We start from the raw sequence: 70,764 nt of genomic DNA on the forward strand, positions 1-70,764 counted from the left end.
TTCAAGAGAAGTATATCCTTATACAGCTTCTGAATCAGGCTTCGGCAAATATCTTTTGCTTTTTAAATGGTTTGACTTCATGACTCAAGAGGTTTGTTCTTCTGACGCACCAGATTCAACAGACCCCTAGATGACCCATACGACCCCGTTCAGCCCAAACCTGTTAACAACTCGTTCATTTCGGTGAAGTTCAGAGTGAAATCGAGTCTGTGGATGATGACTGACAATATGTGGGAGTTTTACCAGGGCAAAGTGGCTGACAATGGGAGGAGCTGCTACACTGAGTCATTGATGAACTTTTTATACTCTTAATGTTTTGACATCAAAAACAAGCTGAAATTACTTTAGTTCTGCAAATGCATTGTTCTTAATTGTAAAATTCAAACATTTTGATATATGCACTAAAATGACACTGTAACGTTTACAGTGTGAAACAACTGGATATTCATGTAACATAAAGTAATCAATAACAGCTACATAAAAGACCGAAACAGTCTTGTGAATAATTATACAAGGAGAAGACATTCAAAGCAACGAACTGCTCAGGTCTAACTACTATACTGAAGTCTCCATCAACCTCAGATTGAATCACAGCATGCTGTTGCTACTGTTGATGTAATTGTCTGTACAATCAGAAAGAGACTGCACAGATCTAACGTTAATGGAAGATGTTCAACCTTTACTCTCAAAGAAAACATAAAGTCCAGACTGATGCTTGCTAGACAGAACGAAGAATGTTTGGACATATAAGTTCATCCGGCACAGCAGCCATTTGTTGCTTTGAGTGGCAGGACGTGCCCACCTCACCATCATAAAAGCCACCATGAAATCTGTCGTATATCAGAGGGCAATCACGTAACAGTGACTCCGCCAAAGACTGGCTGAGAATTAAGAAATGGACAGTCCTTTAAGCAGAGTCAAAGCCAAGATTGTGATCTTATCGAGATGGTGTGAGGCGATTTGTGCGATGTAGATTCAAGAAACCCCTCAAACATCTGAGGAGTGAGGAAAAACCTTCCAGCTTCTGTTCCAGCTGGTACTCTACTTCATCTAGTCCTCATTGGTCGGTGTGTTGCAGCGTCTAGATCCATCTGCGCTTCAGCACAACTGAATCACATACCTGATTTATTATTATTATGGACTCTGTAGGACTTGTATGCTGTAGAACGACTTAAACCATTTGATTTACGAAGATCAGACCCGGGAAGATCTGCCTAAACTAAACAGCTCTCCATCATATTAATGAGTTTAATACAGACTATGTGATCTCCAGATGTCAGGCTGGAGCAAATGTTTTTTTATTTTTTTTATTTTATTGGTTTGAAAAACTCCTGTCTAAACGATTCTCAACGTAGAGATGCAATATAACCCGCACATATCCAACTCCCCACATTGACGCAAGTGTTGCTCACACTTTGCCGCAGTGACTCATTAGTAAGATTACTTCATCTCAAAATGTGCTATGCAGACACCGTGTCTGTACTGATGATTACAGACTCACTTCGGCATGCCGAATGCTTGAAGTAGCTCCAGCTGATGCTAGCCTGACCGACTTTTTGATTTTATTTTTTTTCAGATATGTCCATTTGGTGCGCTGATAGACTGTGAACTTTCCTGCCCAGATGGTCAGCCAATAAGTAAGTGTGGCGAAAAATGACATGAAACTTTGATATTATTACAAAACTAACCTGAATGGTGTGATTAATTTAAGCTTTTCTTTACAACCTTTGCCACAGTTTACAGACATTACAAGAAAACTGAGGCACATCAGAAGTGAAACATTTAATTTCCGTGACAGGACTCACAGGGCAGGAATCATGAAACAGTTCCTCTACTAAAGAACAATAAATTAAGGGATTTGTTGTGTCATCTAAGTTGAAATGTCAATAAATGTAACTCCATGTAATTCTAAAGAATAATTCATGGAGGCATTTTTTAAAAATTTGATATGAAACTAGTGGCAACAATATTGAGGATCCTGTAATTTATTTTGAATAAACAAACAAAAAAAACTTTTCCTTAATTTATGCACTTTTCAGAAGTTTTAAGTCGACCCCAATTTTAAACAACTTTTAATATTTATTTATTTATTACTTTTTTGCCTTGAAGGAAGCATAATTTATCCAATCTTTGCAAGTGAACTCAGTCATCAAGTCTCAAAGGCTATTTTGGCTCCAAGTTCTTCGAGCTATTTAGGCATAGAGAGATTTTATTTTTGTCTTCTCAGGTGAAATTAAATCTCAAAGGTGATTTGCATATTTAGTAGGAATAGATTATGAACGAAAGGATGAACTTTTAGATCTGTGCTGGATTTCTATTTTCCCACTCGGTAAAACCCTTTTTGACCTTTTAAACCGCGCTCCTCTTCTCTGGATAATTTTTTTTAAGCAGATAGATTCTTTTCACAGCATGCTCTCATGATCATTCATATACAAGAACTGTGACAAAATAAATTTGAGCTGACTCTTTGTAAAGCCAGTCATTCTGATCAATGCATGTAGTTTTTAAAATGACAAAATCCAAGTGAGTGTTTAAATCAGTTTCTAAGGACTCTGCAAGTTTGCATGAAGCCACAAAATGTGACAGCGAGTGAGAGAATCCTGCAACCCAGAGCATCAAGAGTTATGCAGTAAGTCTTTACTGTGAGTGTGACGTTTTGTTTAAACATCGATGAAGCAGTTTGAGTTGTTGTGCACACACAGAAGAGAGGTTTAGTGGCAACACTACACCTGGTTTTCTGCATAGTCTGTCTTTTGACCTGCAGAGCAGCGTTGTGGGCTGCTCTTTAGAGTGTCAGCTGCCATCACTTGTTTCACAGCTGTAGTGATGTGTGAAACTATTCGCCTTACTGCACAGAATGACGGGGGAAAAGAGGAAGCAGTTGGTTGTCTTTTTACTCTCAGTCTGAGAACCAGAGGAACACACTCACACTCAAACTCGAAGGATTTTAGTCCTCTTTGTCGGAGCTTTTTTTTTTCCACCTTTAAGGACAAGAACTGATGAGAAGTCGCCTCTGTTTCACCCAATGTGAGTAGAGACTGGTTCATTTTAGCAGAAACTTCTGCCGGTTCTCAAGTAAAATCCTCCTCAGTAACGGCTTGTTTTTTTGTGCTGATGCTCTGTGTGAAACACAGTCTTGTTCTAATCCACCTCCAAACAAGGCAGTGGTGTCTATGTCGTCCGTCTTTGTGCCTGTGTTCTATTTTTCTCAAATGCAAAACACTCGGGGAAGTCGTGAACTATATGCACTGTGATCTACTTTATTGTGGCTCCAGTTGTGCTAAGATTAAACCGAAACTGCTGCAAAAATTGACAAACTGTGTCCTTTTTTTGTGTACAGTAAGTCCCTTAAAACATTCACAATTATTTCAGAGCAGACGCGTTGGCGTGTTCTTCTGTGAGTCAAAAAGAAACAGTTTCATTGCTCTGTTGCTGTCATTGCATCCACTTCCTTCTCTTTTTTTTGTATCTGCCCTATTTCCCAAAACCAGGCACATATGTGAGCCGCTCTGTGGAGTCAGAAGCGCCATTTTAATAATTTAACTTGCGTCTAACCATCTGGTGAACTTTTATGCATTTCCCCTTTTTCTTTTTTTGTTACTCTCTCTGCTGTCGGCTGTAATTATAATAATCAGCATTTATTTTGTCTAAATAGTTTCACATACTTGTATGCTGATTAAAAAAAAAAAAAAAAAAAAAACTAAAGGAATGAAAAACTTCTAAGAAAAAGAGCAGCAGATGACAGTTTTTAGGAATTCTCACTTGCGTTTTTCAACGCCAGTACTCCCACTGTCGTTTCTCTTTGAACATTTTTTTGCTGTGCAGTTCTTCTGTGTTGCTGCTGGAGGTAATCCCCAGCCTTCTGACTCCCCTCCCTCCACTCAGCTTCCCTCCTCCTCGCACTGGGTGCCACAGCACCAGTGTGATCAAACTCCAGTTCAAACTGGCCTCTGCTCTGCTCCGATGGCTGACTCTCCTCTTAACCACTCCTGGCCGTCTTTCTCCAAGCTCTGGATGAAGAGATGGTCCTTCAAGAGAGGTAATCTTGCTTCCAGGTTCAGCTTTAGTGTCAAGCCGTCTGCGACCCACTCGAGCTGGTGGAAACCGTCTCGCTTTTCTCCTCTGAGCCCCATTCAGTTCTTTTAACGTGACATGCTGAATGTCATTGTGACCTGATTGTGGTTTGCGGTGAATGACGGTTGGAGTCTTTCAGATCAAAGTTGGTGAAAGAGTGAAGAGTGCATTTTGTTGAACAGCGAGAGTGCCGAAATGCATTGTTCAATCAAAACAGAAACTGATTATTCGTCTGTGAAGTGCCACCTTGTGTCTGCAGAGCTGCGTTTGACCTTTTGTGGTCAACGTCCAAGGTGCTCTGCAACACACGCAGCAGCCCCTGTTCTTGCTCGTGCTTCCCTTTCGCTTCTGTGCAGCTTGGCACTTTCAAACGGCAATGAATTTTCTGATCAAAAAGATGAGGACGGCTGTTTTTGATGTGCGCTTCATGCTCTGATCTGACACCTCTGTTTTTTGGGGGTTTTTTTTGTTTTTTATCTGCAAGTAGCATCCGTCGTGCACCATGAGAAATGAACCTCTCTTCATTTCTCATGAAGCGAGAAATGAAGTAGTGACCAGTTTTAGGTTGGTCACCACAACCTAAAACTCGTTCATGCTGTCCCAGAAAGGGCAGTCTAAAAACATGCTTGACGTCTGGGGCTTTGTTTTTGTCTCGTCAGAATGACCTGACCTGAAAGCCGTCACCATTTGTGAGCCATACATCTGTGGGAAACGGCTCGACATGTGCAGCCTGACTAAATTAAATCACCTGACCGTGGCCTGGGTTCCTCTTGTGATTATCATGTAGCGCTCAGTAGCACCGAACTGTGTGGGTAAACATGTGCTTTTATTTCCTTCCACATCTTTTGCTGAACATCCCCTTTAAGGAAAAAAAGGACATCAAAATATGGGGTTTTTTGATGAAGTGTAGGAGGCGATTTAGGTATTTTATTCTGCTAAAACATCTCATGTGTTTATTTCTGTAGATTTTGATGATTACGGCTTACAGATGAATAAAGCTCAAAACTAAGTTTCCCAAAAAAATTTAATATTACATAAAACTGATAAAAAAAGGGTGTTTAACACATATATGTTCTGTTAAAGTCATGATGTGGCCCTCATAATCATGGGTAAGGCTCTACAGAGAGCTTTATCCATGTACTTTATTGCAAAGTTGAGCGGAAGGAAAAAGTGTGGCACAGATTCAAGAGGATTATATAAAAAAAAGTCATCTTAGAGTTAGGAAGAGATTCGCAACGCATGGACTGAGGCCAGAGTCGGTGAAGAGTCACAACAAGAAGACATATTGGGTCACAGCTGTTGCAGCTGTTTGTTTTTAGCCACTTCTAAACCAGAGAGAATATCAGAAGCTAAAAGAAAGAGGCGATGGACTATTGCTCGGTGCTCTTTTCAGATGAAGGTGAATTTTGCCTTTTAGTTGCAAACCAGGATCTCAGAGTCTGGAGGAAGAGTGGAGCAGCTGCAGCACAGAGCTCAGTTTCATTTAGCCACTGATTTTCTGTTAAAATAACATGACTCGAATTTAAAATGAATAATGTCATCTGTTAGTGTTGGCATACTGTGTGTTAGGAAGTCAGAAGTCATCAGGTCACTTCATACTTCCCTCTATTGACAAGTTTTATATGAAGATGATGAATCTATTTTTTTTTTTTTACTTGCCCACACCACTAAAGCACCGTAACGTGCTTTACTTTACTATAAAGAGGAAGATGACACAGGCGGATCACCCCCCTGCCACGCTGCAACGATGCAGTAATTCGTGTAAAACAAACCCCAACTAAATATTAACCACAGACACCGGACATTTGCTTTTAGTAGTGGAGCATTTCTGAAATGTATAATTTTCTATTAGCTTAAAGTAATATTTACTTTAATGTTGGGATTTAATTGACTGAAGTCATAGTCATGAAACTCTTGATTAAATCAATTCACTGAGTTTTCACATTTTCAATTGAATTACTGATGTAAATGAACTTTTAAATTATATTCAAATTTGCTGAGGTGCATATGTCTACATTCAAAAGTAAATGATTTTGCAGCGTTCAAATTTATAATGACTTAACATATGTTGGCAGAAATTGTTCAACCAGTGATTGGAGTTGTTTATTGCTTACAGATTCCTGTTTAAACAACTTTTAGTTCAACACGATACATGACGAATGCCTTGTTTACCGAACACACTACTCAGTGACTATGAATAAAAGCCGTTGTGTTAAGTTTTATGCCGAGTCTACTTCAGTAGTGTTAAATAGTTCTTCATGCACACTTTCGAGCATATAAAGCATCAAGCTGCTTGCAGCACATTTCACATGTTGACATTTTTACACGAGTTACCCATTTTTAATCTTTTTTTTTTTTTTTTTTTTGCTGCAGAGTGAGACCTCCCTTTTTCACAGGGAGCCAAACTCTGAAAAACAACCTGAGTCTGATTTAATAAAAAAGAAAAAAAAGAAAAAGCATTTTAAACCTGAGTGTATGTGCACACACAGCAGTGCACTGATGTTTCATTGTTTTGTCATGTCTGAGAAGAAATGAAAGGCCAACCATAAAAGGCCACAGCGACTCTGCAGCCCAGCATTGAGCGGCTGCTGCAGAGTCTCCTCTGAGTTTACACTTAACACAAGAAGGATTTGGACACAGGCTAATTCTCCCTCCGGGGAGGATGCTGCCACCTCTGCTGCCTCGGCCGATGATTTAGTAATATGGAGAACTGTATCTACAGTGTGTGTGTTTACACAGGAGCATCTCTGGCTGTCAGGAGGAAGACCACAGTGGATTCTGCAGGCCGATAACAAAACAGGGTGCGAGACTCGGCCTGTCGTTTTGCTACGTGAGCTTAGGAATCAAAATAAATAATTTGGTGCGCAGAACAAACGATTCCTTGTAGCTTTTGTTTCTTTTTGGTTTGAATGAGGGCACAGGGGCGCCCAGAAAACCTGGAACCTCTTTGTAAGACTTTGGTTTGATTTGTTACTCTGGAAATCAGTCTTGTCACCCCGTGTCGGTTTTGTATGTTTAGTAAATTCGTGTTTTGGTTTGGTGTTCCTATGTCTTGGTTTTTATGTTCTGTTTGGTTTCTCCCGGGCCTCTGTTTTTCTTGGACTGTTTATTTGGTTCAGCCACTCTTTCACTGGGAGCTTCAGCCTCTCACTCACAGCTGCAGCAAATCCGTTTTGTACTCTCCGCCCTGCTTACGGCATTACAACCCCAAACTTCGCCATGTTTTAGTGGGATTTTGATTGATAGACCAACACAATGCAGTGTATCGAGGGCAGTGTATTTGCGTTTTTTCCAAATTGTCTACCATGTATAAATTATAATGACAAAAAAATAGAAACATTACAAGAATTCTGTTGTAAGGCTAACAAATTTAGACTCAAGCAACAGATGAAGCTGTGAAAATTATTTGTCTAACTTTAGATTATTTTTGTTTTAGAAGGAATTTAAGTGCCAAGTTATAAATAAATTAAAATAACTGAAGTCCCACATCTCAATTCACTTAGAAAACATCTTGAAATGTGTCCCCTGGGTAGCCAAAAATGTCAACATGATTATATTTAAACATTCCTGATTAGACTTCATGGTCTTTTCTTTAACTTGTTAGAATTATTTAGAGATATATAATGTTGTTCTTGTTGTTTTCATTGTGTATTGAAGGCGTGGTGTTGTCCATTTTATAGCGCAATCAAGTAACCATGTCCGAATCAGGGGTTTCTCAAACATGCGTGGAAGAATCAAAACAGCCGTCCAAGTTTTGATGAGGGAATAACATTATAACATGATATAAAGTTTAAAACAGTAACTTTACCCTTTAAGGTTGTACACACAAGGTTTGAGAGACGTACATATAATGGTACGATGTGTTCTCAAGTGTAGGTCTCTGCTGATTTTAGCAGGTTTGTTAAGATTATTAATAGATGTCATGACTGAGGAAAGATGTGGGGGTCTTAAAGTTTCTTGTAGTTTGCCACCAGGTGCGGTGGTGTTTGCCAATTTCACAGTGGTTGATTGCTGTTACAAGACAAGCTGAATTTTTATATCAGTAAAACCAGTTGGTGCACCCTGACGCTCGTTGTATCAAGACGAGTAATTCTGCTGCTGCAGTAAAGACAGAGCCAGATAATATGTTTCAGCACAGATGGACTTGTGGCGACTCATAAATATTAATAGTTTTTCACATGTAGTCAAAAAGATTCTGTGAGTTTAACTGTGATTTTATGGAACAGGCAAAACGCAAAGTGGTTTGGTAGGTGGAAGGTTTTAAAATAAATAAATAAATAAAATAAAAATCGAAATAAAAATATAAAATTGTTTTATGCATTGGTGTTCAACTATTTAACTTTAATCACAGTCCAGCAGGTCAAAAGGGGAAATCGTTGGCGACCAATACTTCAGAGGACTGTGAAGAATACTTGACAGATTAAAAGTATTCTGACTGAATGACTCATTCACTCTTCTTTAAAACTGAATGATGGTCTTAAAGAAGAGTGAGGAATGTCTTTTGAAATCTGGATAATGCAATCAGCTGCAATATAGATCTCCCTCCTCAGATTGGCTGAAACCCGTGATACAATGCAACAGGATTACACACCCACATGTCTGCTTTGATCAGTGTCAAAAACGGACCTTTTTTGTCCTCTGCCACTGATTTGTAGAGGCGACTTTAATATAAATGTATGCTCTGCACACCGTGATCCGTTATTTACCACAGACGGACCGCTTCTTAAACTGCAGAGCAAAGGAATAAAATCGAGCTCTCCACCACCACTGACATGTAAAATAACACTGACCCTCTGAGAAGTTGCTATTGGTGACGGTGGCTTGCGGCATCATGTGAATCGAGGAATCTGTTTATGTAATGGAAATGTAAAGGAGCTTTCAACAAGAGCCTGGAGTGGGGTCTGCAGCGGGGCGTTTCATCCATCATGCACAGCACAGTCCAGACTGATTACACAGGTGCTGCGTGATTGATGCATTCAGCAAGCCGTCTGCCTTCCCTCCGGCTCCTTATCTCTCTAGAGAGCCGTTGACTGTGCTGTACTTTTAGAGAAACGTTTTTCAACAACAAAAAAAAACAAAACAAACAAAAACAAATCAATGCCTTTGTTGTCCAGCATCCGAGTGCAAGCCATGTAGCCGGTCCTGTGGGAATCCCAGTACCCAGCTGAGCGTCCAGGCACCCAGTGGGAAAGGATCTTCCTCCTCACTACCACCGGCCTCCATCACAGAGGATGGTGACAACACCAGTGATGATCAGGTAAAGAGTCTCTAACCTCGAAGTTTCTCCGGCTCATACAAGTTTCTTAAGTTCCAGAAACTGAAGCGGTGATCTGCTAACTTTGCAAACTTGTGCTTGCTGCAGTTTGCTCAGTGTCCTGTTCACAAAGCAGATGCCACTAATGACATACTGGTGCAAGCATGTGCTTTGAGTGCAGGAGGGGTGAGCAATTTGCCTTCATGCTGGATGGCAGCTATGTTTCATGTGCTCTCTAGATATGACTCAATGCTGCAGACACCAACACAACAGCGACAGCATGGCATCCTTAAAAGAGCTCGATATCACAATCAGAATCACTTTATTGCTGTAAACAAATTCACAGGCTATGTAATTGTGTTGATAAAAAACAAAATAAATAATATCTCTGTATCAGAGGGCAAATTGAATGAGCTTTAATCAGGGAAGAGGTTCATAGCAACTCTACAGGAGCAACCTAGATGTATGAATCATTAGTTTATCATTTATTTCCTCTTTAAAGAATATGAAAAATAAAGCTGATATTTAAAAAAAAACAGCTTTCAGTAGTCCTATTTAAAGTTTTCAAAAGGCTCAGTAATGCTGTGGAAGGTGACTTCGTAACCGAAATCAAGCTTTTTTTTTTGCTCTCTACATAGAAAATCTAATGATTAACGTCACCCTGAACACACCATTGACAGTGAAACATTGCATTAATTTGTTCTCCCCTTTCACATCGTTTTGTCTCCTTCCTCTCTTTGCGATCGTCCAGGATGCATCCTCAGTAGTCAGTGACTACGACTGTCCCTGTGTGGACGCAGGCAGCAGCCTAGAGGACCTGCAGGGTCTCAGTTCCTCCCTCAGGGACTCAGAGTACTTCAAAGACCTGCAGGGAGAGTCGCCGGCCTCACAGGCTGCAGCGTCAAAAGACACCTCTGCACTCCCAGAAAGCAACGCACGGCAAACCGATAACTTACAGGAGCCTGTAAACACAAACAGTCAGACCAAAAACCAGCCCACAGCTCTGACCACAGACTTCCTACAGGTCAATGCAACATCATTTCCTTCCTTTGAGCAATTTGCAGATGAACCTCCCTCTGACTCTGCTGCCCAGCTCAGCCCAAAGCCGCTGCCAGGTTGTGTCGCCGACAGCGATGACTTCACTGCCTCTGCACTCACCCTGAACTGGACAGTTAATCTAAATGGACTGCTGGAATCCTTGGAAACAGTGAAAGCGGTTGATGAACTAGACGACGTAAAGCGCCAGGGCAAAATGGAGCTGGATGGAGAGCCAGACATGGACAGCTTTCCAATTTTTGTCAGATCCATGTCAACGTCTCGGAGGCACAGCTGGGGGGTTCCTCTGTCGCCCCTCAACTCTGGCAGGAGGTAAGATGAGCAATAGGTGGTAGAAAAAGTTCACCTTAATAAGTCATTGCAAACTAATCTGTGTTCTGAGTACGAATTGAACTTAGATGTGAGCATTAATGCTACATGAGGATTTCTCTCTCTGACAGTTTAGGCCAGAGATCAGCAAACTTTAAAACCCACAGAACTATTTTCACTCTCATGTCTGTGTATTATTTATCCAGCACTGCAAAAGCTACAAACGGACGGTTACGGTTCTGATTAACTTCAGAAATACCAAATGTAAAAATGTGCTTAAATGGTAAAAACTATTTTATTTATGTTATTGGTTGTGAGGGAAAAACAAATAATGTATTGGCGTCATCCTGTTGTGAAAACTGTGTTGAAACGGTTTAAAAATAGAAATATTGAGAAATTCTGCAAAAGGAACTGCTATTTGTAATTGCTGTTGGTTTTACCAGCCACTGCTGACATCCTAAAGAGCCACATGCAGGCCTTCGCTTTAATCCATTGCAGCATTTTTTTATGGCGTCATTTCAGTAAAAGTGAAATAGTATATTTTATTTAAAAAAAAAAAATATGCAGAGAGCCTCATTAAAATATCTAACCGCTCTATTTGACATTTTGTGTTTGCTTCGCTGTGCTCTCAGACTGAGTCTGGACACCGCAGCCATAGACAGCGATGAAGATGGAGACGATGATGACGAGCAACAGAGCAGTCTTTTCCAGTCCTCCTCCCAGCAGCAGTCTGACAGCTTCTCAGCAGGAGCCGGAGATGAGCCAGATGGTTTCAGTTTGAGGGTAAACAGCCACTCTGCTACCAACCAAAAGACTTTTATTAACACTTCTCAGGCTTTCTTCGCGTCAGTGTCGAGTGAGAATTTCAGTAAAATGTCCACATCCTAAAGAATCACTACAAATTGCTTGATTTACTTCAAGTTTAGCCTCTTTCATGTTTTAGTAACATTCCATTTTCACCTTCAGACTTTTAAAATAGCATCATCCCATCATTTGCCGTTGCAACAGCTTCAAATCTTCACGGGAGGGTTTACACGAGGTTTAGGAACGTGTTACTTTTGCGAGGTCAGACACTGATGTTGGGCGAGAAGGCCTGGCTTACAGTCTCTGTTACAGGGCGCTGTGCAGAACTGTGATGCAGCTGCTGCACACTGAATCTGCCTACACACCAGCTAAGTTTCTAATAATCATAAAAATGCGCAAATTGGAATTACAAAAATAAGTTTGCTTAATGGAGACACATTTCTCGATAAAAAGTTTTTGTGCTATGATAAGGTGGTTTTTCAACCGTATCGAAATACTCTTTTTTTTTTTTTTTTTTACATCACATGATGTAAAAAAAAACATCATATGGTCAACAGCCGGATGTTACTACTGGCAAAAACGATGAAGAAGACGACAGGACGAAGGACGGTGACGGTTCGCTTTTGTTTGTTTCGGACAATGTGCAGCTGGCTCCACCAGAGCTCTCACAGTATTGAACAGTTCATAGCAAGTTGTCTGTCTGTTATTCAAACACATTGAATTCATAGTTCCTCGATAAAATCACCAACTGCAGTTTCCCCAAAACACAGCGCATGTAGCCGCTTCCCACTCCAATGCCTGACACCAACATCTACTCTGATGGCTGACTGATGATGATCTACTTTTGGGAATATACAAAACAAAATCTTTCACTCACAAAAAAAACCCAACATACTTGGTAAGATCTAAGAAGTATATAAAACAAATGAAAGAATGAAAAACCAATCTGGTTCGAGCAGCTTTCTGTTTACTGTCGGTTTGTCTTGCGTTTACATTGGCGGATCATGTTGGATCCTGTGTGTCCTGTAAAAATCTGGCTGGAGTGTGAAAAGTTGGACATGTTTTGGGTTTTAGTTGAGTCTGATGCCCACAGTGGAAGTCTGCTGCTATTGACTCTGCAAACTTTTGGATGGTCTGGAAGACAGAAACAGATGAGTGGCATGATTGGATGGGAACCAGGAAGTAAACAGAAATAATGGAGTTTACCAGGAGTGTGGGAGACACAGAGTCTTAGAATCCAGCTGAGACAGGAGATCCAGATCATGAAAAGCTTGGCCTGGAGAGACAGAAATGTTTGCAGAGAGCTGAGAGATTATATACAACATGCACAATCCAATAACCCATCATCTGAAAGTCATGGCAGAAAGCTCAGAAATGATGACAGAAGTACTCAAAAATAGTGGTGCCAAGCATGTGAGAGACAAGAGGCTGTGAATATTGTCAGAGGCGTTTCAGCAATACAAAATTAAGCACCTTTCTAAACAAGCTGCTGTTTCCTAATTACAAAACATGACCATCTATTTTAGAGAAATCTATAAAATGACAGAATGTGGAAAAAGAAAAAGAGTGTGAATACTTTGTACTTTGTGATGGCACTGTAACGGCACTTTGAGAAATAAAATCTTCAAATTTCTTTTAGTTTGAAAAATAATTATTAGATTTTTATTTCAAAATAAAATCTTAGCACTTCTTTTCGACATAAAGAAACAAAACTGAAACAGCCTATCATCATCATCATCATCATCATCATCATCCCTGAAAATAGTTTTTTTTATATATATATTATCAGTTTCATTAAATCCTAAAGGGTCAATCATTCAAAGATCCATGTGCTATTACAGGATTTTATGCAGCAGTTCACTGAATGAGATCATCCAGCATCTTGCACATCTTACACATTACAATTGCAACTTAATAAAAGCTAATAGACCCTGTGCTTTCGGAGCCTCCAGCTTTCTGGCTCGTAATCTGGCATCCTGTCTTAAATTACCTTTCAAAACTCACTTGGCCTTTGTTAATTGCCAGGCATCGTTATAAATGAATTCTTGTTTTAGTGGCTTGTTCCTCAATTTAAAGCTTTTCCATAAAACCCTCCCTTGTGATAAAACATTATATGCACTTTTTAAGAGAAAAGAGGAAAAAGGGATGACTGGAACACTGGATTTGATACCAAATAAGTCCACAGTTAGAGGGAAATGATTCATTTGGAGCATTGTGGCAAACTACAGAGAGCTTCCTCGCTACAGAGCCCAAAAACGACTAAATACTCTGCAGATTAGCAGCTAATAAAGGCCACTGTAAGCACAATTAATCTCAATACAGCACCTGCTGTAAACTGGGAAGTGGATGTAAAACAGATCAGATGTGCGTTCAACGCCCATGCCCGCTTATTCCTCTTTCAGGTCACCGGTGGACCAGGCAGGCAGCTGTACTCTCGATCGGACATCCTTGCCACCGATGAATATTCCCGAGCGGCGCACATTTCCCGCGTCGTGCAGACCTCCAAACAGGCCGCCAGGGCAGCAGGAGGTGGGGGGCAAAAACACATACTTTCTTCATGTGTAGTTGATTCATGCTTCACCTCTTTTCACAGTAGATCTATTCGACTTTTTCTCTGCAGTGGCAGAGGAGTTTGACCCAGAAGAAAACCTGCACTCATCAGAGGGACAAAGCCATATGTAAGTGCAACAACGCAGCTGAATACCTTTCCAAGAATATGATTCTGTCGAAGTAACAGTAGTATGAGTTTAATGAAGCTTGAAGGAGTGGAAGACGCTGCAACTCTTGAGCGGTTCATGCAGATTCTGCTCTGTAGTTGTAAATAGCCTGTTACGGTTACCTAACTCCCACATAACAAAGGGGCTTTCCCCATTCTCCCCTGACATTTCTGCTCCATTTCAGACGTCTGCAGTTTCCCCCTCCCACAGCTCACGCTCCTTCAGCTGCCAAGATGGCCCCTTTGCTGACTGACTGTGTCTTTATGTAATAAATGGTTGTACTCTGGTGATTTCATGGATGCGCCAGATGAAGGAGGATTGTCCTTCACTTTACGGTTTCAGAGTCAGTTCCCAGCAGACTGGTTCTTCCCTCTCCCCCCTCCACTCAGTGTCAGTGTTTTATTTGTCTTAGGCTGATGGTACAGAAAGTTCTGCAGGAGCTAAAGCTGTACTATGGGTAAGTAAACAGGAGAGGGAGGCCTGCACGCTTTAGCTGCTGTTCTAATGAAGACTGTGGCGGCAGAGTTTGGGTCTTCACCAGGGAGTGTTTACAAATTACACTATTTGTGTATGCATGATTTTTGCACATGGGGTTGCATGTGTCTGTCCTGGTCACTGTCACAAACGGTACGTCACCGTGGCTGGGAAGGATCTGCAGAGCACAGAAAGTGAGATGATTGGCTCCTAAAAGTTCACGGCAATATAAATCAGCTCATGCTGTCGGACTGTGCTTGTTTTTCTTGTTTCTATAAACTCTGGCTTTGACATGCTCATCCTTTACGGTCATTTGAGGTTTATATTTGGACCTGCGTTCTGCTTAAATGGATTCTCTCGCTGCATGAAGTTTTCTAACTGTCCTTCACAGAGCGAAGCACAGAAACAACAGCAGTCCAGACATCAAGGATTCAGGAAGTGTCACTTGGTACGAGTTCCTCTCCAATGCGTAAGTGCAACAGTTTACCATTGCACATTCGGTAATGACAATGTATCTTTCTTTCCAAGCGATGTCTGTTACTGAATATATTTTCAAATATCGCATGTTGCAAATTCTGTGGATGCAAAGTTTGTAATAAATAGATACTTAAACTTTTTGTCCAACATTATATTGATCATTTAAACTTCTCCCCTTTTATGAACACTTTCAAGCAAACAAATACAAATTATTCGCAACCCTGGCAGATTTAGGTTTGAAATTATTTTCATTGAACTAAGAAATTTGGGTAACACTTTATTTGAAGGGGGGTGAATAAGACTGTCATGACACTGTCATAAACATCTGTCATGAACATGAATAAGCCTTCATGAATATTTATGACTGTTGTCATAAAGCGTCATTCGGTAAATTATGACACTTTTAATACAAAGTTGACATTATTCAAAATGTCTTTGTTATGACAACTTGACATTAACCAGGAAATCATTACTGATATAAATTTGTTATAAAAGAATTAATGATTGCACTTTAAAAATGAGGTAACTTTATGTTATTAAAGGTAAAGTTTGAACAGTAATGATTTCTTGGTTAATGTCAAGTTGTCATAACAAAGACATTTTGAATAATGTCAACTTTGTATTAAAAGTGTCATAATTTACCGAATGACGCTTTATGACAACAGTCATAAATATTCATGAAGGCTTATTCATGTTCATGACAGGTGTTATGTCATGTTTATGACAGTGTCATGACAGTCTTATTCACCCCCCTTCAAAGTGTTACCGAAACTTGTTCTATCTTTATTGGCTGGGCCACTCCATTTATAATTTTTGTTTCATTTTGTTTGCAGTTACTGTCATTTCCCTAGTTACACCACTTCCTGTGTTCTTGTTTTCTCTGTCCTTGACACATTAGTCTTTTTTATAATGGTTGTAAACGTTCTAATTTTCTGCCTGAGCCAGCTATGGCCTGCTGCAAAATTAATTGAAGAAAGTAAACTGAGTAAACTGCAACTCTTTGAACAACCTGCATGGTCTAGTAAGGCAATTCTGCCACTGACACAGCAAGCCAACCAGTCCCATCATACTTCTTATCTAGATTATGAGAACAGAATACGCACAGAAAAATGTAATATAAATAATCAACAGCAATTTTAACTTTAGCTTGCAAGAACTCTTAAAATGAAAAACAACAGGGTCAGTAAGGCTGACAAAAAGCCACAAAAGTTCGATCGAAACCAAGACAAATTTTCAAAAGCACAACAAAGTGCTTTTGTTGTGAAGCACTTTGGTCAGATGAGGTTGTTCTGAATGTGCTACGTAAATAAACTTTGACTTGACTTCACTTGCATGCCAACGGCATTTTGCAGAAAGCACAGAAAAAAAAAATATCTACAGCATGTGAATTCAGTTAACCACAAAAGGTTTCAGTCATTACTGTACAATATGTCAAAAGCCTGTGGTTTAACTTATTTTGTGATCTGTAACAATAAAAGATGAAAAACATTTGAGATTTGTCTCAGAATAATTAAAACTCTCTGCAGCATGTGAATTCAGTTAATTCAGATGATCTTTTGGAAAAGGGTATTTATAAATTCCACCCTCATAAATAATTTACTTAGAAAAATATAGAATTAAAGGTATGAAACATATCAATTTATTGTTTAGCTTATCAAATGAAACACCTGGAAAACTAAATTTCATGCAGGTTAAGAGATTTTTGACTTATTTTGATTTGTACACAGGATGCTTTCTTCTTTCTCCAGGAACGAGGAAGAGGAAGACAGAGCAGAGAAGGTTGAGAAAGGAACAAAGGTGAAAAGGACCCTCAGCTCCCTGAGGAGCAGGGTGACAGGCTCCTTCAATAAAGATAAGGTAAACAACGCCTCAGATGAGTGGTGCATGACCTGCATTGGTCTCAATGCATCAACATATTCCAGCAAGTCACTTTTATTTGTTGTCCAGCAGCTCAGTTTATGAAACCAAATCTTGACATGTAAACACTTTACTTGTATGCATGTGGCACTCACATGTATGCATGTGAGTGCCACATGCATACAAGTAATCTTCTTACACAAACCCTATTGTATATCCTGACACACGGCCGCGCAAAACGCGCAGCATGCGCAGTGATGAAGGAGAACACACAACATTTGCATTTAAAAACCGCCCTGTGGGTTTGCTTCTCTCTCTCTTTTTTTTTTTTCTCTCTCCAGGGTAAGAACCGAGAAAAAGAGCTGCAGAGGGAGAGGGCGAAGGAGAGGGACAAAGAGAAAGAGAAAGTGTGCAGGACCCGCAGCAGCAACGGGCATCATTTAGTGCCAGGCTCCTTCTCCAGCTCCGCCACCTGCTCACTGTGCAGCAAGAGTCTGCTGAAAAAGCATGGAATGCAGTGCATGAGTGAGTAACACCGCAGTCACAGATGTACATGCGCCCACGCTTGCTCACCGCCTCACACAAGTGCGCAGGTGCTACGCTCACAGACAACCTTGCATCCAATTATAGCTCTGCTGCATGCATGCTCATTTACCAATGTAGTGGTGTGCTGGGGCACACGGAAAAAAAAACAAAAAAAAACTGCCAAGCACTTGGGCCCACCCACCACAAACTACCTGAAATGTCTTACACTAAGCCACTCAGCCATAACTTAATGAGCAATGGACGTTAAAGTGCTCGGCCTGATGTTTTTTCATTAAAGAAATGCACACATGCACATGATACCATACCATACCATACTGTACCAACTTTATTTATAAAGCACTTTAAAACAACCGGTATCACTTTATTTGAAGGGGGGTAAGATTTGTCACATAATTTGCAATATTTTAAACCTGGACTGCAGATGTTAATAATTTTTTTTGGTAACACTCATTACTGATATAAAATTGTTATAAAAGTATTACTGATTGCACTTTAAAAATTAGGTAACTTTATGTTATTAAAGGTAAAGTTTAAACAGTAATTATTTCTTGGTTAATATCAAGTTGTCATAACAAAGACATTTTGAATAATGTCAACTTTGTATTAAAAGTGTCATAATTTACCGAATGACGCTTTATGACAACAGTCATAAATATTCATGAAGGTTTATTCATGTTCATGACAGGTGTTATGTCATGTTTATGACAGTGTCATGTCAGTCTTATTCAACCCCCTTCAAATAAAGTGTTATCAAACAACCACAGCTGATACAAAGTGCTGTACATCAAAACACAACATAACGATAAAAAAAATAAAAACTTACAGTTTAAAAACAAAAACATACAATTTAAAACTAGATCCCGCTGGAGTTGAAAGCCAAGTAAAATAGATGGGTTTTAAGACGAGCTTTAAAAGTGGACAGTGAAGGGGGCCTCTCTGACCTGCAAAGGCATTATGACATTTGTACCTTAAAACCCTTTTGAGACCGTAGAGCCACTCACTTCAGCTGGACCGCAGAGGGGCTGACTGCAAACAATCAGCCTAAAACAGAAGAGATAGTAGGTGAGGGCTTCACCTAAACTACACCCTTTTCATAGTTAAATATTAATCTTTGTTATAATAGGTAAATCTCAAATCTAACAGCCCATTGAGTGGTCAATATGACTCAAATAGGGTTAAATAAAAGTTAATTCACTTCATTTACTACTTGCATACAAGATTAATTATCTAAAAAATAAGACATGAAAGTTTAAATAGCCTGGGATAAAACAACTGAAAACAAAAACAAACATTCAGTCACGTTTTCTGTGGTTCTTTAAAATATTTTTAACATTCAGGCAACCAGGACTGCTTGAGAAACATTTATATCATCAACATAGAGATGAAGAAATATGTTCATAATATTCTGACCCAAATTATTAAAGTGCAAAAAGTACTGGTCCTAATACAGACCTGAGAGGCGCCATTTGGGACATAATGGCTTTTATGGAAATAAACCCAGTACCACCCAGTCCATATCCCACAGAACCAGGAAGGTACATTAATGGCATGCTGTATAAAACACTCTCAGATAAACTGTTTTTTGTCCTGAGTGGGCAAAGTTAAATTAGTGGCAAATCGGTGACCTGCTCATAGTCATGCCTTTTAATTTTGTGTTATGGTTGATTGGTGTGTACTTTATCACACTAACCCTTTCTTCTAACTTTCTGCTAAACAGATCTCTGGAATACAATTTTTTCTTCTTAATTTGGAAATTATTTCTTACCTAAAGTTTCTGAGCGTTGCTCACCCTTTTCCCTGGCTTTTAGACTTCACAGGTGATTTCTGGGTCCGGTCTGTCTCACCTTTAGACATTGGAACATATAATAACAGCTTCAAGGCAGTGTCGCAAAGATGTACCACATTTCAATCAACTGAGTCCTGGTTCTTAAAGAAGAAATGTATTCTACAGGGAAACAGAAAGCCCTAGATTATTGCTTAAAAATCATTGGAAATTTAAGATAAACTTAGAAAGTAGATTTTTATTTAAAAAAATACTTGAGTTGCTGTTATTTTAATATAAGATTTATGAGATATTTACAAATCTGTGACTTGAAATCATAGTTCCTTAATTAAGGATTTCTCCCGCAGGCCAAACGCTGCATGTTAAAGGTTTTTCAGGTTTTTTTATTTTATTTTATTTTATTTTTTATTTAACATGGTAATACTCCACTGTTACTATTTTAAGATTTTTCTCACAACTTTAAAAAGGATGCCAATAAACAATTATCTGAATCTAAATATTTTATATATTCTCTTAAAAAGTAATATTTCTTAAATTCAAAAAAGACACTGATCACTTCTGCCTCTTGTCTAAAGAATTTACTGGAAGCGCAACTGGCTTCTCATAAAACACGAGGTTTACTGACTTCATTTCACATCACTTAATGTGAACTGAGAAACTGGATTTTTTTTTTTTTTTTTTACTTTAGTAAGCAGGTGCTTGTGGAGAAGTAGCTGTTCTGCGCTCTTGTTTCTTTTATGCCTGGAATTAAATGTTTACCTTGTAACTTCTGCTGGTTGCAATATTTCCAAGATATGGATATAAGTCCCACAGCGTGGTGTAATGAATGATTGATTGTTTTTAGCCGAGTGTTTATTAAACAAATGTGTTCTGGCATATTTCACAAGGCACAGGAAAACCACACAGGCGATGGAAGCTATTAGTTATTTTGACATTAAAAAAGAAAGCATATCCCGTTGATGCATTTGTCCATTAATCAGACATTACTGCTGAGTGTGATGGTGTTAAAAAATTAATGCTGGAACACACACGCAGGCGTGAGAAAACAAGTGAGTGTCCCTTTAATTTGAAGCGAGCCCTGTGGGGATTCAGCCTGTGGAATGTGTGGTTTGTGTGCCAGAGATTGTTCCCAGTGGATGCACTAAAACTGGACAAAACCAACAATAACTTAGCACACTTGCTGCTGTCGGGTCCGTGTGGAGGATGTGATTCACTGAGTTTAAACTTTTTTGTCGGATGCGGCTGATTTGGACCAACGCGAGTGTATCTGGAGCGGAGCAGCTGCCACAGCGGGATCAGGTGGATGAAGTCCCGTTGTTTCCTCTTAGCGGACCTTCTAACACATTCTACCGCTTTGGTGCTAACAGGCTAACAGCTAATCACAGCCAACTTAACACTATATGTTGCATCTGTTTGTCGCACTGTGCAATGTTTGGGTTGTATAAGTGTCTGGGCAAGAATTGTACATCTTTAATCTTTTTCTGCAACTTGATGTGTGAAGAACGCCACTAAATTAGTTAAGTCTTTCCTGGTTAGCGATTAGCAAAGTAACGCTAGCGTCTTAGCTGCGCCTTTATTTGAAAAACAAGGTTAGTTGGGTGATTCGTTGGTTTTAATTGGCTTATGCTGAACAAATAACGCTGGGAAACCCTTGCGTATGAAAGCAAGTGTATGTTCCACAACTTCTTTATAACTTTGAGTTATAAAAACCGTCTCGGGAGACTACAATTGATGCTGCTTATTGACTTTAGGAGAGGCTCAACAGGTGACTGCTAACTTGGCTAATGTTAGCTTCCTGATGACTTCTGTTAATTTTCCAGCAGTCAGCTGGTGAAATGTATAATTAGTTCAGATGGAGACTCTTTTTGGACAGAAAATGTGTCTATTATCCATTTTTGAAAAGTATTTTCCTAGTGTACGGGTGAGAAAAACATGGAAAACCCTTAAAAACACTTTTCCAACTTTAAATCTCCACATTGTTCACTACGAGATTAATTTGTCAGAAATGGATAGCAGACTGGAGGAATTAGGATATTGTGCTTTCTGGGCTACAGCCTGCTTTCCTGTAGTGTGCTTGTAAAGATCATTATGAAAAAATATGATTGCGTGTGTAGACTATAAATTAGGAAAAATGTGGTTTCTTAATAGAATTCTGATAACTTTATGACCCTTACTTAGATTTAAACCTGATTTATATTTATTTACCCAACATTTTTAAAGATATTTGTTCCTTTGAAAGATGTTATTTCTTTCTTTAGTAAATGTAAAAAATGCTATTCACCACTTTGCCTTTCTAATAGACCTTCATAGAGCCACAATATTAAGCTTCTTACTGTGAAAAATAGTGTATAATTGTATTTACTGTTTGAAAATGGAAAACAGTGTGGTAAAAAACTAAATATTCAGCCTGATAATTTTTTTTAAAGTAACGCTTATTAATAATTTCTGAAATCAAAATAAAGAGGATCAGGTTTATCATGCGGTTACTTTTTCAATTGATGTCAATTCGAAAATATGTTTAAGGTCAAAACCTTTTGTGCAACTTTACCTCTTTTTTTTTAAAAAAAAGAAAGTGCACAGTTGATTATGTTCTATTGCTCATCTGTAAAATAACTTTATTTTTAACATCTAGGTATAAAAACACTGAGTAACAGGTTACTTAAAAAAGGCCTACTCTTCAGATATGTCAAAATTTTGTAACCAAAGATTAGGGTTTGCTTTGTGTTTTTAAGTGGCAAAATTAGTAGCAAAATTATAATTGCAATATCTGGGAAGAGAAAAGAAACGGTCACTAATGGTAACATTTCCAAGAGACTTGGGATGTCATAACGAATCATTTAATTTGAGAGAGCAACAGCATGATGTTAATTAACATTCTGAGAATTTCCAGCTGATTATTTTCTATTCCTGATAAAATCTAAGCCAATTAAACATGAACCAACAAAAACCAACATCAAGACACTAACTTATACTATTTAATTGATTCTCAAAGTTTTGTTTGTCACTTGTTACCTGTCATCCATTTCAGTTCATACTGGGAATTTACAAATTTCCATCTCTTTAAAAGTTTTGGTTGAAAATATATTTTAGCATTTCATTTGTCTGTCTGTTCAGGGTTATTAGGTCTACATCAGACTGAATTTAACTTGCAAATAACATTTGCCAGTGATTCTTCTGATTAAAAAGACAGCCAGCATGCCAACTGTGATACTTGCACCACAGTTTGAGAACCATTGCATTTGTTCAAATTAAGGCTTGTCAACAGTTTTGTAACAAACTCTATCATAATTATGAAATTTCATTTAAATGCATCTTTGTGTGTTTAGGTTTTTGTAATTTCTCCAGACAGGCGATGTCCTCTGAGGCAACAGGAATGTCACTGTTTCGTCTATCCCATTACATCTCAGCCGTTTTGCTCTCTAGCCGCAGACATCGATAGACTTGCCTCTCTCCTTCTCCCCGTTTATGACTGGGTCACATGGTGTTAATTGTGCTTGGCAGGTCTGCTGGGGCCAAACAGTCCAATCCACTGACTCCTAGTCTCACCCACCTCATCCTATTAGCACACGCTTTCTCCGCGTGTTACTTTTTATTAGCATGCCAAGTTTCCTAGATGTGGAAAGTTTAATATTTTGACTATTGCAAGGTTTTTCTCACATTAACTGATTAACCGTTTGGTCTGTATTGAGCTGTTTAATTCTATTAGTTTAGCAAAGCCATTATTTTCAGAGGTAGGAGTAGGTGCTAAATGGGACTTTTTGCTTGAAAGTAGGACTGAAACTAATATTTAAGGCAACTTCTTCTTTCAGTATGCTCTTCTAAAATGTCTACCGTGTTTTCAGTAAAGTATGGAGTCATATTTTCAACTCCGTCCTTCAGCCAGCCCACGTTTAGCTTGAATGCACCACTTCCCTTTCGGGCTTAGAGGTAACCTGTGGTTAAAGTATGTAGTTCGCAGGTCGGCCAGCCATCTTTATGTAGTGAGATATATTTCCACTAGCAAAGTTTAGTTTTGCTCTAATAGTTAATTTATTTTAAGTTGTTCCTGTTTCCCCAGGTTACGTCATTGGTTGGGTTTTCAGGGAGGAAAATACCTTCTTTCGCTCTCAAAGGCACACATGCCTAAAATCACAAGCAGCCGGTGGCATCACTTTTTGTTTGGCTACTCTGTTACATTCACATGGTGAATGGATTGTGTTAGAAACATTTGAACCGAACTGTGAAGCTTGAGTGTGCAGTTGAAGCAATGTCCGTTAGAAAGTACTTGAGCAATAGGTATGGATATACTTTAATAAAAGACAAAGAAGAAGACGAGTCAAGTGAGATTTATTGTCATTTCAACGTAGTGCACAGTGGAATGTTTGTTTTTTTTTGTAGGATTGTTGGAAGTTTGCCACCTGAATCATGCATTGCTGTTGCACACTGCATAGTCTGGTTTAGGGTGTACTTGGATTTTTTTTCTTCTGATTTTTGAACAAAGTATTTTGAGATGCTTTGGTCACACAGATGGGAGTCAATTTGCAGGTCAAATACTGATACTGTTTCTCATATCTATTAAATGCATCAAAACTGATCATTTTCAGCCTTTAAATGCCTCATTTAACAACATATATATATATATATATATATTGATTTGAGTTTATTAAAAACCAGATAAATGTAAGAGACATGTTTTGATGCATAAATTAGGAAAGCTTTTCATTAAAACTACTACCCGTGTCAAAAAATTTAAAGCACATTTTCTTTTAAATGAAATGCTACTGACCTTCAAACAGGCAAAACAAAACGTAGACCAAAAACAAAATCAGAACTGGATGAACATTTGCTGGTTAGACCTTAAAGAAAATAGAAATATTGGTGTTGGCCAAGTAAAACGTGACCAGTGCAGATCTAACACAAATGCATTTTTAGTGCATTTTCTGATGACACTCAATTGCTAATAGACTTGAGAACCAACATGTTTTTTTGGTTTAACTTTATGTAACACTGTGTGACCTCCAATGTGATTGAACCTACAGTTTAGCTAGCTGTGTTTTATCAAATCCCAGCTTCATCCCTAAGAAAACCCAGAGCAGTAACTTTTCTGTTGTTGATCTGGGCCCCATTTGCACCTCCGGTCCACTGAGTGACTCACTTAAGTGCTCACTGTCGACCACAGAGCTCTACTTCTCGTTTGATTGGGTGTTCATTAGATGTTGAGTGGGGGTGGTTTCGATGGTTGTCATGTGGATCAGCTGCTCACATGAACAAGTGACTGGACCTCATCATGTTGCTCATTAGCAGCACAGCAGCTGGTTGATTGTCACCAACTTTGTCCAGCTGAGGATAAATCATCTGGTCTTCACACCGAGCCAAGACAGCTTCCATGCAGTCTGTGGTGAGGCATTTGTTTGGGTTTTTCCAAACATCATGATGACGACGACGACATGTTCTGTGGTATCAGTGGACCGGAAGCACAGTGTTCCTGCTGCTGTTTGCTTATCATTTTAGCTCCATCGTAATGCATCTGAACTCAGTTTGAGGAGAACCACCACTGCCTCAACAACGAGAAGTGACGTTTGTTGAAGCAATTCTGTGGCTTTTTGTCCTTCTACCTGCTACACCCTCTTCTCCTTTCATACCATTGCTGCTCAGTAAAACTTAGTTATCTTTAATTTAAGAATAGTTTGGTTGTGTCACATGTCATCATGTCTCTTGTCTGATATATTCAGCCTGTTGGAGAGATTATTTTTGATTTTTGTTGCCTTATTTTGTGACTTGCTGTTTTTTTTTTTTTTCTTAAGTTACAAAATAGTTGCTGTGACAGCTGTGTACATTGCTTTGCTCATTTAGCTGGTCTGCTATTTTTTTTATTATTTTTTTTTAGCAAGTTATGATTTAAATAATTATTACATTGGCTTACAGATGAGTTAACACATCTAGGATCTTTATGACCTGTATCTTTCTACTGAGTTTTTTTAGGGAGTCTTTTTGAGTTGTTTTATTCTGCTAATCTCTAAAGCTTTGTGTTTCAGTTTTTGTCTAAAAGTGATGAAGTAAAGTTTAAGTTATTAGTGGCAGGTTCAACTTCATACTGATAATTGAAGAGCAAAGGATTTTTGTCAACGGTTGTGAAGTTGATTCATTTATATTAGCATTGTCATTGTGCTTTGATCAATGCTTTGAGTATTTAGCTGCATTCCTCAACGTGATGAACTGATTATTGGCGTTCAAGGGTCAGTTTCTGACTTGCCAGTATTGATTTTGACCACTTCTAATTCCTCAGAACAGCGTTAAAATGCATTTTCTTTCTTGACTTTTTGTCATGATTTATAATTTGTTACGTAGTCTTAGCCGAGGCGACGTCACACTGTGTGAGAAAGCTGTCGCTGTAAAACGAATTTTACTAATCCAATACAAAGAGTAATGATTAGGCCTGTCGCAATTAATCACTCACTTTCATGATCAATTAAAATGAGCTCTAATTCCCATTTTGATTATTAATACTTTTTGTTTAGACACATCATAATCCATTTTACTTATAGTTTCAGTTGTGTGTGTGCGCTTTTATTTCTGTTTTTATTTCTTGTTTTTTGTTTTGTATTATCTTGGAATATTTAAAATGTCTTTCAGTTCCAGTATTAAGATTTCTGAGAGCATAAACTTGCATTATTCAATTATTGATACATTAATTGAAATAGTCTCAAAACAATAATACAGGGACAATTAAATATATTGTCAAAGGCCCAGTAATGATTGCCTAGCTGTTGGCGTGGGCTTGTATCATATTGTTTGTCATTTATTGTGATCAATTTCTTATCATGGTACAATATTGATTTATTGTCGTCATGACAAATTCCAATTAGTGATGTTTAAAAACACTAAAAATGTCCATATTGACGTGATTATTATTTTTTTTCTCCACTGCTCAATGAATTTGAAAGTATGATTAAATGCAGTTAGTGTATGCATTTTAGTGACATAAATCACAAATTGTATTTTCATCAAAAGAAAATATGCTTCTTTCGGTGTCCTAAAGAATCATATTACAAGTGGGTGTAGTAAAAAAATAACTACTTCTTATTGACACTTTTCTCATTATTACAATAGTACTACGAAATGTTGTGGTAAAACTTTAAGTCCATATCTCCCACCACCACCTAGTTGAGATTTTAAACTTTTTGAAGCGTCCTGCATCGGCAATTAGCGTATTTAAAGTTGATAGCGTCTTATTTTCGGAAACAACAAAAGATACAAAATATCCACAAAAATATTAAAACCAGTAATTATCTAGCACCCTGTTTAAACAAACCAACGTTTAAACACAGTTTCCCTTTAAATAGCTTCCTAGAGCTTTTGTGCTTCCCATAATTTCATGTTTACACACTTCATTGACACTTTGAGAAGCTTCTTCCCACAGTAAGAAGTTCCACATCGAAGACTCTTGGGATTGCCCCGACTTGCTCCTAGTAGCGTTTAGTTCTAGTCGGTCCACTGACCGTAAAATCTGACTGCTGTCCAAAATTTCTTTGCAGACAGAAATGATCGTTGGTTGCTTCATATTTCTACTGAAAAGTCTTTATGGTTGTCTTTTTTTTTTTTTTGTTTTAGCACACAGACGGGAACCCGGCTGTGGAAACGGTCACAGCTGGTTGTCCTGCAGTTGCTCCCTTAGTCAGGAAGCTACGATTCAAGCCTTGTCTTGTCTCTATCGTGTCGTGTGTGAAGTGGAAAATGTCTGAAGCAGAGTTGAGAACTGATGTAATATAAATACGTTTTTCCACCTTTGAACTGTTTTGACTTGGCGTTCTTCTTTAATGATTGTAGAAATGGATCACTATTTAATATCATAGCTGTTAATTTGGAAACTGAAAATCATTTGTAAGCCATTGTCTAAAACATGTTTTAACTTTATTGAGTAATAGCAGCAATTTGACCCGTTTTGTTCTCTGATTCAGTTTGACTGACAGGCCTTTTAGTTTTAAACTGGTTTCCCAGTGGAGCAGCTTTGTCTGTTTCTGGGACTTGAGTCTTTGGCCAGCATTTGCCAGGTTTTAACTGGTCGGACTGGATCCTTGCTTTGCATGTCGATAGCCTATTTTGTTTGGCAGGCCTCATCCCTCAGCCTCGGCTTGTTTTGTTTACCTCATCTCGCTGGCCTTAAATGTCCAGGCCCCGCCACTGAAAACGTTTTGTTTCCAAGCTGTTTCGTCTCTGATTAGGAACAAAGCAACACACTAACTGTCCTCTGCGTTTGCTCAGCAACATCTCAGATTTGTGTCTCTGCTAATCACATGCAGTCACTTGTTTCGGCTAAACCTGACAGGGCCCGGTTTGCTCTCCATACAAGAACAGAAAAGAGAAACCTGTTTCCAGGAAAGCGGGGTGTTTCTGATCTGCTCTCTCGCATGACACCGATGATGAAGCGGCAAACTGTTGCTTTGTAGCTGCAGAAACCCTCCTCCACTTACTGTAGAGGGATTTATTGATTCTTTTAGCCGCCTCCTGTATTTTGGAGCATTCATTTTAGGAAAACCTGGCTTGTAGTGTCACGTTTTCTGTCTGCATTCATGCTATCACCCTTGACACTTCCCCTTTTTTAGTACTGTACACACGTTGCTCAGCTGTACTGATGAGACGCTGACTCCAAGTTCTTGTCCTGTTTTTCAGATTGTGCTGTGAACGTTCACAAGAGCTGCAAGTCTCTGCTGGGTGAGTGCACCAGCAGCAAGAATAAGGTAAACATTACACTTCAGAGCAGATAAGAGCATCCAGGCCAAGGTTTTAGCCACATTAGTATCTTAATATCCACATGTGCACAAACACTTTGGGGTTTTGAAATGTGTAGATGCTTCAAAGATGATTTTTTTTTTTTGTTGCCATTTTATGTTGATGGCATTGTCAAGCAAACGGTATAATTTTTTTATTTGCTGTTGCTTAGTTGATATACTTGATTTGAACTTTAGACTCTTTGCAGGTTATCGCATTTGATTGCAGTTGAATTGCTGCTTACTGCGGCCCAACCAGTTACTAGGTTGAGACACCTACAGCCATGTAGGTTTGGATTTATTTATATAATAACATCTTCATTTAAAAACTGAAATTTGTTTTAATATTTAAATTGGTTTGATGTTCTGAAACACTGAAGTGTGACAACCATGCAAACAAAAAAAGGAAATCAGGAAGCAGGCAAATCTTATCACACCTCTGTAGATTATAAAAACAAACCTTTGAATGGGGCGGGTCCATGCTTACATCTTAATGAAATCCATTGTCCATTTCCAGTGTGCATGCCTCCACAAAGGATTATTAACACTTATCTACTGTTTACTATTGAGTATTGAGTGTGTTTCATAGTTGTGGTATCGAGTTTAAAATCTTAGCATCATGGTGACCCTAACTCTTTTTTTTAGTTAGAAAGCATTACAGAGACGCATCTCACCTGTAACCCAGAAGATTTTACTGTATTTTTTTATCTGCAGCAGTAGTACATTTTTGAAACTTTGCATACATTGTTTTGTTCTACTGTACAATCAGTGGTGCCAGTTTATGGAAATGTTACAAATGTGTATTTTGAAGTTTAGCATTCTTAAAGAGGAAATAAAAATCATCTGGTGCAGAGCTGAAAAACTGTGATTTGAATTTGCTCAACAAAAACCCTCTGATTTCTTTATTTATTGTTTTTGATGTTTTTTATTTTGAATATTTAAAGTGTCTTCCAGTTGCAGTGTGGAGTGTTTGGTGAAAAATCAAAGTTTATTAGTCGAACTTGCGTTATTATGTCATTATCAGTATATTACTTGAAAATGTTCTCCAAACATCAATATTATCATTTATCGCGATAATTTCTGCAACAACTTCATCGTCCAGCAAAAATCTGTTATGGTGACAGTGTAGGGAAATGTATTTAATAAATACAGAATATTGATACTAGCCCAAATTTTCATATTGCTGCATCCTTACAAAGATTAGATTCTGGTATCAAATCATGTGACTGTCCTAATTTTCTTCACACAGAGAGATCTCCATTCGAGGGGCAGCGGGTCAGCATCTCCTAGTCTTGGTAAGCAGAATATTTAATTACTGGTGAGGCGCTCAGATTGTCGTGGATCACAGTATTTCTTTAACTGTGACAGAAGCTTTGATGAATGATGGGAGGGTTAAGTTCTAAGAACGGCCAATTAAGGATCCAGCTTTGTGATGTGTGTTTCTGCGGACCCACTGAGTGTGGAGTGGGCAGCTCGGTCTCCCACGGCTGGGAGATAAAAGTGATGATTAGCTATTAAAAAGAGTCGTGTGGTGCAGCTGTTTCTCTTTTCATCTTTATTTAGACATATTTAGCTATAAACACAGGAGAACGCTAATTGGCAATAAAAACTGATGCTTCTGTTTGTCATTTTTAATTTATGATCACCCGTTAATCCATCCTGCACTGCTTGGCAATAAAAAAAAAGCAAAACATTAACCGTTACATCAGCTCATCTGTTCTCAGAGATCTCAGCCGCTGCTGCTTATTGCACCGTCAGCAAGTGTGAATGCATGTGATTGAACCCGCAGGAGACATGAGGGGCTGCAGCAGCGACAAGCTTTAGTTAATCTCCTGTAGCAGTTGTTATTCCCCTCTGAACAGCTGGAGTCCTGTCAGCCACACCTGATTTCTCCACATGTCCCGCTCGGGCCAATCACTGGCTTGTGCAGGGGGTCGGGAACACGATGCGCAGAGAATTGATGAGAACCGCAGAAACAGAACTTCCTAGAAACGTAAAAAGGACGCACATCTTTCCAGAAGTTACTGCAGGAACCGGGACACTGGGGAGTCTGGGCTGGTTTATATAAGACCGGCTTTTTGATCCAAACTCCTGATTATCTTTGTTTATGTCCTTTACTAAGACGTCAACCTGGAATTGAAATTTAAGAGACGTTTGTAATGGATCTTACGGTTGCCAAAGAAGCAGGAAAAACAGTGAGGGCCTCTAAAGGTGCCTCCAAAACCGCCAGGGCGTCTTCCCCGTCTTTCTCCGCCTCGTCGTGGGGTCTTTCTGGACGTGTAGGCGTGCGGGTTCTGATGCACCGCGACATGATCACCTGCCGGTTCTACCGATCCCTGCCTCGATCTTGGCTGAAAAAATACTGGGGCCAACTCGGGAAGGATTCGAACAAGTCGCCGTCTTTGACACTTCGCTGGTCATCTTCTCCTTTCTCACTGTCCTCTCCTCGTTTGTCCCCATGTCCCTCCTCCATCCAGTCTCACTTTCTCCGATCACCTGTGTCTCGTCTCTCTTTCCCAGCGCTGAAAGACCGGGACAGGGAGAAAGATCAGGCAGGCAGAGATTCGGCTCAGGCTGCGGATGGCCACCGAGGGTTTCCCGGCGTCCCAGGCATGACCGTTAGCTCGTTTGGAGCCAGCACTCAGCCTTCAGCCAGCCTCAGCAGCAGCTTCGCCGCAGCCCCCGCCTGCAGCGTCGGCCCCAGCCTCCGTCACCACAGCAGCTCCGGGTGGGTACCATGACAACAATAATTTCTCTAGGTGATGTAAAGATTTTTTTTCATGAAATGAAAAGTTTGTGTGTGAAAGATTCTTCATTCAGTAGAGATGCAGGAATTGCAAACTAAATTTTCTGTAAAATTATTGCAATTTCAAATGTTTTGAAGATCTGCTTCATGTAAATGGAGAAGATTTTAAAATTCTTGTGATTCCAGTGCCTTCATGATATTTAGATGCAAGCTACTTTCTAAAATAGAAAAAAAATCTTAAGTCCATACAAGCATCTGTCTTCATGCAATGTGTGTTGCATTAAGTCAGAAATATCTCTGCTTTGGCTTCCTACACACATACAGATTTTTTGGATGGTTTTAATGACTTTTTAAATGAATATCAACACTGAACATTTAGAAACATCTGCTATTATGATATAATTTGCTGAAATCACAAAGATCTCCTAAAAAGGTTTGTTTGATAATACTCCAAGAATAAAAACCTGTGGTGATGCGCTGCAGAGAAACCTTCCTATGATATGACAACAGAACAGTTTAGGGCTGCAGCTAATAATTATCTCAGTAATTAAATATTCTGATGGTTAATGCCATAAAAAAGGCACATTCTTCAGATTTTTTGTTTAACCTCTTAAGCCTTAAGAAATTCATTAACATACAAATAAAGAAATAATTTAATTACTCTTTTCACTAAGAAAATAATCATGTTGTTAATGTAGCATTCCTTTAGCGTATTCTTGATCATTTATAGCAAAGGATGCATCTGCAGCTTAATAAAATACTTCCAATATCAGCATGTGAAAAGCTGAGTCTCAGACTTAACATCAATGCAGTGTAGGACTGATCTGTTGTTTATCTTTTGGTCTAAAAGTTTCATAATTGGGAATTTTTTTGGTTTAATTACTGCTCTGTGTTGTTCTTTCAGAAGATGTTGTTCTTTTTGGGTCTATTCTTGAGCTAACGATTAATTGACTACTAAAATTGATAATTATTTGAACAATCAGTTAATCCGGTTAATCATTTCCGCCCTGGTACATTGTATTGTTTTAAAAATGAAACATAAAGTTTATGCTTTTGGATTGTTCTGTTGCTGATTTTTGGTCGAATAGATTATTTACTCCTTCTTAAAATAATCATATATGCTGTTTCATGCTCTTGTAGATTGACTTGATATTGATTTATAAACTTCTAACCTTGGGAAACATTACATAAATGGCAGGAGACATTTTGTTGCATCGAAGCTGTAAATTTGGCTGTTTTCTCTCAGATCCCTCCCCGGGGACATGGATGAGATAGACGCTCTGCGCTCTAAACGCTGCAACGACGACGCCGTTTCTCTCGCACCTTCCATCGCCGAGCCCATCATCGTAGAAGGTGAGCAGACGTTTCCAAAGCGGAGCTGAAGTTTAAATTCATCCGCTCCTCATTTTAGCTTCATTTACTTTGAACCAAATCATCAGGGCTGCGTTGCGGCTTTTACTGACCAGACTGCCCTTTCCAGACTGTGAAATCTTTGCAACTGTTTGTCTTCAGGGAGTTTTCATGAAGAGAGCGTGTGGAGGATGTTTGGCTGAGTCATGACTTTAGCCTCATTAAACTGAACTGTGTGGGAGACATCAGACTAACTGGAGACTGGAGCTCCATGTTTGTTCCAGCGTTCAGTTTTATTGGATTTACTCTTAACACTGAAGAGCTGGATGCTCATCAGCCGCCTTTTTCCCCCCAAATTGAGTGCGTTCCTGAAGATTTATGAGTTTGTAAGGCAGATTCACCGTCTGGTTCCTATGTTGCTCATGCAATAATGTTGGAAAGACTGTAAAAATCCACATTCTGTGAGGAGTAACTGGGTCACATTAGTCATTTTAAAATAATACAAATAAATTCTTCCATTTATCCTTTGCTTTACCTTGTTGAAGAACACAATCCATAACACGTTGCATCATTTCTGCCCTTTCTCTTCAGAAGCTCACTATGCAGCAGTGCGGGCCGACCTGGAGTCTGATGCTCAGGACTTGGAGGCCGACTCCTGGAGCCTCGCAGTCGATCAGCATTATCTGAAGAAACATTCAAAAGATGTGGCGAAGAGGCAGGATGTTATTTATGGTAGGTGTGGGCTCGCTTCGAACTTTGATACTGGTAAATGCTTGGCCATTAATAAAAGCATGAGTCTTATACATGGCCGACTGAGAGGAGCTTTTCTTATAAAAGCAGCACACTGAGTTAAAAACCAGATATTTGTTTGTCTTTTTCCCCCCCTTGTCAAAATCTGACTCCTGTAATCCGCGATTGTCTTCAGGTAATAACGTAATGATTGATTAAATTTGACTTAATTAAACTGCTCCTGAGAGTCTGAAGTAATTATAAATGAATTTGTCTTGTTCATTGTTTTATTATAAACCTAAAATCACAATTTTGTTAATGGGTTCCATTGTATTGAAATGAACTGATCTTATGTTAAAGGGAGGTTATTATGCAAAATCAAACCTTTCTGAGCTTCATTTCATGCTATAATGTTATTCCCTCATCAAAAACACAACAGATTATTTCCCCATGTATTCCTTCCTAAAACCCGACTTTCTTCAAGAAGTATTGGTTTATATTGGCACCAACTTCAGAAAAATTCATCTGTATGGAAACGCAATGCTTTGCAGATCATGCGTCATACTAAACAGAACCAATGTGACGTTGTTCTGTAGAGCTAATGCAGACGGAGATGCACCATGTGAGAACGCTCAAGATAATGCTGCATGTGTACATCCGAGAGCTGAAGGAGAACCTGCAGATGGACTCGGGCAGACTGGACTGCCTGTTCCCCCGCCTGGAAAACCTCCTCGACCTTCACACACATTTCCTGTCGTGTCTCAGAGAGCGACGGCGAGAAAACCTCGTCTCGCCCAGCGACAGGAACTACACCATCAATAGAGTGGCAGACATCTTGATCGCTCAGGTATGGACCGGATGCACAGTGGTTATACAGCTAAAGGAGGCACTCAGTGGTCTGTGAAAACGTTTCTCCACTCCAGTCATCCTGTACTTACTGTAGCATTCTCCCTTCACTGCAGCAGATTTCCTCAAATATATTTGATCTCATGAGTGAGGCAGGTTCAGCATGTGACACAGTTTTATCGGTTTTCCTCGGAGCTGAAACAATTAATCTTGATTTTTTTATTTTTATTGAAATAATCAACTGATTTAGTAGTAAAATAATCCTTAACTGAAGTTTACAGACTCAGAAAAAGGCAATTTACTGAAAAAACAATATGCATATATATATAATATAGCATTTTAGATGAAAAACCTTGTTTGTCTTTAAATATATAGTCTTTTTCAAGTATCATCGTTTTAGTTATGACAGTTTTAGCTTAATAACAGAATTAATACAATTATGTTAAGCACCTCTTTCTACCTATTTATTAAATGGTTAATTTAAAAAATAACGAGCATATCCACCCTACTGCACTACTGAAGCAGAAAAAGATTATTTCAGTATTTATTTCGTATTCTTGTAGCAGCAGATGCATCATTGCTATGCAATTACATTTTAGGCAGTAAAATGTTTTATTATTTAGAAAAAGGGATTAAATTTATTTGCATTTTTCAACATTTTTGTATAATATAAGCTCAATTGGTTGAAATGAAAAATCTAAAGAATGTGCCATTTTTTTAATCTAATTGTTAGAATAATCGATTATTAACATAATAGTTAGCTGCAGCCCTAGTTTTGTTTAGGTGTGCATTATTGCGCTGCTGCTGCTGACAATGAGTCTGTTTGTTCTCCAGTTCTCAGGTGAAATAGGAGAGAGGATGAAGAACTGCTACGGAGATTTCTGCAGCCATCACACTGAAGCGGTCGGCTTGTACAAAGAGATGCTGCAAAACAACAGAAGGTTTCAGAACCTCATAAGGGTAAGTTATGATGTCGTAGCATTTGCGTTTAGATTCATTTCACTTTTGATTACTTGTGTAGGATGGTGAAAGGTTAATGTTTCTGTGTTTTGTTTGTTTTTACAGAAAATCAGCAACTTATCCATTGTACGGAGGCAAGGAGTGACGGAGTGTATTTTGCTGGTAACGCAGAGGATTACCAAGTACCCGGTCCTGGTGGAGCGCATCCTTCACAACACTGAAGGTTCAGCTGCAACACGAATACTAATTACCATCCTAGTGAACCTTAACTAAACAATAGTGGTTGTTTACATGTAAAATTCTCTGTCTTTCTGTCTCTAGCGAACACAGAGGAGCACCAAGATCTGACTCGGGCTCTGAGTCTGATCAAAGACACCATCAAAGAGGTGGACACCCTGGTTAACCTGCATGAGAAGGAGTCTCGGCTCCGAGATATTCACAGCAAGATGGAGCCGAAGGCGCAGGGAAAGATCAAGGATGGCCGGGTGTTTCGTAGGGAGGACCTGGGTCAGGGCAGGAGGCGGCTGCTGCATGAGGGAACCGTCAGCTGGAAAGCTGCCTCTGGCAGACTCAAAGGTAACATTTACCTCTACGAAATGATCATTGCGGATGGAAAATGAGCAATGCATTACTTGCTCATGATGATGTTCTTGCTTTCTTTACTTTCAGATATCCTGGCTGTACTGCTGTCAGATGTGCTGCTTTTACTTCAAGAGAAGGATCAGAGATATGTCTTTGCTACAGTAGTGAGTGATTTTTTTTTTTTTATCATTTCTCAGTTATATAGTTCCAGAGAAAATTTTGACAAACCCAATATGAGTATAAACGTGATGCTCTTATAGACTTTTAATCATTTCAAACCAATTTTTTTGTGGATTTTGACCTGTTAATACCTGGTCAAAATTTTGCCTGTAAAAATGTTTTTTCTGTTTTCTTCATATCCCTTTTTTTCGCCTCTTTGTCTTAAATCCTTTCAGGATAACAAGCCTTCAGTGATTTCTCTCCAAAAGCTGATAGTCAGGGAGGTGGCCCATGAGGAGAAGGCCATGTTTCTCATCTGCGCCTCCTCAAACGAGCCAGAGATGTACGAGATCCACGCCGCCTCCAAAGAGGAGCGAAACTCTTGGATAACATACATACGGCAAGCAGTCGAGAGGTAACTGGAGTTATACAGGCGACTTACAAACACAGTTGTGGTAAAAAAAAAAATTATCTGAAATTTTATTGAGCAGTCTTTGTGTCCCTTGCTCGGTTAGCTGCCCTGACTCAGAGGAGAGGCTGTTCAGTGAGGAAGAGGAGGCTCAAGCTGCAAGGCTTCGAGAATTTCAAGGTAACTTCTGATCACAAATTATATTTATGTCCACTAGGAGGTGCTGATGTGCCACATTGAAACAATTGACGGTTTAGTTTATTGATGGAGAATCTTAGCAGTTTATACTTGCATGCATTTTGCTGAAAAGACTTTACATTTTGATGCCGACTTACAATAAAAAAAAAAAAAATTTTTTTGAAGGTCATGCAGTGGGAATAAGTTCCAGTAAAAATGGAAATATTAGACAAAACATTTAAAATCTAAATATTCTCATGTGAAAGTGGATAGATATATATAAGCTAATTATCTGAATTCACCTCCAACATTAATATTTTCACAAGCAGCTCTACAAATGCTCATATTTTTCTCTTTTGAATAAGTTGCAGATCATTTTTTTGCCTGATGACTCTAATTCTGTGTCACGTTTTGGCCTTTAGAGCGCCTGAGCCAGAAGGACGCGGTGATCGCTCAGGCTCTCACCGAAAAACTGCAGCTGTTTGCAGAGATGGCGGAGTCCGTGGCCGGTCTGGAGGACACGGCGTCTCGCTCAAGGCTGCTGCTCCGGGGCGACGCCTCGGACCACCAGCAGGGGGAGGTGCTGCTCAAAGGAGCCATCACTGAAGGTAGGATGATGCTGCACATCGTGGATAACAATCAGAAAAACTTTCTCTTGTAAAGCACTATTTTGTTCACACTTTGCTTTTACGTTTATGTCATCGCATATCTCAGGTTCTTTGTTTTCTTACCTACTGTTAAACTTTAGTGGAGAACCTGCAGAACTTGTTGCAGGCTGGCGTGAGGGAAGAGGCTCAGGAAACACGGGCGGAGGACGGGAGCGGTTCTGGGGTTCTGCCCAGGAGAGCGGGGACATTCGGAGGCTATGACAGCAGTCCCGTCATCCTCTCTAAGAGTGAGTCCAAGACTGCCTTCACTCTAATCAAATTTTATTTCTAAAAGAAATCACATGCAATGTATGTATACACGCAGAATCTGTGTAGCTGTCAGATAAATGTTTCCATCGCCGCGTATCGTCATGTGCTTGTGTCTGTGCCAGACGGCAGCTTCTCTGGGAACAGAGACAGGAGCCAAAGAGCCAGCTCCGACCCTCAGCTCAAAGGCCTCTGTGGAAGCCACACCCTGGAACAGACGGTAGGGGCGAAACAAGTTCACACACACAAGGTGTTTTGAGATGCATCAGTCTTATTTCCAATAAGAAATGCAAACCAAATCATCTGGAAAGTTTTCTTTTTCTTGTATTTTCTGGAATATTGTATATTGCAAGTCTCTCTGTGTTTTTTTATGAATAGATAAAATCTTGATCAACATCATCCTGGGAACATTCGGTTAATCCTGGTCCTTGAGAACTATCAGCCAGCCTAAATATAGCCACGTGTTGGTGACTGGAGCTCTGTTTGTGGAACAAAAGCCAAACCAACAGAGATGGAAATAATCCAGACAAATATTTGATCTGAACTCCACTCCACTAAATAGTGTTGCCTTTTTAATTACGATTTAACCTGAACATCAACACTGCTACAATCATTATTAGGAGCGCTGAAGGGGATCATCTCTCTTACACAACTTCAAGCTCAAATCTAAGATTTTTATCATAAATAAAGAATCGTAGGTGTTGTTCCTCCTTCCATAATTCAGCAGGAGTTCAGGTCATTGCCCGTCTAACTCGTATGAACCTGAATGAATGATTTAAACCACAGAATGTAAACACTACTTCTGCTTTCATATTTAATTCCACTGCATTCAAGCGCCAACACAACAGATGGTTATGGCTGGAACTCGTGAACCCATTATTACGACCAAAATAAACGGTTTAAATCATAACATGAAGAACGCCTTATTAGATTTTTCTACTTTGACGCATTTGCAATGAGTCTTTTTGTTTTTTTTAGAAAATAAAAAAATGCTTTTCACAGCTTCTGGCCTTTTTTTTTTTTTAAATTTCCTTTTCTACCATCACTGACTTGTGGTCTCTTTGTGCTTCACTTCGTGTGTCAGGTGGATCAGAGCTGCTCCTCTCCTCCGAGATGGAACCGGATCTGGTCCGACTCTTTCCCCGAAGCTGAGGTGACCTTTTTGTAAATCTGAACTGCTGGAGTTTTATTTTTCTTGTTTCTTATTTGAACAGTGTCTTCATATGATAAAATACTTTATAAAACCAGAAAATTGTGAGAGCATTTTGGTGAAATTAGTTTTGTTTTATAACTTTCTTTTTGTATGTGTGTGTGTGTGTGTGTGTGTTTGTTTGTTTTATCCATTTTAGTTCTTTGACAAAGTGTTGATGCTCTCCCAGAGACTTTATAGCCTGCAGGTAATATTCTCTCTACACACTCTGACTCTCAAATTTGTCCAACTCTTAATAAAAAATATAGTTGAGTTGAAATCAGATATTTATATACCCTGTAAAAAGACACAGCCTTTGTTTTCCTGGTGCTTCCGGCTAATATTTTCCTGTATCAGCTCCATTATGATTACCAAAATGATTTCCATTGACTAAATGCTAGAATAGATTTTCTGCTTTAAATTTAGACATATAACTTTGTATCTTTTTAAGCAATTTTGGAAATAATGACATTATATCCCTTTAAGCCTCAGTTTGGTTATTTTGAAGCAAATCTACGGATGTATGTTGGAGTAATACCTCAAACACTTAAAGGAGGGACAAACCATTTCTCCAGTAGTAACATAAAAAGACGGATCTTAATTTTTACATGCATCTTAAAGCCATTTCTTCAAAATATGAAGAAAATATTTCACATTGTATACTTTTGTAAACTTTTAAAAATAAATCTTTAATTTGTGTTGCATTTAGCAAAAACAAACAATTTTGTATTATTGCATTTTAGACAAAATCGTTCATGTGTTTGCATTTTCTTATGCATTTCTAATATTATTTAATATAAGCTTAAGAGATTAAATGAAAAATCAAATGGATCAAACAATCTGTTGCATTACCGTCAACACTGCATTTTGATGACCTTGGTAGCTGTGCACTGCTGGTGATGCTTTTTAATTACCATTTGATTCCTGTAGACATAAATTCTGCATTCTTAGAGGGAAATATTCACCTTTTCTGTTAATCTTGCACCTCCCTGTCGTCCTCAGGCCATCGTATCACAGCAGGACAGTCAGATTGAGCTGCAGAAGGCCTCGCTAACAGAGCGGGTGTCCCTGCCTGGGCGCAACAAAGGAAACGGGCTCCTGGAGCAGGAGAAACAGCGGACTTTAGCCCTGCAGAGAGAGGAGCTGGCCTACCTGAACAAGCTTCAGTCTCAGCACAGGCAGGAGCAGCAGCGCTGGGAGAAAGAACGGGAGCGGCACCGGCAGCAAGTGGAGGCGACCGAGGCCCGGCTCCGACAGAGAGAGGAGGAGTGCAGAAAACTAGAGGTACAAGTTCAACACGCTGCCTTAAAGATACTGAGCAGATTTAAATGGGATTTAACGCATGATGAGGGATGAGGGTTGGCTGTAAAGAGCGTTATACAATGTGTGTTTTTGTCAAATACAGGAGCAACTGGCTAAGGAGCAGGAGGAATTGGACAGGCAGAGAGAGACGTATCAGAAGGACTTGGAGAGACTGCGGGAGTCCACTAGAGCTGTGGAAAAGGAAAAGGAGCGACTGGAGTCCCAGAAGAAGATGAAGAGGAAAACAATTGAGGTGAGAAGCCTGTAATGGTAACTCTAATATCATGTAGACGATATCAACATGTCAGAAAGGATGTAAATACTCATATTGAAAAAATAGACAATTTAACAAGCACTCATACTCTTAGAGCACAAAGTGAATTGGGTTGTTTTAAATGATGCAGAAAGAAAGTTGTTAGAAGAAATGTTGGCCCTTTACTTTGAAGGAGTTGGCTTACTTCATGTATCAAAATCCAGCTGTAGGTGGTCATTAATTATTCGGAGCAGATTCAGCTTCTCACTGTGGGAGAGAGAGAATAAGAGGCAGCAGTCGCTGAAGGAAAGAGGTTTTAATAATTTAAGCAAAAAAGCCACAAAGTCAGAAGTTTTCAACTATTTCTAGCATCCTACATTATCAATTAGCAAAGTTAGTGTTTCTAATTGTACTTATTATTTCCTACAGAATATCAGGTAAAAGGCTCTGAAGGATTAAGCGCATCATCTTTTTGTCTCCATTCACTTTCACATTTATAAATTTCACTTTATAAATCTGGATAAGTGCAAATAATTGACTATGTAATTAAAAAATGTTCAGGACTCATGAATGCAGATGCATTTTAGGGCCCCATGAAGTTATAAAAAAAAATGTTTGCTTATTTTTGTGTTATCAGTTTTTTCACCACGTGTTTGTAATCATGTGGTTAAATAAGACTTTAAAATGTACCTCTCTCTAATTACAAAGACATGTAACATGTAATTAGAAGAACAGTTTACCAGATTAATTCAGAAAGTAAACGATCCAAAGATGATCATTTGCTAAAATATAAATGAAAAATTTGATAACGAAGCAGTATTGCTGATAATGATCGGGGTGACTTTCTATTTTGTTTTTATTTTTTATTTTTTTTTATCAACAATTGATATTTGTCTTGTAGAGTTTCAAGACAGCCTTCAGTCCAACACTTGGATTTAGAAAGCTGCCATAACAGACTTACAACACTTCACCTAAATCATTCAAAGCATTATTATTTCTAAAGTGCTGTTAGTACTAAATGTTTTTGGTAAACAGTATTTTCTTTCTTCTGAGGTTCTTTGCTGAGCCGGTGGGCTAACGCTAGCTTTCCCTCTCGTCGATTCTGACATGACTTGTTGATGGTTCTGCTTATAATATGTTTTCCTTTTAACTCCTGTTATTTACATGCAAACAAAACCTACAGGAACAATTGTTGTTCTGTTTCATAAAATTAGCACTTTGCTTTGGACGTCACAATTCTTTATGTGTGGTGCTGTAGCAGCGTACCGGGCTGGGCTCAGGTCTCTGCTGGTGGTCTGAAGCAGAGCTGAACCCCCCCCTGAGTGAGTTACATCAGAGATGGATGGCAGCGTCTCAGGGACGCTTCTGCCCCCTGCAGGTCAGTTGCAGAAATAAATAGTATAATCTTCCTTCGCTTGTGGGTTGATGAAATTCATCTCCCTCTTCTGTTATCACCAGAAATTTTGAGAATGTTGATCCGTTTTTCTTAAACGGAAGAGTCAGGAAGTGTTTTTCAACACTTCAGCCAGCAGTGAAGTCCAGAGTGGGGACATTTTCCCATCTTCTCTTCACTCCTCTTGAACAGTTTTGGCCAAAATGGTGTCTGCTTACATCGGCATCAATATCAATGCATCGATTTCATTTTCCTTAAGGTGTGGTTTAGATGGGGAAAATGTAGAGAGTAGTCTTTCTTTACATCCCTCTGCCTTCTTTCCCCCTGATGGTTTCTTCTAAGCATCTGCTTTTCTGACAGAACAATGTGGGTCGTTGTTTGTCCGTTTCATGGGAGAGCAGTTTTCAGGATGATCCACTGTAATTTCACGCCTGCTGCTCACAGCTCTGTCAAGAAGTCATAGTAAATTTGCCCAATGAAAACTTTGAGTGTTCAGCTCAGATTCTTGTATCACTTAGTCATCGCTCAGTTCATTTGTTCTCAGCTTCTAGTTGCGTTTTATCTCTTCATCAAACGCAGAAACGGTCCAGACCAAAACAAAGAGAGCAGTGACATCAGAGGCGGCGTCGCATCCCGACTCCCACGTGTTTCTGTCATCAAGAGTCATTTGACAATCTGTTTACTCAAAATAATTCTTACACATAAGACAAAACAGCAAAGGGAGTTGGCAGTGACCAGTCATAACCAAGTTGTGTACCAAGAAGGCTTGGTGCCATAAATTCAACCCAAAAGACAAGACGAGCAGAGAAAGTGTTATTTTTCTTTCTCTGTGTTAATGAGAAAGAAAAATAACACTTTCTTTTTTAGAAATATCAGTTTCACAAATTGAAAAATTGTCTGTTAAAGAATCTCAAATCATCATCAGAACAATTCGATCAGGACTTGTATGAAGGTAAAAAATGACCACTTTCCTATTCACCACACTTTTATAGTTTGAAAGTTATGTACGCATAGGACCCTCCGCCCAAATGTGTCCCCATGAGCCGTCTGAGTTTAAACATTTTATTTGTATAAACTCTTTTATCAGCGATTCTGATAAAAGCCTTTTCTTTTGGTGTTGACTGCAGTTTTAGGCTCATTTTAGCATTCAGCATTGTTTTGGTTTTTTTATCTGCCACGTTGTATAATGGTTGTTGTGTTTGTTTGTTTTTTTTTTTCAAATCTTTTTAGTTCAGGACTATTTATTTACGTAGTGCTAATTCACAACAAGTGTAATCTGAAGGCATTTTTATTGTCAGAAATATATCGGTGAGAACTACGAACCTTAACTAGAGTGGCATCTGTTTGTATTTCTCCGAAACTATCTGAAAAGGTTGCAACTTTGATTTAAATAAAACGTTTCTGAAATTTGATGAACTACATATCTCATCAGATTTTTATGCTTTTATCTGGCTTTTGCTAAAGCAGCAGCTCTAAATGTGCTTTCTAAAATGCATTGATACCTAAACTGTAACCCCCCCAACGTCCTGCACGTAACATTTACTTTGGTACCGTCGTGTGTTTTGTTGCACATGTCTCGGATGTGGTTCTGTACTTTTTGCTGTGCTCTGGGACATTTCTTGGCTGTGCTTCTGGGAGATTTGGACGTGGCTTTTCCTCCTCCTGCTTCAAACGACATCAAACCAGCTTTTCATTAGCTGGAACCACAGGATCTCTTCCAGGCTCTTCGCCAACCTGATATCATTTGACATTTAATATCCCCCACCCAAAATTAAGTCTCATCAGCAAACCTAGAGCTATAATTAGACCTTGTTTAAAAAAAAAAAAAAAGGGGGAAGGATTTCTTTTCCACACGCGTTACTCAACATGTTTGAGAAATAACTCTGCTAGTTGTTGCTCGTCAGTTTTTCTAAAGAATTTCACCTTCAGCCTATATCTCGTTTGATCTCGATTAGGTTCTTTACACGTCTAATTATAGAGGAATTGAGTGAATGTAAAGTAATAAAATTATACATTATTAAGATTTATTGAACTTTTCAGTGTCTAGAGAAATGATATTGACGTAAACTTACTAAAGGAAGAAACTAGGCTGATTACTAATAGACCAAACAATTTGTCAAGTATAACGCTCACATTTAAGATGCCTTTAGACAAAACTGCTGAAATTGTGGGAGCACAAAAATCTGCCAAAGTGTCTCATAAGATGTTGACTCACATTTGTGCCCTGAACAAAGGTAAACGATCCCCCTCCATCTGTAACCTCCGTCTGCAGACGTAGTTACAATTCAGTGCCCTGAGTCGGTGCTTATGGCCGCCCTCGCCTTGTAAACAAACACAGATGCCTGTGAGTCACTTTCTCTTGACGAACAAGGAGAAAGCACAAGGCTTTATGAAGCTGTCTGTGTGCACATCCCATCTGTTAGCTGTGCTTTTTGTATAATTTTATTTTATATTTTATAGTATAATTCATTCTTTCAACAAATAAGAGCCATGCCTAAGGATTCATATCGTATGTTTTATATAGTGCTACGGTACAGAAACAAACTTCATTATGTTGAGAATTTAGATTAGACAAAGTATAATATTTACAGATGTTTTATTTTATTCAGCCTTTATTTTACCAGACGGGACAGATTTTCATCTGGGAGCTGGCAAAAGGCAGAAGCTTATGAGGAAAACGGTAATATGAGCCGACATTTAAACAGCAACAGATAAAACGGTATAAAGCTCCAATAACTATTATAGTCGTTAAAGAATAGTGCATAATTGTGAAGTAGATGGAAAATGCTGTTCATTCTTTTTTTTTTTTACAAATCAAAGTCGAAAAAGTGTGTTTTACATTTGTTTTCAACCCTAACAGAGTTATTACATGCAGATCCCTCTGTCACTGCTATTACAGCTGCAAGTATTTGAGGTTTTTACCATATTTTTTTTTTTTACCATTCCACAGACTTAATTATTTGCTTATTTTTGTTTGCAAAATTGGTCAACCTCAGTCATTGTTGCTCTGTTGCAGGGTTCAAATGTTTGGTAATTTTGTTTTTGTTGGATCGGTGGGAAAAAAAAAAATAAATTTTTCTTGTTTCCTCTGGAAAAAAACTTTTTAGCCAAAGTTTCAAACTCTTATGTGCGCACACTCTACGTCTTACAATCAAGTTTGGGTAAGATTTAGGTCTGGAGCTTGTGTGGAAGTAGATCCAAGATTGTTTCAGGTGTTAAGTTTCCACAAGAAAATATATTGTGCATTGTCGGTATGGATGTGGTTGATTTATGAGAATCCATGAAGCCTTCAGGATGAGGCGCTGTGTAATTAGCCAGTCCAAACCTGCCATCATCAGGCGTTCAGTCCCGTTTACGAGCTGTCAGTCAGAACTCCTTGTGCCATGTGGCCTCTTACATGAATATCCGTTTGTCATTAAAGCTGTTTGCCTTGTTCTAGGAACAGTCAAACATCTGTGTGTCATGATGAGTGAGTGCTGAAAGAAGGGAAAATGATGGAGGGAAAAGAGGAGGGCAGTGTCAGGGAAGGGATGAAGGATACTTTTCCCACACAAAGGCTTCTGTTTTTCTCGAGTTATTCCAGTTACAGCTGGAGGAAGCATAGTGTTTAAGATCATCAGTCATGTTCCAGGTGGAGGCCGCACCGAGCAGAGCAGGTGGAGAGATTCCCCATTTAAACCTAAGCTAGTGCTTCCCTGATCATGGCGACACGGCCCCAGCAGAATCCCCATCCCCAGAAAGCTAAATCAACTCTGTACAGACAGATCACATTCAGAAGTCCTTTTTATAACAATAATTTCATAATACTTGCTGCATTCCTGTTGGTTGTGTGGTAGGCTCCACTTCTCCTTTTCAAAGATGTATATAATTGCTCATCTGTTTACAGCCATTGTCAGTTGCGTGGCCAGCAGCAGCTTATTTAGATTTAAAGTGAAAAGACACCCTAAAACGACTCATTCAAGTAAATTCTGACAGCTGTGTGCTACAGAACACAAATGCTGGTGAGAACAGTCTTGCCACGGAGAGCTTTAAAACCCTTGGGTGGATGCTGGTTTGCTGGGTCTTCAAGCTACTTGGCTTAGACCTCCTTCCCCTTGACACACCTTGCAAGGCACCATCATAAGACATGTTTATTTTTTTTTTAGCTTTTGATGCCTTTGCCTAAAGTAAAATAAACATCCTGGGGCAGCGTTGGAAAACCGCAGTGTTTTTGCAAGGAATGAGCTGTTTGATTGCTCTCTTAATTCTCTCTAATGGCACCTATTGGAGGCTTTTTATGGTTCTTGTAACTTAAGATGCTGGATTAGTAACACAAACACTGGCAGAGGCTCTCGGATGCTGAAATCTTCCTGTTTGACTTGATCTTCACATCGTCTTTAGTTCATTCTTGTAATTTTGCAAACAATGCAGGCTGTGTGTTTCGTCCTCTAATGTCACGAGAGCTGTTTCTGTTGCCCTGCTCGTCCTGTCTGTTTTGTCAGACACGCCTTTATGTGCACAGGGACCATTAGTGGTTTTATGTTTCTCATTTCATGTGCTTGTGTGTGTGTGTGTGTGTTTCTGCGGGGGCACACGTTCATGGTCTTTGTGCGTTTTTACTTTAGAGCCTTTGTTAAACTGACTCCTCTGCAGAACGCAGGCGTTCAATGTGTTTCTCATTTCCTCCTTGGCTTATAAATACGGAGAAGTAAACAGATCTCTGTGATGGCGCTGCTTCATGCTGCTGATTTATAGCCTGTGTCTTCTGCAGACTGAAGAGGCTGTTTTCTTGTGTTTCAGAGTGTTTACAAAACACATACACACACACACAGCAGGATGTTTCTCATCAGCTGAATCAGACCACGGATGTAAATAATTTCAGTGCAGAGATCAGTAACCCATCCTTTGAACTGAAGGATGCTGATTCTTAACCCCGTTCAAGCGACTGACCTACTGTCTCCTCTTTCGCTCTAAGGTGGCTCCGATGTCCGGCAGTCTGAATGGGGATCTCATCTCGTCCTCCGGTCTCAGTGGCTCCACCTGCGTCTCCGAGTCGCCCCACTCCCAGAAGCCCGTCGTGCGGGGAAGCCTCTCCATGGCGCAGGCCGACTACCCCGAGCGGCCCGAGGTCCTGCTCAGGCGGGAGACCGGCTCCTCGACGCTTCCTCTCCCGCTGAAGACGGAGGTGCCGCTGCACCTCTTCAGCACCACCAACCAGCAGCACAAACCGGTCGGGGTGCAGCAGCAGATCCCCACCAAACTGGCAGCGATCAACAGCGGCAAAGGGAAAGGAAGCAAGAGTGGGAAAGCGTCGCATCGCACCGACAGCTCTGGTAAGCAACCAGTGATTTCCATTTACCAGTACAGTACTTCTTCCTTTTTATTATTAGGCCTGTCACAATAACAGATTTTGTTGTTTTCAGACCATTTTCAAGTCATATACTTAAAGCATAAACTTAAATTTCTAACAAACATATCACAATAAATCAACAAGACACTTGAAACGACAAATAAAAATGAATACTGAAAATTGTCCTTAAAAAAGGGCTAGTTGAGACCGATGCACCAGACTAAAGACTCTTTTATGTTTTGTTTTTTTTTAAATTTTTTTATTTTATTGATCATGCGGTTTATTTGGAAACAAACCCCAGTGTTTAATGGGACAGCATGTGATACTCCAGCAAAATATATATTTACATAAATCTGAACGGCATGCATTTGCATTCAGCCCTCTTTACTCTGATACCCCCCAAGTTAAATCCAGTGTAGCCGTCTACTTTCAGAACAAGGCACAGGCCGACTACCCCGAGCGGGGTAGTTTGTAAGTGGGAGTCAACATGTGAAATTAGAGCAGCGGGTAACATGTCCTCCCAGCAGCGTTGTTGAGCGTTCAGAAGCCGACGCCAGCAGTGACACCGCCGCAGCTGTCAGCCTGTGGGAGATGTAGATGTTTATCTCAGAAGGAAACAAGTTTTGAGTTGGTCTTATTGAAATAATTCCAAATTACGTGAGAAAGAATGTTTTTGAGATTCCTCTCTGCATGTCTGCACTTGTACTGAGCCATATTTAGAGCCTTTAAGACATTTCCTCCTCCTCCTTTTTACTTTGATTCCCTCAATAATTATAGAACTACAACTTTTGTAAAATGCATCATTAGATTTTTGTTAATTTTTACACATTCCTTACCTTAGACCATTGTTTAATTTTAATTGTTTAATTTTGAGGGTAAAACCAAATGGTTTTACCCTCAAAATTATTAAAAAATTTCCCTGTGGGAAGCTTCACTGCTCCACACGCCTAACACTGCAATCTGCCAACCCTCTGTCTCTTTTTGTCTCTCCGTTTTGGACATCCTCCTCTTAGCCTCTGTGGACATGAAGCAGATGCTCCCCCTGAAACTGTCTGTTAGAGACGACAACGTCCTGAAGGCCAAACGCTCCATCAGCCCCCATCAGCAGTCCCTCCAGTCTCACTCCCTGCATCACCACTCAGGTATCTGTCCAGATAAACACATCTTCACGGCGCCTCATTTATCGAAAACTGGCAAAGAAATCATCATCTGACATGATACCTGTGGATCATGTCAGATGAAACTCTGTGTGAGGTAGATAATTGTGTGTTGAATTTTAAGGTGAAAGAAATCCCATTTTCCATACCACACCCTTGTATNAAATCTTTTTAGTTCAGGACTATTTATTTACGTAGTGCTAATTCACAACAAGTGTAATCTGAAGGCATTTTTATTGTCAGAAATGTATCAGTGAGAACTACGAACCTTCACTAGAGTGGCATCTGTTTGTATTTCTCCGAAACTATCTGAAAAGGTTGCAACTTTGATTTAAATAAAACGTTTCTGAAATTTGATAAACTGCATATCTCATCAGATTTTTATGCTTTTATCTGGCTTTTGCTAAAGCAGCAGCTCTAAATGTGCTTTCTAAAATGCATTGATACCTAAACTGTAACCCCCCCAACGTCCTGCACGTAACATTTACTTTGGTACCGTCGTGTGTTTTGTTGCACATGTCTCGGATGTGGTTCTGTACTTTTTGCTGTGCTCTGGGACATTTCTTGGCTGTGCTTCTGGGAGATTTGGACGTGGCTTTTCCTCCTCCTGCTTCAAACGACATCAAACCAGCTTTTCATTAGCTGGAACCACAGGATCTCTTCCAGGCTCTTCGCCAACCTGATATCATTTGACATTTAATATCCCCCACCCAAAATTAAGTCTCATCAGCAAACCTAGAGCTATAATTAGACCTTGTTTAAAAAAAAAAAAAAAGGGGGAAGGATTTCTTTTCCACACGCGTTACTCAACATGTTTGAGAAATAACTCTGCTAGTTGTTGCTCGTCAGTTTTTCTAAAGAATTTCACCTTCAGCCTATATCTCGTTTGATCTCGATTAGGTTCTTTACACGTCTAATTATAGAGGAATTGAGTGAATGTAAAGTAATAAAATTATACATTATTAAGATTTATTGAACTTTTCAGTGTCTAGAGAAATGATATTGACGTAAACTTACTAAAGGAAGAAACTAGGCTGATTACTAATAGACCAAACAATTTGTCAAATATAACGCTCACATTTAAGATGCCTTTAGACAAAACTGCTGAAATTGTGGGAGCACAAAAATCTGCCAAAGTGTCTCATAAGATGTTGACTCACATTTGTGCCCTGAACAAAGGTAAACGATCCCCCTCCATCTGTAACCTCCGTCTGCAGACGTAGTTACAATTCAGTGGCCTGAGTCGGTGCTTATGGCCGCCCTCGCCTTGTAAACAAACACAGATGCCTGTGAGTCACTTTCTCTTGACGAACAAGGAGAAAGCACAAGGCTTTATGAAGCTGTCTGTGTGCACATCCCATCTGTTAGCTGTGCTTTTTGTATAATTTTATTTTATATTTTATAGTATAATTCATTCTTTCAACAAATAAGAGCCATGCCTGAGGATTCATATCGTATGTTTTATATAGTGCTACGGTACAGAAACAAACTTCATTATGTTGAGAATTTAGATTAGACAAAGTATAATATTTACAGATGTTTTATTTTATTCAGCCTTTATTTTACCAGACGGGACAGATTTTCATCTGGGAGCTGGCAAAAGGCAGAAGCTTATGAGGAAAACGGTAATATGAGCCGACATTTAAACAGCAACAGATAAAACGGTATAAAGCTCCAATAACTATTATAGTCGTTAAAGAATAGTGCATAATTGTGAAGTAGATGGAAAATGCTGTTCATTCTTTTTTTTTTTTACAAATCAAAGTCGAAAAAGTGTGTTTTACATTTGTTTTCAACCCTAACAGAGTTATTACATGCAGATCCCTCTGTCACTGCTATTACAGCTGCAAGTATTTGAGGTTTTTACCATATTTTTTTTTTTTACCATTCCACAGACTTAATTATTTGCTTATTTTTGTTTGCAAAATTGGTCAACCTCAGTCATTGTTGCTCTGTTGCAGGGTTCAAATGTTTGGTAATTTTGTTTTTGTTGGATCGGTGGGAAAAAAAAAAATAAATTTTTCTTGTTTCCTCTGGAAAAAAACTTTTTAGCCAAAGTTTCAAACTCTTATGTGCGCACACTCTACGTCTTACAATCAAGTTTGGGTAAGATTTAGGTCTGGAGCTTGTGTGGAAGTAGATCCAAGATTGTTTCAGGTGTTAAGTTTCCACAAGAAAATATATTGTGCATTGTCGGTATGGATGTGGTTGATTTATGAGAATCCATGAAGCCTTCAGGATGAGGCGCTGTGTAATTAGCCAGTCCAAACCTGCCATCATCAGGCGTTCAGTCCCGTTTACGAGCTGTCAGTCAGAACTCCTTGTGCCATGTGGCCTCTTACATGAATATCCGTTTGTCATTAAAGCTGTTTGCCTTGTTCTAGGAACAGTCAAACATCTGTGTGTCATGATGAGTGAGTGCTGAAAGAAGGGAAAATGATGGAGGGAAAAGAGGAGGGCAGTGTCAGGGAAGGGATGAAGGATACTTTTCCCACACAAAGGCTTCTGTTTTTCTCGAGTTATTCCAGTTACAGCTGGAGGAAGCATAGTGTTTAAGATCATCAGTCATGTTCCAGGTGGAGGCCGCACCGAGCAGAGCAGGTGGAGAGATTCCCCATTTAAACCTAAGCTAGTGCTTCCCTGATCATGGCGACACGGCCCCAGCAGAATCCCCATCCCCAGAAAGCTAAATCAACTCTGTACAGACAGATCACATTCAGAAGTCCTTTTTATAACAATAATTTCATAATACTTGCTGCATTCCTGTTGGTTGTGTGGTAGGCTCCACTTCTCCTTTTCAAAGATGTATATAATTGCTCATCTGTTTACAGCCATTGTCAGTTGCGTGGCCAGCAGCAGCTTATTTAGATTTAAAGTGAAAAGACACCCTAAAACGACTCATTCAAGTAAATTCTGACAGCTGTGTGCTACAGAACACAAATGCTGGTGAGAACAGTCTTGCCACGGAGAGCTTTAAAACCCTTGGGTGGATGCTGGTTTGCTGGGTCTTCAAGCTACTTGGCTTAGACCTCCTTCCCCTTGACACACCTTGCAAGGCACCATCATAAGACATGTTTATTTTTTTTTTAGCTTTTGATGCCTTTGCCTAAAGTAAAATAAACATCCTGGGGCAGCGTTGGAAAACCGCAGTGTTTTTGCAAGGAATGAGCTGTTTGATTGCTCTCTTAATTCTCTCTAATGGCACCTATTGGAGGCTTTTTATGGTTCTTGTAACTTAAGATGCTGGATTAGTAACACAAACACTGGCAGAGGCTCTCGGATGCTGAAATCTTCCTGTTTGACTTGATCTTCACATCGTCTTTAGTTCATTCTTGTAATTTTGCAAACAATGCAGGCTGTGTGTTTCGTCCTCTAATGTCACGAGAGCTGTTTCTGTTGCCCTGCTCGTCCTGTCTGTTTTGTCAGACACGCCTTTATGTGCACAGGGACCATTAGTGGTTTTATGTTTCTCATTTCATGTGCTTGTGTGTGTGTGTGTGTGTTTCTGCGGGGGCACACGTTCATGGTCTTTGTGCGTTTTTACTTTAGAGCCTTTGTTAAACTGACTCCTCTGCAGAACGCAGGCGTTCAATGTGTTTCTCATTTCCTCCTTGGCTTATAAATACGGAGAAGTAAACAGATCTCTGTGATGGCGCTGCTTCATGCTGCTGATTTATAGCCTGTGTCTTCTGCAGACTGAAGAGGCTGTTTTCTTGTGTTTCAGAGTGTTTACAAAACACATACACACACACACAGCAGGATGTTTCTCATCAGCTGAATCAGACCACGGATGTAAATAATTTCAGTGCAGAGATCAGTAACCCATCCTTTGAACTGAAGGATGCTGATTCTTAACCCCGTTCAAGCGACTGACCTACTGTCTCCTCTTTCGCTCTAAGGTGGCTCCGATGTCCGGCAGTCTGAATGGGGATCTCATCTCGTCCTCCGGTCTCAGTGGCTCCACCTGCGTCTCCGAGTCGCCCCACTCCCAGAAGCCCGTCGTGCGGGGAAGCCTCTCCGTGGCGCAGGCCGACTACCCCGAGCGGCCCGAGGTCCTGCTCAGGCGGGAGACCGGCTCCTCGACGCTTCCTCTCCCGCTGAAGACGGAGGTGCCGCTGCACCTCTTCAGCACCACCAACCAGCAGCACAAACCGGTCGGGGTGCAGCAGCAGATCCCCACCAAACTGGCAGCGATCAACAGCGGCAAAGGGAAAGGAAGCAAGAGTGGGAAAGCGTCGCATCGCACCGACAGCTCTGGTAAGCAACCAGTGATTTCCATTTACCAGTACAGTACTTCTTCCTTTTTATTATTAGGCCTGTCACAATAACAGATTTTGTTGTTTTCAGACCATTTTCAAGTCATATACTTAAAGCATACACTTAAATTTCTAACAAACATATCACAATAAATCAACAAGACACTTGAAACGACAAATAAAAATGAATACTGAAAATTGTCCTTAAAAAAGGGCTAGTTGAGACCGATGCACCAGACTAAAGACTCTTTTATGTTTTGTTTTTTTTTAAATTTTTTTATTTTATTGATCATGCGGTTTATTTGGAAACAAACCCCAGTGTTTAATGGGACAGCATGTGATACTCCAGCAAAATATATATTTACATAAATCTGAACGGCATGCATTTGCATTCAGCCCTCTTTACTCTGATACCCCCCAAGTTAAATCCAGTGTAGCCGTCTACTTTCAGAACAAGGCACAGGCCGACTACCCCGAGCGGGGTAGTTTGTAAGTGGGAGTCAACATGTGAAATTAGAGCAGCAGGTAACATGTCCTCCCAGCAGCGTTGTTGAGCGTTCAGAAGCCGACGCCAGCAGTGACACCGCCGCAGCTGTCAGCCTGTGGGAGATGTAGATGTTTATCTCAGAAGGAAACAAGTTTTGAGTTGGTCTTATTGAAATAATTCCAAATTACGTGAGAAAGAATGTTTTTGAGATTCCTCCCTCCATGTCTGCACTTGTACTGAGCCATATTTAGAGCCTTTAAGACATTTCCTCCTCCTCCTTTTTACTTTGATTCCCACAATAATTATAGAACTACAACTTTTGTAAAATGCATCATTAGATTTTTGTTAATTTTTACACATTCCTTACCTTAGACCATTGTTTAATTTTAATTGTTTAATTTTGAGGGTAAAACCAAATGGTTTTACCCTCAAAATTATTAAAAATTTCCCTGTGGGAAGCTTCACTGCTCCACACGCCTAACACTGCAATCTGCCAACCCTCTGTCTCTTTTTGTCTCTCCGTTTTGGACATCCTCCTCTTAGCCTCTGTGGACATGAAGCAGATGCTCCCCCTGAAACTGTCTGCTAGAGACGACAACGTCCTGAAGGCCAAACGCTCCATCAGCCCCCATCAGCAGTCCCTCCAGTCTCACTCCCTGCATCACCACTCAGGTATCTGTCCAGATAAACACATCTTCACGGCGCCTCATTTATCGAAAACTGGCAAAGAAATCATCATCTGACATGATACCTGTGGATCATGTCAGATGAAACTCTGTGTGAGGTAGATAATTGTGTGTTGAATTTTAAGGTGAAAGAAATCCCATTTTCCATACCACACCCTTGTATGTTTATAGTTTTTTGTGACCGCTTTTCTATAACCTGACTTCCTTTTTTTCCTCCTCCTTCTTTTTACAAGGTTCATGGAGGTGCTTGAAATCCTTGAAAAATGCTTGAACTTCTATTAGGTGTTTTGAAGGTTTGGAAAGTGCTTGATTTCTGTAAAGAAAAGAATACCAACACGACGTGGTGGTGGTCCTTGAGTGTACTTGATATTCAAACTGCACTCTTGGGTAATAAAGTGCAATCCAACGTATGACTAAAAGCCTAATTTTCCCAAGCGATATTTATAATTAAATTCAGATATTTAAAGATAATAAAAAAACATTTTTTTTCTCTGTCAGAAAGCTTGGTGAGAATATTGTTTTAGATTTTTTTGTAACTTTCTCTTATATTTGTAGTTTAACTCATTCCTGCTGTAGAATATAAAATACTATCACAAAGTATTTATTAACAACAGTGAATAGAAACTGTTTTCTTTTGTTCATTTGGACTCCGAAGTGTGGTGCTGGGAAAGTTTCAAAACGTGCCTTGAAAATTCTTGAAAAATGCTTGAATTTTTGTGTGAAAAGTGTACAAACCATTTGTAATGATTTATCACGTTGTTTTATTTTGATTCTATTTGTCTTTTAATTAATGGAAGCGTCACAACAAAATTAAGATGTCATCAAAAGACACAATAAGGGATTGAAACTAACGTTCTCTGCCAATTTTGTGTAATATTATCTTTATGGTTGACTCACCAATAATGATCATTTAATCGTCTCGTGTTAAAAGTACAGAATGACGAATAGATCTGCAAACATTCTCGAGTAAAACTGAGCCGACTGCTAAGCTGCATTTTTCTGCTGTACACGTTTGAACTTTGAAGTTGGTTCTCACGGACACAAACCTGAATGTTCACCTGGGCAAGCGGGACCCCGCCCTGTGGCATTCCTCTGAAAAGCTCACCCTCATGCCGGCCTCGCCCTGTGTAAACACCCATCAGTTTCTCATCCTTCCTTTTGATAAATGGCCAGCTCTTCTGTTCACACACACACACACACACACGTTTTAATCCTCCTCTCTCACAATCACTTTGAATAAAAATCATTGGGAGGATCTCATGTGATTCACTTCAGTTGGGGCTAAGTGGGACACACAGGGTTTTCTGAAGGGTTTAAAATGACCTCAGCAATTACAAATGGTATTTCATTAATCTTGCTATTGAAAATAAAGCTAACACTTTGGGCACTCCATCAGAAATGTAAATATCACAGCAGCGTCTGTAGTTTCAGCGAAAGTGAGGATGGAACATAAAATAGTGTTGAGGTGAGGGACAAATAAATTATTTGTCCCTCACCAGATTCTTTTTGAATTCACAGCATATAAACCTTTTAGAAATGTCATAAATAAGGCTACCAACTTTTGGAAACCGTAGAACCACCTGTACACATTACCTGTACAAAGACTGAAGTAGCTAAGCTAAACTAAGCAAATTTAAAGAAGTTTTAGTAAAAAAAAAAATCCCTTGGTGTTTCGCCTTTGGCGTTGGCTGTCACCATCTACAAAACTGGGAGTTTCCTGTGTTTCTGTTTACTCAACGTACTAAACTTATTTTTACCTTTTTGATGTTTTTTTTTATTCTAATATTGTAAATCAATAAGAAATGTATATTTGCAGTGTGTCCTTTAGGAATCAAATAAAAAACTAAATACATTGCTACAAATTTACACACATTACTGAATAAAATATGTAAACCACCAAAATATATTATTTTTTGGCACTACCAGAACTCCATACAATATCTCTTTGATGTGGGTTCCTAGCCACTGATGTTTATACTGCAGCTCTTGGTAATAAACTCAGAAGCTTCCTGCTCAACTCAAATGGGTTTTATCACCTTCTAGTCAAGACTCTGACGTTTCCATGGATACCAAATATGTCTATGTTTAACTGAGGGGAAAATAGTCCAAATCTGCCCCTGGTACCGGTTCTGACCAGCTCGGAATATTGCAAGCATACTGCTGTTTATGATTTCTGGATTAACCCTTTCTTTTCTGCTGGTGTTTTCAGATCAGCTGAGTCCAGAGCAGACTGGATTAGACACGCAGCCCACCTCCTCCATCGGCTCCAACCAGAAGCCCCCCATGCAGGGCGTGCAGCCCCATCCTCCCCCCTCCGTTCATCACCTCCACTCCCAGAGCGCCGACTCCCTCCCGTTCCAGCCCCACCTGCAGCCGCACAGCCTCAGCCAAATCACACAGGCCAACGCCCCGCTGAACGTTCACGGCCTCAGCGCGACGCCGCCCTACAGCCTCCCTGCTGAGGACCTCAACAAGGAGGACGTCATATTTTTTTAAAGCTCCAGCTGCCCCAGGACCGAGCACTGATCCCCCCAGTCTGACCACAACTTATTGCCGAGGCTCGCGTGGAGAAATTTCCCCCGGCTTTTTATTCGATAGCGTTTGCTAATTCACATTTTAATCCAAGCTGCCTCCAATATTTAATTTAATTCTTAGGTATAAATACTTACAAGTATGGGGTGCAAAGGTGTTCTCAAACAAAAGAGAACACCTCTTTTGTTCTCTTTTGCGTTGATTTATTGTTATTTTAATTAAGTTTTATTAATCCAAAGACACAAAACACGTTTCTGAACAGGATCTGACTGAAAGGACAACGGCGAAGGATCGTTTTGTTTTTTTTTTTAATCTAGAAGAAGTTCAGCTTGTGAGAAGCAAAACGTTCAGTGAAGGATATTTACCGCTCTCTCCTGCTGGTCCTGGACCATCATGAAGCTTTTCATCAGAAGTGATCAAAACTCTGCTTGAAGTTTCATCTGCACATTGTAAAAACAAAACAAAATGAAAAAAAAAAACTCCTTTCCAAAATAATGAAGGAACATTTTATGGGGAATATGTTGAAAAATGTTGATTGTACAGCTTTTATGATTGTAAAGCTTAATTGCATTTTTTGGTACTTGTCTTAAATGTGCTTCTTTCAAAAAAAAAAAAAAATCGTAACACCACCAGTCTTATTGCTGGTTTAGAAAGTTGACTAACATTTTATTTGAGCAAAGGCAGGGCTTGTTTTTTTGTTTTTTTTTGGGTAATATGTGTAAAAATATGAAGTGAGACTCAAAGAACACACTTTCCTTAGAAGAGTTGGAGAGTTTTTTTCTTTGTATTCATAACGCTAATCTGCCAATCTTGTTCTGCTTTGGTCAAAATGACGAACCAGAATTGTGCTTATATAAGCGGCGAAATGGCAAAACGTGGTCAAATTTGAAATTTCATTTTAGTTTGTTTCACAGAGGTTGACGAAAGTAAAAAAGACGTATTGCAGGTGAAAACTGAATCTGTTTGTTCTGCTGCTCATGTTGAGTTTGCTGTGAGCTCCGTCTGCATGCTGGACTTTAAAAACAAACGATTCTTCAGAATCGGAGGATGAGCAATCAGACGGTGCCCTTCATGGTAGAGATGTTGTGATCATGAGTTAGAGGCTGATTTCCAATCTGATTTTTTTTTTTTAAAGCTTGAGGTGCTTGTGTTGTTTAATATCTATTCAGATTTCAAGAGGAATATCAGAAGATGTAGGGTTAGAATATCTTTTTCTGGTCTTTTTGACATAAAGGAAGCAGATTTAACGTTGATGTAAAACAAGATTTTTCTGTTTCAGACAAAATGATCATGGAGTTTACATTCTAAGCAATCTTATCATTCCATATCATAGATTATTAAGCATCTTTAGGTATTTAGATCCTTCCATTAGTTAAAATTTCTGAAAGGCCACCGACGTTAATCCAGCCTGGTTAAAAGCTCAAAAGTATAAAATAAATTTCTGTGAGCCCTATGATTCTTCTACCACAGGCGTGTCTGAACATGTCTTCTCTTGACTAGCTTCTTGCATCTCTGTGCTTCCTCTGATTCATTTTTAATCACCTAAGTGGGACCAAAACTCAAGTCGTCTTCACTCGTCAGCTGCGTTCACACTGAAGTGTTGTCACGACAACCTGGTCGCTTTTTATGCATGAAGTTTTCTGCTGGTTGGAAACTCGGACATCAAACTGATCACTTGGTTAAGGCAGATCACCAGCCCACTGCTGGGTGCATCTCTATTCTGGAGTGCGTTTGGAGAACTCGTTTTAAAAGAAGAAATAGCAACGGCTGCCTAAGTTCTAGGAGTTTCTCCTCACTCATTACTCGTGCAAATCAAAACCAGAGCAGTAAAAGGAGACCTAAAGTTTGTATTTTGCAGCTGACTATCAATTTCAAAGTTAATGCACACAACTGTTTTGAGTTTGTTCCACTGGACTCTGGTTCACGTTTAATATTTCATTTGAAGGATTGTGAATGTTAAAAGATGTACAACTGAAATCTATTTGTCTTGAGAAGAAAATGTGGAGGTTTCCATTTTTTTTATTTTTTTTAACTCTTTGCAGACAGAGACCACGCTCAGTAGGGTCACCCGGAGCGGCTTATTTTATATCCTGTATATTTTTGTACATACTTTATGTGACCTACAGCATTAGCTGCCCTCCTGTTGCTTAATTTGTTCATTTGTCATGAATCAGGTTGTAAAAATCCAGCGGAAGTCTGTTTCTGTGTACACTTTACACACACCCACACACACACGCCTGTATGTAAGCTCACCTGTGGACGCTCTCAGCCGTCGATAAAACTATAATCACACGTTGCTGTAATTTAACTGAAATTGAAGGCATTTTTTTTATTTTCTCTCCTCACTTGTTTTTGTTGTCCGAACTAAACTCGATGTCCGCTGCCTGCTGGCTCTCTGGTACGACTCATGATTGAGGTTTCACCAAGATTATGCATCAGTTAAAAATATAATTGTCTGCTCTTTTTTTTTTTTTTCTTGTTTTTTAGTGGTTTGAACCAAAGACATTCGGCTGACTGTTCCTCTCTGTGCACACGCACGGAGGATTGAACACACCGTGCGCGTTCTGTGGTTATCCACAAGGTTTATTTACTTGCCTATAAAAGAAAATTCTTCAGGGAGTGTCCGTAGCAATTGTTTACAGCATGTTGTAGTCCAGCTCACATCCTGCGTTGGGTCTGGCTTTTGGAAATCGTACGCTTCCTCTGCCAGATTACAGATCACTCCTCTTCTACACTGTAGACACGATGACGATGAACCAGCTGAATGTCGGTGGGATCAGTAGGCATGGATTGGTGTGCTTTATGTTTTAAGGTTTAATTTCTGGTATTGAAGACTAAAATGCAACAGATGTTTCTGTTGCTGCTACAATAATATAGAACATTTTCTGGCTTTATAAGCAACATATTGAGCAGGAATCTGCAACTTGCAACTCCACAGCCAACAGCGGCTCTTTGGTCCTTCCATAATGGCCAAAATAGTGCAGAACCACTATTTTATATAGATGGATACAAAAATGCAGATTTTAACAAGTTTTTTTTTTTTGCATGGAATAAATTCTTCATTGAATTTCCACAACAGAAGTATCTGTAATAGTATTGACTCATCATTATTTTTTTTTTGTAGTTTTTTTTTTTTTGCCTCATTTTCCACAAACATCAACATGCCACCTAAGAAAATGTATCGGTCCTCTTTTTGCAAATGTTTTATAGTTTTTCTTTGTTTTAAAACCTAAAGCCAAAAACAAAATGGTGGTTCTTTAAAAAGAATGACCACTAATTTTCCTACAGCAGATATTCAAAAATTAAGTTGTCCTTTTACCAATGGTTATGTGACTTTTGTGGCCCTAAAGTTTTATATAGCTGGACGAAGGGCAAAAACGACTCCTTAGTGTGTAAAGGTTGCAGACCCCTGATACAGAACAAACACCATATTAGTTTCCAAATGCTGACTGCATTCAAATACTACAAATTTCTGCTTTTTATAGAGTAAAATAAACATTACCAGGTGAAATTGGTTGCTTAGTCAGGCTATCTGCTCAGGTAGCCAGTCTGCTTGTAGCTTCACGACTGTTTAAAACAGCATTACCTTAATAAAAGGCCTATTAGTGACTTTTAAATACTTTCAAGAAACTGTTTAAAAAAAACAAAACCTGCTTTCCTTCAGCCAGCCAATTAGTAGTGAACAGCAACGGGTGGGGGAGGGGCTGCTCTTTACAAGCTTGAGAAAACGCCATCACTCAAACATGTTTTCTGGGATCTCATTGAAAGGAATTTAAGGTACGACGTCAAATTGTAGCTTTTTTAAAAAAATTTTTAAAAGCCTAACTTTATATAGCAGTGATAGCAGAAACCTGCCCATGCCTGGTGCCCCGCATTCTGGCTTTGTCCTCAACTATAATGCGGTATCCTGTTAAAAAATGTTTGTCTGTCGATGTTTCATGTGGTCGCTCACTCCAGGGTACGTTCATAACTGCAGCAGATGGAAGAACTTGTGTAAGAGCACTTTAGCTTTGCTCCAGAGTTTTGCGTCAATCCTCAGCAGGTGCCACTGTTCTGATCAAATGAAGTCTTAAACATTGCATCGCTGCACTCGGACGCTTGGTGTACTTGACTGTTGTATATTTCAGAATGTGGTCAGTCGTGCCACTGTGTGTACGTGTATGTTTTTGTCTGTCTGTCTGTGTGTGTGTGTGTGTGTGTGTGTGTGTGTGTGTGCTACAAAGCAGAAGAAGCATTTTATGCACACTTGTTGGACCTGTAATATGTAAATAAACACGCAAAATATTTTATTTCCTCTGCCAATTTTACACTAGTCACTTTGGATAGTAGCATACTTGAAGAGGAAAATAAATGATTATAATGTCTGTTGTTTTCTGTAAACTTGTTTGTACCGACACTTATGACATCTGTAGCACACGGCTAAAAAACTGATTTTTGTACTTTTCTTTTTCTTTATCTTATTCACTGCACCACATTAGAGCACAAACCGCTGCCTTAGAGAGACCTAGTAATAAAAATCTCAAATGATCACTTTTGTCTGAATTATTTTTAATAATAAGAGGTGAGGCAGGGCTAGAGCACCCTCTTGTGGTAACTGAATGTTATAAACAGCTTACCTCAACTTTACCTTCACACAACCAGCACTAAGGAATGTCCTATTTCCTTATAATCAAAGATGCTAACAAAATGTCGCATGCTCCGTTGTTACAGAGGAGAAAATTAAATCGCTGAAACCAGATCTTAACTTATTCCTGTGCATAGCTAGTTGCTACAGGAAGTTGGAAAAGTTCATTCTTCACCGCCATTGGCCATTTTCTGGTTCAGAAATTTTCGTTCATCTACCAACGTCTAAATCTAACCCTAAACAAAGTCTAGTCTAATCTTTGTTACAGTTTAAGCTAGATATTTGCTGCATAAAAATACACATTTTTACTTCAGTCTATTTTTTTCTATTTTAGGTCAGTTGCTTATTCAAATTACTTCTATTTGCTCATTATAGAAGCTACATCTCAATGTAATGCCGGTAAAAGTGTTGCTAGAGAGTTAAAGGAGTGATGACTTCCTGAAAGTGGAGTGTTGGAGATAGAGACCCAATTTCAAGGTGTTAAAAGTAATTTGACTGCGTAATTTCAGTCATATTTGATTTATGTAGCACTTTTATAACAACTGAAGGTTGCATAGTTACTTGATTTGGCTATAAGGTTATACTATGTGGCTGGAACATGCATAACACTGCCCCATGAAAGCCCCAGCATCCGGTATTGCCACAAATGAATCCAGATCCACAAAACTCTTGTGAACAGATATCTGATCCGCAGCTAGGGCAAAAACTACCCCCTTCTACATCCCGGGTTTAATAATCATGTCTCATCTCGAGTGTGGACAAACTGTGCAAAGCTAAAGCAACATCTCCCGGGAAAAAACGATTTACAAAAACTCAACAAATTCTTTTCAATATTTGCTTTGCCTTGCAAGCAGGTTTTAAACAATTACTCGTTTAACTGTTTTGTGGCTCACATAGACAATTTCTATCCAACGTGCAGTGGAGCCTTTCCGCTGAGCTAAGGTTGCTGGAACATGTAATTCTCCCTGATTATTGAGGATTTTATTAACTGCTCATCAAAATAATCCTGACCACCCAATCAGCTGGCTTACTCACCCTTTTGCAGCGTCTAGGAGGTGCAGCAGGGTGTTAAGGACCCCGTGTTTAGACGACCTAATAACAGCTTACCCCCAGACAAAGCTCTATTTCGAGGCCCTGTGGTTTCGGCCCTTCAATCCCTCTCCAACACTAAAGGCTGCTAGTTCCTGCCTTATTGTCATCCCGCCGTGGCAGACGCTACTGTAGTCGCCCTTTTTTTTCTTTCTGTTTTATTGTCGGCTGTCATTAGTGGCTTTTCTCTGTCTCCTCTCGACAATTATTTTTCCTCCTCTGTCTTTGCTCCTGTCTCATTCTTTCCAACTGCTCTGCCCATCGCGTCCGGTCATGTGTCAGACCTACCTCGCAGCTCCGAGGCTGTTTATGTAACACAGGACGTCCGGAGTCTTGGCCGCCATTGTTGTGTCTGTGTGCGAGTCGGAGACAAATAGTCTCTCCACAGAGTGAGACGACCAGGCAAACGCCATAAAACACTGGGACAAATTTGAGTTTGATAGACTCTGTGTCAGCAGTTGTTTTTCACTTTGGTTTTGGCTCCATAAATCTACTCTGGGGCTTCAGGCTTCTACTGCTGTCTTCAGAATGAGGGATTATCTTTTTGATTCTCATGACAGGCCAAACACATTATTCTCAAGACTTGTTTTATAAGTTTCGGCTGTAATAATTTAAAAAGAAAAGTCTTGGAAGAGACGATACAAATGGGTTTAGCAGACAGCTCTGGTTGAATGTCTTTTATAGTTAATGTATTTGAAAATATAAGTATCCAGATTTATTGAGCTTCCTAAGGGATCCATACGTCTAAGCATTCAATATTTACAGTGAATCTACATCTATTTTACTGTGTTTTTCTGTCAGTTTGGCTTGTTGACAATGTGATACAGTGACTTAATTACTTAATGTCTGGGGACATTCAAGTACTTAATTAACGTTGCTAGATCAGTAAATACAGTGTCAGCCTTACCTGTGCTAACCCTTACCTGTGATCAAAATGTGTAAAAAGCTTAAAAATAATCTTTTACTGCACCAGCATAATCCTGTGCATTTTTTTTTAATTATACTGGACCTTCTGTAATTGCTTAAAGTTAAGCCCAAAATGACTCCTAGTCCTGGCAGATTTAGGTATAAAGTAATCTTTTAATTTTACATGCATGTTTCTTCAGACTTAAGGTGATAATCATGTTTTGAAGAGGCCTCCACCTCGTTGGATTAGCAGTGCTTGCTAACAACTGTCTTGTCATCCGTTATACTCTGCAGTATTGCCTCAGCTGCCTAGAAGTTTCAAGATGGACGGCTACCAGATACCTTTCCTCACTCTTTGAAGATGCTTGGATGATGTGAGCTGTGGCGAGATTTAAATTGAATTTTAATGGTTAATCTGTGAATGGAGCTACAGATTAGGAAGACAGTAAGACATTCTTCCAACCTCAAAGACTTGGAGCACATCAGAAAAGATAACTCGTATAAATACCAGTGGAAACTTGCAAAAACTGAGCATTGAGAAGTGTGTAAATATTTTTCAAAATTGCAAAATGCAAATAAAAATGTTATTTTAATTGTTTACACATAAACCTACCCGTGACCCATCATATTTATCATTCATCCATTGATTCCTATACCTACTTATCCTTGCAGAGTTGCTGGGAGAGCTGGCGTCTATCTCCAGCTGTCGTTGGATGAGGTGGAGGTACACCTTGGACAATTTACCAGGCCTTCAGCGAATCACAAGGAAATACAGGAAAAAATACCACAAACACCTAAAGGTAGTCTACTGTGTCCAATCAACCTAGCCTGGTGGTTGAACTGTGGAGGAAGCTGGAGTACCCAGAGAGAATCCATGTACACATGGGGAGAACATTATGAATATATGAACTGTTACTACTATTTTCACTGAACAATACTTAAAGCTGAACCAATTTGCATTGTTTGCCTTACACAATAAATGAACTTAATAAGTTAATGTTAAATAATTATCTTCTGCTTGATCCTCTGCTGGGTTTCAAACACTGAACTATTATCCAGAGTTTGTTGCTTCTCCAGGTTTTGCTATGAGAAGAATGTGAAACGTGGAGCGCTCCCTGGATGTAGTTTCATTGCTCCTGGGTGTCAGAGGAGGAACTCCATGTGTCTGTTTTTTTTTAAAAAAAGACCAAATGTGATAACAGCAAGATAGTCAGCAGTAAAACATGCCCCTGCTTTACACCCTGCTTACATAACCTCTCAGGCAGCCTGTGGGATAAATATGGTTTGTGCAAGCTAAGGTATTTGAATTATTTGAGTTTGTCCGTGGCTGTTTTTAAGGAACCGAATAGTTGAGGCTTGTATTGACACAGCGCTCCATCAGTGTTACAACAGACAGTTCTAATGGATTGTACAATATGTAAACTATCTTAGCTCTGGTTTGGATGAATGAGAGTCTTTGTTCCTCCACCCTGCTGGGCTGATCTCCTATCTTACATCAACAAAGGAAGTTCCTGTTGAGAAGGCCTCCACAGAGAGCCATTGTGCCAGGTGGAAATCAGATCAGATGGAGAACCGTTGTTGGGTCACAGGAGACGCCTCAGGTGAACTGAAAAGACGGATTATAAAGGAAGCGTGCTCAGTGTTGACTCTGCCTTTGTCTTTTTCATGGGATCTGCATTTTGGAGTCAGCTGGAGCTCGGTGACTCAGTCCTGTTGGACCAGTTTTACTCCCTTGTGCTTTTGTGTTGATCACATTTTATCAGGAAGGGAGGAAAGGCTGTAACTGTGACAGATGAGCCTTTCATAGCAATTCTCTATTCTTCCAGCTTTAGTGTTGTGTCTAAGATACAGTTTTTTCCTTAGAGAGCCAGACAGCTAAAAACAATACTAAAATATTTAAAGGCAGATATTTACACACACCTCACTGTCTGACAATGAATCCTGATCATTTCCCCTTGTTTTAGATCAGTCAGGATCACCTGACATCCATTTATAGCCTTTAGAAAATGTGATTATATTATGTTTTTGTGAGCTTCCAGTAGGTTATAATAATCATATTTGACATAAATTGATTCAGATCTGAGGATGTGCTCTAAACTTAACAGCTCAACCTCCTTGCTTCCTTAAATCAAATAAAATAGAAATGTGAAAATCCGGATTTCTAGGTTATCTATTGCTACAATTTCCAAGTCTTCAAAGATGTCAAGTCCATCTCCTCAAAAATTATATACAAGTACAGACACCTTAGTCCAGCCATCCTACTGTTCAGGAAGAGGACTGGTTCTGTGTCCCACAAATCAATAAGTTTGGTTAAAACACTAAAGATTTAGTGAAGATGCCTAAAGCAGCACAAAAAGATAGACGACAAGTATTTGCTCATATTGAGCATTCAAAGGAGGGACGCTTACATCGACTTTGTTGCCCTTAAGTGACTTTGTAGTCAATTCGGTGGTCTGCTTGAGGTTGGTAACTTGCTGACTGATGTTTTAAGATGCAACTTTCATATTTTCACAATGTTCTCTCCTCATGATAGCATCAGTTCTAAGAAGTACCTCACTTCCTGATGCAACAAAGACAAACTCCTACCAGCTCCAGAACGTATGTTCTCAAAATCTGTGCACTTTTTACAGCAAAGCATCTTAATCAATGGGACACAGAACCCATCTTACTCCCGCTGAGAGCACATGGGTAATGATTTTGATCCATGCAGACCCAGGACTCCGTCTCCAGTTCTTAAGTTTTCATAAATTTTTAATAGGGGTTGATTAATAGGGACAAACAGCTGGATCAGAACCCGTCAACGGGCCTTTTGACTTCAGTTTGGATTTTTCTCTAACATATATGCAACATTAAATATTCACCAGTGACTTTATTTGTAGCTGTTTTTATTGCAGTGTGTTATTGTGTTTTATTTAGTCCCTAAAAAGGAAACTCTTTAAAATTTCATAAGGAAACATAAACCAGCTGTCCTCGGTTTTAAGTATTTTCCATTTGTTGTTCAGGGTTTTTGCAGTGTGGGAGGTCTCTGTTGCTATTCAAAGGATTACTATTTCCTTCATGTAGCACACACACACACACACACACACACACACACACACACACACACACACGCACACACACACACTTCTACATATTTAGTTAGTTCAAGACAAATAGTAGCAGTGCCAAGGTAAATACATTACCGGCAGCTTTGGATGAAAAAGCTCAGGAGTTGTGAGCAATTTAAAGTCTCTAAGTTTCTTCTTCCTCACAAAGAGCTGGGAGCCTTTTGTAAAAAAAAAAAAAAAAGTTTTCCATCTTTAAAAATCAGCTCTCAAAAAGTCAGGGTGGATGTGTGCCTTGAGTAAGCACAGGAAAAACATCACAAACACGCAGACTGAGAGTAAAATGGCAGCTGGAGTCCTGGAGGGAGACCTGAAATGCACTGAAAGTGGATCTAAAGTAAAAGGAGCTGGGAGCATCTCCAAGACCTGATGCCCTCTTGTTTATGGGGCACTTTGACTTCCTTGACGTATCTTTTGGAGCTCTCTACGAGTGTCCATTTGAAAGAACAAAGCCCAAAGTGGTGTCTCACTCCAACATGACCCCTTTCACTTTCACATAAAGCATTAGGAAGCGGCTTTTCCCTCTCAAAACAAGATGGGTTCGTGTCTTTCAGTATAAATATTCTTCAATTGCATTTTAACTGCTATAGGTTTCATTTGCAACATTTTCTGGCAGGATGTGAGGTTTAATTTTAGGAGAATAAGTACACAGAGCCTCCTCGTTGCGTCCTCCTTTCGTTTTGGATGAGCAGAGGGCAGCAGTGCTTGTTTTGCCACTGAATCCGTGCTTTGAGAGCGGGATCTAAACACTGCTTCTCTGATTTAGAAGCTGGATCCTGGCAGAGCTGGGTGGCTTGTCTGCTGGCTGCTGCTGAAGAAGGAGTGGGGAGTCGGTGGAGAGGGGGAGGAGACAGGAAGACGCTGCCAAGGGACCAAAAGGGCACTAACTGCTGCAGCGCCAAGCACCAGAATAAGACGCGGCTGAGTGGATTTGTGCAGCTGCTTTTAAGAGTTTCAGCTCAAATCCCAAAGTATTAAGAAAATGAAGCTTGCACCTGTTGTATGCCCTTAGATGCAAAATCACATTTGACTGCTTTTTTAAAAATAGCATTAAACACTTTCAGCAGACGTATCAGCTTTTGGATATACTTTGCAGACAATGCTGTTTTGCTTGCACCACTCTGGGATATTCTTTTCTTAATTTTCCTACATGGCTGGTTGTTTTTGTGCCCACACAAAGTCTGCCAATTCAAAAACCTAAAAACCCTGCACCAGACAAATGCTACTGGACTGTGTCCCATGTTCAGTGGTCCTGTATTTCCTTTATTTTTTCTGCAACACTTGTCTCCATAACGCTGCATGCATTTGCATAGTAATATGCCCCAGTTGTGGCTGATTCATTATGAATTAAACCTTTTTGTCTTGTGAAGTGGCTTGACTGAAATGAAATTATCTTTAAACTGAAATGTAAAAAACAAAACAAAACAAAAAAACCCTTCAACTGCTGAATTCATAAAACATTGCAATCTGAAATCCAAATTGAGAAGCAGATGCAGAAACCAGAACTTGTTCACCTCTAGGTATACAGTTTATAGCCTTTGACTGAATTTCCTTATTGCCCTCGGCCTTCACTTACGCAACAAAGCAGAAACTGTTAACCAGCTGAAAGAAGCTGCTTCTCCACGGCATGCACACACATGCAAGTGGTATTCAGTTTTTTTTTTTTTTTCGTTTCATCTTAAATCTTATTTCAGTCCAGTGACATCTCAGATCTTTTTGGCAAAGTGTTAAAGTGCATTAAGTGGGATGATGAGATAACGCGACTTTAGCTCACATCAGATCTGAACTGGCTCAACCACAAAAAGGAAGACTATTGTTTGCATGCAGAAAATCTCTTCCTCAGTTCCTCCTCTTCCTCCTCCTCAGCCTCTGTTTTTTTTTTTATTCGGTGTTTTCTAATTGTTCTTCTGTGGCTCTCGACCAAACGGAGCATTTAACAAACTCCTCCTCAGGTCGCTTACCGCCGTGAACAAAATACCCGGCAACAACTGGCTTTTCCCTCCAGTCTCATCATAAATCATTCAGTATTTTTGCTCTATCTTAAAGTAGCTGATCTGAGTCTCTCATCTTTTGTGCATCAAGAACAAAATGAGACTGGGGGCGGATATAGGAACCTGAAGCGTTCACAAAGAGGCCACATGGCAGCTTCTCTCCTCATTCAGTCTGACCTGCGCTGCACAGTTTGACCGCGTCTGTATGCGAGTACGATCAAAGACGGTGTGTGTGTGTGTGTGTGTGTGTGTGTGTGTGTGTGTGTGTTAATACAGCATGTGCTTGCTTCATTAGTTTTGTGCAAGCCTCTGCGCCGCGCTCTGAATGAGGAGGGAGGATGACACACGTCAGCCCCAGACAGAGACAGATGCTGCTGACACGTCTGAGCTGCATCTCTCTATTGTATTATTCATCCTCGGTGTCACATCCCATCCGTGGTGGTCAACCGAAAACTGGCTCGACAGACGGGAGTCCCCCCCCCCCCCCCCCAAAAAAAAAAAAGCACATACACTTTCTTTCCTGCTCTTGGCTTATTTTCATAATTCAGTTTGGTTTGATTTTCTGCAGAGTGTGTATAAGCCAGAGGGCAGGCTTACATCTGTCACACTCCAGCTTCAAACCAGGCTGTTGATGGTGTGTTTGAAGCCAAGTGCTGTTCATTGGGAATGTGAAGAGTTTTTTTCACGCTGTGTGTGTGTGTGTGTGTGTGTGTGTGTGTGTGTGTGTGTGTGTGCATGTACTTGTCATTATTGCATATTTGCAACATTTTCTCCAATATTATTAACCTGCTGAAGCCTGATGGGGCTCATACGAAATAAATCCTGGTCCTAATGTGACGGATCCCAGTTTGGTTAGGGAGAATTGCAATTACTGAAATAAATGGAAGAAATATAAACACATTTGTGTTTGTTTGATTTAGGATTTTTCACCTTTATGAAACTAATTTTTCCAATAAATAACTATGGTGCTCCTTATTGGTCTCTAAGCCCAGCCCCATAAGAAAAATTAATGAATGGAAGTCAATGCAAAGTCCTCGTGAAGATAAAAAGACATACTTGATTATAGATAGATAGATAGATAGATAGATAGATAGATAGATAGATAGATAGATAGATAGATAGATAGATAGATACAGAAAGAGAGAGAGAGAGAGACAGAGAGAGAGAGAGAGAGAAAATGTTGCTGTGTTTTGCCCTCAGGCAACTTCCATACCATTCCAGTCTCCACCATCACTCCCTCCTCAAGCCTCTCTTCAACCCAACTGGGATTTAATTTCTGTTTTATTAATGAGTGCCAAAGGAAGCAGCAATTATACTTCTATAAAAAGATATCCATTCACCCAAAGAACAAAGGAGTTTATGGGGGTTTTTAGTGACAAAGAGGAAGAGAAATGTGTCCCTTTGTGCCACAGGATTCCAAGTATGCCCGGCTCGCCTGGAATGTCCGCTGGCTCGGCTCGGCTCAGCCCGCAGTCTTTGCTCATCGCACTCAGTCAACGGCTGAAGCCTTTGTGTGCTTTTCCCCTGAATGAAACCATCCTGGTGTTGACTTTGTGACGTGACTGAGTATCACCACGGCTCCTCATCCAAAGAAAGCACAGATTACAGATGGTTCCTCTCCCTTTTGTTTGAGGAGGAAAAGAAGAAGGATTTCAGAAAATGTTTTTCAGTCAGAGACAGACACAACCACACAATCATTCTTTCGGTCAAAAACAAGAGCAACACAGGCTATAAGTGCCTTGTGAAGGAATCATACAATTTCAGCAACTCTTCTATGTAAAAGAAAAAACAAAAAACAATCAAGCTCAGTCAAATTGGAAGAAAATCTTCTTTGAAAGATAATTTTTAATCATTGATTCCCAATATTCAGGACTGGGCTTTGACTAGGTTGATCTTCTTAACACATTAGACCTCCTGTGTTACTTGTGGAGTGCCGCAGGGCTAAGTGCTTGGATCAGTTCTCTCTACTGAATGATGTATGATTCCATTTGGTGAAATTATCAGACAGAATAGGGTACATTTCCAACATTATGCTAATCATAATTGAATTGAATACTTTTTTTTTTTAAAGTGTCTTGAGAGGACATATCCTGAATCTTCTTCAGGCTTTCTGTTGGTTTATAAAACTTTCTCTTTTGAATTTCATCGGGTCTTTGCAGGTTTCTTCAGACATCGAGATTTTGCTGAAGATAGCATTTTAGGCACGAGACTCCTTCTTTCACTCATCCAAGATGCTCAAAATTTCAAACAGTAAAATAAAATGAGACTTTCGCTGATTAAAGCTAACCGGCAAGAAAGTCTAGCACGTTGGATTTAGTGAGTACGGAAAGGTAAGCCAAACGCACGGTGCCGTGTAAAGAGCAGCTCGTTTATTTTTCACAATCTCTGTTTCCGACTAGATCTGCAGTGAGAACCTCTGACTCAAAGAGAAGTGGAGAGCTGGGATCTCTGTGATAAGAGAGAGAGGGAGCTTTGAGGCTTGCCAACACTCAGACCCTGAAATAGCTGTTTACACAATGCGATAATTACCCTGTAAACTGCAGAGAGGATCGCAGAGGACAAGAGTGTTTTGGCTCTGGAAAATGCACAATGGGTTTGACAATCTGGGAGCTGATGCTTCAGAGTTCATCTTTGTTTTTGATGCCTTGCAGTTGAACTCAGCTTCTCACAGGCAAACAAACAGTTTCTGTGCCAGTTCGCCTAAAGGGTTCAAACTGGAAGTTGCTACAGCAACATTGAAAAACAACAACAAAAATAGTTTCCTTAATCTTAATCAAAAGCAGAGATTATTAAAAACAAACCTGGTAAATTATACTAGGATCAGATAGTTAAACTTTAGAAATAAATTATTGTTCAAGTAGGAGGAACATAAAAACCAGTGCTGAAATGGATGTAGCAAACTTCAACTCTACCTAAAATAAAATGTACTAAAAAGAGAAAATGTATGATAAATTCCAGTCTGCACACCTAATTCCAGTTTTTCCAAATCACTAAGGTGGTATGAGGTGTAATTATTTCACCCTGAGAAACCCCCCAACCCCCCACCAACAAACTCTTTCTAAAAAGTCCTGAATCAATATGACACACCATATATGAGTGATGTAAGCTTCACATTTCAGCCAATAACACACAGCAGCATCTTCCAGTGGCAGTCAAGTGTGAAAGATTTCAGACACAACACGCCGCCTTGTGCCTCAGTCTTCATCGCGTTCACATTTAAAAACATCCAGGCCTCCAGGACCTGTCAGCTCCTGTGAGCCCACCCATCCCCCCTGTCTCCTTCCTCAGACGTACGCGTCTATTCCTCGGACGGTAGCGATGAGCCAGCCTCTTCGTTTGCTCCGGTGGTTACACAGTCTGACTGTCTGTCTGTCTGTCTCTCGCTGTGTTTACTCCTCGTCTGCTTCGCCAGTCAGCTCTGAAACCTCAGAGCCGCTGCCAAGCAAGATACCCACAGACGAGGGGAGACGAGGGGTGAGCGAGTGGGCAAGAAAGA

General features: G+C 39.6%; 1 protein-coding gene and 1 long non-coding RNA gene across 2 annotated transcripts; one reads left to right on the forward strand and one right to left on the reverse strand.

Moving 5' to 3' along the window:
• The first annotated feature begins 2,868 nt into the window (after positions 1-2,868).
• LOC103138562 (rho guanine nucleotide exchange factor 18-like) lies at positions 2,869-60,084 on the forward strand. The gene is made up of 32 exons (XM_016671842.1): positions 2,869-4,039; positions 9,189-9,331; positions 10,080-10,696; positions 11,326-11,476; positions 13,900-14,026; positions 14,118-14,175; positions 14,627-14,671; positions 15,080-15,157; positions 16,914-17,022; positions 17,364-17,547; positions 28,001-28,068; positions 29,348-29,393; positions 30,619-30,826; positions 32,091-32,197; positions 32,786-32,926; positions 33,520-33,770; positions 34,604-34,729; positions 34,835-34,952; positions 35,051-35,305; positions 35,399-35,475; positions 35,707-35,885; positions 35,986-36,059; positions 36,479-36,664; positions 36,805-36,951; positions 37,096-37,190; positions 38,055-38,123; positions 38,320-38,367; positions 39,162-39,443; positions 39,565-39,714; positions 51,493-51,850; positions 52,880-53,008; positions 55,232-60,084. Exons 1-32 carry the CDS (start codon positions 3,739-3,741, stop codon positions 55,516-55,518), a joined length of 5,214 nt encoding a protein of 1,737 aa, XP_016527328.1. The 5' UTR covers positions 2,869-3,738; the 3' UTR covers positions 55,519-60,084.
• Positions 60,085-68,531: 8,447 nt separating this feature from the next.
• On the reverse strand, positions 68,532-69,966 carry LOC107836331 (uncharacterized). The gene is made up of 2 exons (XR_001662213.1): positions 69,798-69,966; positions 68,532-68,889 (listed from the first exon to the last, which is right to left on the reverse strand). It is a non-coding gene; the product is annotated as an uncharacterized LOC107836331 (long non-coding RNA).
• Between the last annotated feature and the right edge of the window lie 798 nt (positions 69,967-70,764).

Source organism: Poecilia formosa, unplaced genomic scaffold, assembly GCF_000485575.1.
Source record: "Poecilia formosa unplaced genomic scaffold, Poecilia_formosa-5.1.2 Scaffold52, whole genome shotgun sequence".
Taxonomy (NCBI): Eukaryota; Metazoa; Chordata; class Actinopteri; order Cyprinodontiformes; family Poeciliidae; genus Poecilia; species Poecilia formosa.

What these genes read in the sequence shown, in the direction of transcription:
- LOC103138562 (XM_016671842.1), top strand. Translation starts at nt 3,739, where the DNA reads ATGACAGTTTTTAGGAATTCTCACTTGCGTTTTTCAACGCCAGTACTC. An exon ending in CCCCTCAACTCTGGCAGGAG is followed by an intron (nt 10,697 to 11,325) that starts GTAAGATGAGCA and finishes CTGTGCTCTCAG; the next exon opens with ACTGAGTCTGGACACCGCAG. An exon ending in AAGGCTTCGAGAATTTCAAG is followed by an intron (nt 36,060 to 36,478) that starts GTAACTTCTGAT and finishes TTTGGCCTTTAG; the next exon opens with AGCGCCTGAGCCAGAAGGAC.